At 40.9% G+C, this 72,089-nt stretch overlaps 1 protein-coding gene across 1 annotated transcript; it reads left to right on the plus strand.

Annotated features, from left to right (window-relative positions):
• Positions 1-16,262: 16,262 nt before the first annotated feature.
• LOC311042613 (E3 ubiquitin-protein ligase TRIM39-like) lies at positions 16,263-49,706 on the plus strand (the record flags this gene model as incomplete). Its single annotated transcript, XM_084053440.1, has 3 exons — positions 16,263-16,315; positions 48,551-49,108; positions 49,166-49,706. The coding sequence occupies 3 exons, from the start codon at positions 16,263-16,265 to the stop codon at positions 49,704-49,706; spliced, it is 1,152 nt and encodes a 383-aa protein (XP_083909566.1).
• Positions 49,707-72,089: the final 22,383 nt, after the last annotated feature.

Here is a 72,089-nt window from a genome sequence, read left to right on the forward strand (position 1 = left end):
TCCAGAAGATGTCCGCTGCAAACTTGCAGGGAAATCCATCTTCACCATTCTGGACGAGAAGGACGGATATTGGCAGGTGAAGCTGGATGGGCCATCATCAGTGCTGTGCACATTCAACACACCATGGGGCCGGTACCGCTTTAAGAGACTGCCGTTTGGCATTAAGTCAGCCAGCGAAGTGTTTCAGCAGAAGAACTGTGAGACCTTCGGCAACATTGAAGGTGTACATGTCATAGCAGATGACATGATAATCGCTGCATCATCGGACCAAGAGCATGCTGAAATCCTCCAGCAAGTCATGAAGAGGGCACAAGCTGCCAATGTCAAATTCAACAAGGACAAAATTCAATTCAAAGTCAACACAGTGAGATACATGGGCCACATCATCACACCAGAGGGCGTTAAACCAGATGACGCAAAGGTGACAGCCATCGCCAACATGCCGGCACCAGAAGATAAGAAAGGTGTACAGAGACTGTTAGGCATGACAAGATACTTGGCCCAATACATTCCAGGGGAAGCCACAATAACAGCCCCTCTGAGACAGCTTCTGAGAAAGGATGCAGCATGGCAGTGGGCCCATGAACATAATGCAGCACTGGAAAGCCTGAAGGTTGCTCTCGTTCGAGCCCCAAGTCTCAAGTTTTATGACCAGCACAAACCCTTGATAATCCAAGCAGATGCATCTAAAGATGGACTGGGAGCGTGTCTTCTACAGGAAAACTGCCCGCTGAGCTATGCCTCCCGAGCACTGTCAGACACAGAGAAAAACTATGCTCAAATAGAAAAGGAGCTGTTGGCGATTGTGTTTGCAGCCAAGCGGTTCCACCAATACATATATGGGAAGACAGTGAGTGTACAGTCAGATCACAAGCCTCTTGAAGTCATCTTTAAGAAACATCTGAGCAAGGCACCAGCTAGACTACAGCGGATGCTTCTCCAGTTGCAATGCTATGATCTCGAGATTGCATACACTCCAGGAAAAGACATGCATGTTGCCGACACACTCTCTCGTGCAGTGGTGAAAGGGAAAGTTGATGACCTCACTGAGAACCTGTTCGAGGAGAAAGTGGTGTACGCGATGGAGGCCACAGATGCGTTGAGTGAAAACATGCTCAAGCAGCTCCAGGAAGCAACTGCAGCAGACAAAGTGTTACAGGCAGTGATGCAAGCACACCAGAAGGGCTGGCCAGAGAGAAGACAACGCTGTGACAGCATATTACACCAATACTGGCCGATGCGTCACACAGTGAGCATCAGAGATGGTGTAGTAATGACGACAGACAAGATCATCATTCCTCAGAGCATGAGAGCAGTCATCATGGACAAATTACACCTTGCACACCAAGGTATCCAGCGAATGAAAGCCCATGCCAGGAAGGTCCTGTACTGGCCAGGAATGGCACAGGACATAGAGAAGAAGGTAGAAATGTGTGCCACATGTCAGCAAATGCAGCCACAAAACCAAAAAGAACCTCTCCAGTCACATGAGATACCAGAACTGCCATGGTTGAAACTGGGGACTGACATATTTGAGCTGCATGGACAACCCTATCTTGTGATTGTAGACTACCTGACTAAGTACCCAGAGGTGCTACACCTACCAGACAAGACTGCCCACTCAGTCATACAAAAGATGAAGTCAGTCTTCGCCAGACATGGGATCCCCAAAGAGTTGGTGAGTGATCATGTTCCTTTTGCAAGCTGTGAGATGCAGAAGTTTGCTGCGGAATGGGGCGTCAAGCTCACACACTCTAGCCCCGGATACCCACAGTCCAATGGACTTGCAGAGGTAATGGTCAAAATTGTGAAACGTGCGCTTAAGAAAGCAGCACAAACAGGGACTGACCCACATCTGGCTTTACTGTCATTGAGAAACACACCGGTGACAGGCCTAGATGTCTCCCCAGCACAGATGTTAATGGGACGTGTCCTGAGAAGCCCACTGCCGTGCACTAGTGCAGTGTTGCAACCATTCACCCCAAGAAACATCCACGACAGACTCCAACGCCTGCAGACACAACGGGAGCAGTACTACAATGTGGGAGCCAAACCACTACCTGAACTGACTCCTGGAACCACAGTACACATGAAGACAAGGCAAGGCTGGAAGCCTGCTGTCGTGTTGAGCAAGAGAGGAGAGCCACGCTCTTACAGTGTGGAATCACTGGCAGGCGTGATCTTCAGGAGGAACAGACGCCACCTGAGGACAATTCATCCTAGTCTGCTTGAGAGTGCTGATCCTGAGTCCATCGACCAGCCAGAGACCCTGCGGGACGAGCTACCTACTTCTGAGGCCCAGCAGAACCAGGCCTCCCAGTCCAGCTCGGGCGACTCCCCTACACACCGCACCAGATCTGGGAGAGCTGTCGTTCCACCTGTAAGGTACAGAGACTATGTCACGAGCCAACGCTGAAAGTTGAGCTCCACCGGTGGGCCATGTTCTGGAACCTCTGGCCCCACACGAACAATGACTTTTGCACACTGAGTGTTGTTTACTTTTATTATTGCCAAGTCCTATTTTGTTACCTATGTCTGCTAAGTTAAAAGCTACAAGGCAAAAAAAAAAAAAAAAAAAAAAGGAGGTGATATATCTGTGAAATTTGAATGCATGTTACACTGTTTTGTTTGTCAGCTATTGGGAAAGAGAGATTGAATTATTTTGCTAATTTTGTTCAGCATTTAAAAAGTTAATATTTTCCTTAAGAAAGGAGGATGTGATATATGGTACTCTGTGTTCGACTAGGAGTACTGCACTAACATGTTCTATGATCGACTGCTCATGTCTGTTCATTCATTCCCCTACGTTCTCAGTAAAACTGAAGCTGCTGCTACAAACCGCTCACATGTGTGTTGTCCAGTTACTATCTTATAGAACCCACTACAAACTATAACAATAGCCATTTTGGCCATTTGAAAATAGCAGATCGCCAAGTTCTATTTTCTTATGATATTCAGTCGACTAAAACTAGACAAAAACTAAAACATTTGATGCATGATGACTGCTGGCTATCACTGGTGGAAGAAGTAGCCTGTAGTCAGTGGTTCTCAAACCTTTGTGTGTCAAAGACCCCCACAATTTATATATAGCTATTTGGCCACAGACCCCCATAGAAGAAATAAATAAAAACTAGAAAATGTGCTCCTCGGAGCACAAGTCTCCACCAGCAAATATTGGAATTTATTCCAAGATTGGAACTTTGATGATAGGCGTTGCGCCTTTGCTTTTTCATCAGTTTGCAGACTATGATTAGCTTCTTCAGTTTGCATAATAAGAGTTAGTTGCACTGTGTCATCAACTGTGACTGGAAAGTACTGTTCTTGATTAATCCTGTCTAAGCTATTTGTATTACGTATTGTGATGACACCAGTGTGTCTACATAATATTGCTCCGCCATTTCTCAGCCATTTCGTGATCATTCCTGTCTTACCTCACTTTGAAAGAGACCAAGACTCTTTCAAAGTGACACATCTATTTATAGGCCGCTATACGTCATGCGTCTCACTAGCCAATCAGAGCACACTCTTTCAACGTATTGTCACGTGTCACGTGAGGCTTGACCAATGTTAGCTTGGCCGAGGGGGGGGGACGGAAAGTGAAAACATAGTCTCCTGGCGGAGACAATAATGTACAAGCTGCATGTACAATAAAAATCACACCCTGTGTGAAGAGAGTGGTGCCTTTGATGAGCCCCATATTGTCATCACCCGTGTTGTCATCAATGTTTGTTTATTGGACAGACATACATACATACGGACACACGGACAAAGTCACGTATAGGAGTGGTTGGCACCACTCAAAAATAATGTACAAGCTGCACGTACAAGCTTGTGACTCCCTGCAAGCTTTAGATCTGCTATTTTTGAATAGCCAACGTGCAAAGATGATTAAAATTATTGTGATGCTGTATAATAGGGACGTGCTGGGCCCCTAATTCAGACTGGAAAAAGGAGTTGGAGAGGCCCTCAAGGCACGCGGCCGAAGGCCCCGAATACTTGACAGTGATGTTAGGTCTCATGGTTTTTGTGGTATAAAGAGAGTCTAATGATGTTAAGACCAGTGATATTCAACTGGCGGCCCGCGGGCCAAATGCGCACCGTGGACGTTTTCTTGTGGCCCTGGAACATATTCCATATTCCCCAAAAAATGTAATAATCTTGGATGGTTGGTTGTACAGGATGACCATTTTGAATGTTTTTCATAACCGTTAACCAAAACTTGTTAATGGTTAATAATTAAGGGGCCATTGTGTGCTATAGTATGGCATGGTGTCCATTGTTATGTGCTATAGGTCCTATAGGACGATAATGGACGTATTATGTCCATTTTGGTGACATACTGCTTCATACTGCATTCATGCATTTTGATGTTTGAGAGGATAATATCTGTGCCAGACCTTTATACTGCACAGGCTTTGATTTTGGATTTGAGAAAACAGGAAGTAGGCATTTCAATTTAAAAAAGAACATGGGTTTCTTCATATAATTGGTTCTCGCTATGCTCATTATAAGATTGGACCATTAATACTATATATAATAATAATAATAATTATAATATATATATAATTGTTGTCTTTGTCTCAGCCAGGAGACTATGTTTTCGTTCTCGTCCTTCCGTGTGTCCACCAAGCTAACATTGGTCAAGCTTCACGTGACACGTGACAATATGTTGAAAGGGTGTGCTTTGATTGGCTAGCGAGACGCATGACGAAATAGAAACCAATAAATATGTCACTTCAAAAAATAATTTATATTTTTTGAAGTGAGGTAAGACAGGATTAATCAGGAACAGTACTGGCGGAGACCTGTGCTCCGAGGAGCACATTTTCTAGTTTTCTGTCTACTTTCGTCTTAGAAGGAGAGAGCTCTCATGTTGCGTTTCATCATGAACCATTAGTTGAGAGTCAGAGCGTCATGACATTCAGCTCGTGACACTGTTGGGTGATTGGAGTCCAACAATAGGTAGTTACAAATTGAGGGAGATGTCACGTAATGGACGAACTGCCCTCCAAACTCCAACGTTGTTTTTGTCAAGCTACCCTGCTACATGGTGGAAACAGTCTGAACTACTTGAAAGCTAGTTAATTCTGAAAGTGTCTAGCCACAAGCTACTGTACTTGGAAATGTGAGCTAGACACACTGATGTGTGAGATCATTCACCTGAAAGAATGGTACTGTAGCAGTCTCTTTATTGCTTTGACATTTTCAAAAAGTTAAAATCAGTAAATTATAAAGCGAGGAGAAAAACAAAAAACACATGTCTGTCTGTTTTGTTTCTTTGTACTATGAAAAACCTGATATGTGTACTTTTTCTTTAGATTATCACTTTTTCTTTTGATACTTAACTACATTTTAACACCAGATACTTTTCTTAAGTACATTCAGTGTGAGCTAATTTAATACTTTGACCGAAGTGATTTTCTTGGGGGTGAATTTAACTTTTACTAAAGAAAAATATATTTAAAGTAAGATGATCTATTCTCTTACTCAAGTATGGCTTTCAAGTAGGCCTACTTTATAAACCACAGTTTATTTATCTATGTATAACTTGCAAGGCAGAACTGGGCAGCAGCCATGGCGGCTGGACGGCTACCTCCAGGCGTCACTTTAGGGGGGAAGTACCTTTGCACCACAAAATATATAAAATAATAACACAATAAATGAACCGTTTAACCAGTGTTGATTTCGTCAACTAAAACTATGACGAAAAATGTTCGTCAACTACCTTTTTTCACTGACGTAAACTAAATAAAAACTAAGCTAAGGTGACTAAAATTAAAATATATAAATATACTAGACCATACCCGTGGGGGGATATGTGCGCCCACGCTTGTTTCACGCACATGATTTGGCAACCCGGGAGCCAGCGAACCCAAAAACGCTAATAAACAAATGACATTTGGGGAAAGCGAAAAACGGGCTTTGCTGTTCCGTGCACATGCTGATGGTCAATGTCTGTGTGCAAATGCAGAGCAATTGCTCCAGCCACTGAGGAGAACCGGGCAGAAGAGTTTTTGGGCAGCTCACCGCACGCACAGAGCGTTGTAGAATTATAGGAGGATAGGAGGATTGACAATTTCGTCAACAAATAAAAAATAGACTAAAATGTTAGTGAGGGACTAGTGGAGAAGAGATCCAGTAGAACTAAAAGACAAGTCATTTTATGTTTGGTTGCGCTCGGGTGTTGCGCTCTACAAGCTCACAACGCGTCGCAGCGAGACACGTTGTGAGCATGTTCTCCCCGTGTCCCCTAGGGTAGGTACCCTCACAAAAACATGTAGTCAAGCATGTGACCACATGTTTGACTACATGTTTTCTATACTGCCTCCCCCTGGCCAGTCGGGGCCTCTGATGGAGGAGAAGGGAACTGGTTGGAATAATGTGTTCCTTCCACGCGCTACGTCCAACCAGGGAAACTCCCCCCTGTCAGGTGCAAAGAAGTGGCTTGCTAGCTCTCATGCGTTGAAGGAGGCATGAGCTCGGCTCTAGGCTCTCCCTAGGCTGGCAGAGGGAGTGTAGCGCCCAGGATTACGTAGACAGTTGGCACTGGGTGAACAAATAGGGTTACAAAATTGTGGGATAAAACAATTATTTAATTATTACATCTTGTGTACAGGTACATAAGAGTAAAACTTATTTTGGATTGGCTTCCTTCAGACAATGCAGCAGCATAGGTAATAACAATAGAATAATGATATAACATGTAAAAAGATTTAAAGAAAGAGTGGGAAAAGAGCAAAAAGAGAATACAAAGAGCATCATCAAACCAAATACACATGTGCATAAAAATAAATAAAAAACTTGGTACAGTATGTTGTATACACCACCAGCATTTTTTCTTCAGTAGCTGCCACCTAACTTTGTGTAAACAACTTCACAGTATATTCTATATACAGCAGTATTTTGTACCAAAATGTGAACAACTTTTCACAAAATAAGAAGACAGTGCTGCATTGCAACAACACAAAGGTTTTGTTTTAGTAGCTCAGGAAACAAAGTCCAGGAATTCTAGCTTGATCTAACCAAGTGTTGCAGACAACCATGAAAAAATCACTACATAATAATCACATACATGCACAGTGCACATTTATAATACAGTATAATCAACAACAGTCCCATGAAAATATAAGCAGTGCAGACCACCGGTCATCACCAGCAAGTGAATGAGTGTATGACATCTAATAGGGCGACTTAAATCTCTTCCTCTGGTTGGCCAGACAACAGAAGTCTGACTTGAGCCTCCCAAGCCAATATTAAAGGGGCTACACCATGAATTTAAAAAATAATAATAAAATGTAATATCATATTGTTCATGTCCTTCAAACGTTTTTCAAAAGGTTTGAGCCTAAATCAAGCCTCAGATATACTCATTCCAACTAACTTCTCTCTGGCTTATAAAGCACTTTCACCTGCAATACCACATTGTCCTGTTTGGCACGGGGCGCTATTGAGCCAGTTTGTATGCATGCATGCATGCATTTTTTCTTTTTTTTTTTTTGGGTTGGAACTGAAAAACGGGAGGAATTGTTCCCTGAAAAATCAGTTTGGCCTGTTTTGAGACCAATTTACAGAAAACCCCAGATTTGCTGTGAAAGCCTAGTACTGGGGTATTTTTGAGGATAGAAGAGAGGTAGGGGAGACCAAAAACACACAAAAAAGAAGAAAAAGTTAAAATTCGAAACAACTACAACAAAGTCGCATGAAAACTACAAGTACAAGCAGCAAAATGTTGTTGGGACTCGTTTTGGAATATTGTGCTACATTCTAACACAATAATACACAATATATATACAATAATGATAAAATACTGGAGGTAATGGAAGAGTTAGGCATGGGTCTTGTCTTAGACAGTAGCTTATAATTTAGTAGCAGCTTAAACAATGTGCGTGTTATGTGCAGAATATACAGTCACTAATCAATCACAGCAGCGATCAATCAAATGCGCAAGAGGAGTCAAGCACATATGAATGGGTGAAGTATGAACATGATTAAATGCAAAAATGAGTCTGCATGCAATCAGATATCATCATCAATATGACATCATAGCACTGATGTCATAGACTGGATTCCTTATTTGGGTATTAAAGTGACAGGCAGACAGATACAGAAAACTCCATATATGGGCATAAAAAGGGACACAGAAAACATTTGAAAGCTCCATAAATGGGCATAAAAGTGACACAGACAGATACAGAAAATTACATATATGGCCATAAAAGGTACACAGAAAGCCATAGAAAGCTCCATAAATGGGCATAAAAGTGAAAGGCAGACAGATACAGAAACCTCCATATATGTGGACAATATTTTCCTCTGAGATAATAGTGGAGCAGAATTTTAAGATATCTAGAAATGGAAATACTCAAGTAAAGTAAAAGTGAATGTAATTAGTTACTTTCCACCTACTGGTTTTAATTGCACTGTTGCTGCATGCATGGCTAATCGCCTCGGGCCTGAGATACCAGGTACAATTATGCAGTTAACTCAGCATGGAGACAAACACGCTCTTATCCAGAGAACCAGTCTGTCAACAACAGGGTAAACACTAGAGTAATTAGAGTGCAAAAACAAGATTTATATTTGTTACATTTCAGGTACAATTGTATACACCTATAATAACACTCATACTGTAATATTTAAACACATATTTTTTATCAAGACTGCAAACACAATCATAACAAACCTTCCATGAAAATGGGGGGGAAAATAAACAATAAACAAGCTCTTGTTAATACTTGTCATTGGTAAGATATTTATAAAATCCCACAGACACACTTAACCCATTAAGATCTGGATTGCATCTGTGTCACTTTAGACTATTCAAAAATAGCAGATCTACAAGCTCATAGCGTGGCACCGAGTGCCGCGCTATGAGCTTGTAGATCTGCTATTTTTTAAAGAGGTGGTGACATGGTTTTGCACTTTTTCTGTTTTTCATGTGTCTATGAGCTTGATAGAACTTCATTAAGCCCCCTGGTTGTGTTTTTATGGTGTTTTATGTCTTCTCTGACTATTTTGAGTTTCTTCCTGGAGGCTGAAACCTTGAGGGTCAAACGTGCCAATAGAAAAACAGCGCTTTAGTGACATAGTAAAGATATACCCTCCCCCTCATTATCATAACACAACAAGTGAATCACTGAAAATCACGGCACCCCGTCTTTAAATATCTTGAACATTTATTATTATTATAATTTTTTTTTAAACTGTTAGGATTTAGAAGTTTTTTTAAAGAATCGACTCAGGTCTTAATGGGTAAAAGAACGACTTCACCGATTTTCAACCTATCTTCATATAATTGGTCCTCACTAATGCTCATGATAGAATGCTACCATTTTTGTCTGTGTCTCAGTGGAGGACCGTGGACAGTTCAGAAACCCGCTCACCAGTGACATCATCAATTGGGAATCCAAGCTAATAGAAACTGCAGGCTTTCTATATTCCTGGAAAGTTAGCGTGGTATAATGTTGTTTGAAAAGAAAATCTGCCTAACGATGATGTCACTGGTAGGCGGGTTTCTGAAGTGTCCACACAGGCCGAGCAGATTTTTGTTTTACCAAATTATCATAAACATTGGTGAGGAACAATTATATGAAGATACGTTGAAAATGGATGAAGTCGTCCTTCAACCACTTTCACTTAAAATGTAAAACAAAAATAGCAAAACTAGCTGATAAGCTCACAACAAGTTGTGATGCGAAACGTGTAGCTCGGCTACGGTGAAGTAGGGCATTCATTTACAGGGGAAAAAGTTAAGAAACCTCTTATCTCCATTATGCTGAAGTTTTGTGTTTTTTTGTAATTTAAAGCAGTGGTTCTCAAACTTTTTCATGTCAAGGACCCCCAAATTGACACTTATTAGCCCGCGGACCCCCATTTGAAAAGATATACCAGGGACCCCCATAAGAGAAGATTTTTTACGGCTTTAGCATTGATTCTCAACCATTTTAATTTCAAGGACCCCCAGTTTACATGCATTAGGCTATGGACCCCCATTCAATGGCATTTCCATCTCTGGGACCCCAATTTATATTGTAAAACCAATGTTAATTTAACTCTGAGAGTGTAAAAATGGAACCAAATGGACCCGTTAGGGTCCATTTGGTTCCATTTGTACACTCTCAGAGTTACAGACCCATAAGAGTCCATTTGGTTCCTGTCCATCATTTAGCTGGGGACCCCCATGGGGGGGGACCCCCATGATATAACATATAGAAAACGTAGCAGATCTACAAGCTCGAAACGTGGCGCAAAGCGGCACGTTTTGAGCTTGTAGATCTGCTACCTGACAGAGACGACAGAGATAGAGATACAAGGTTTATGCCTGACAGCGATGAAAAGAATTATGCAGACATAAATATACATGCGCAAATAGATACTTAACCCATTCCATCCGGGAACGCATCTCTGTCATTTTAGATTCATTTGGCTATTAAAAAAATTGCAGATCTACAAGCTCACCGAGTGCCGCACTATGAGCTTGCGGATCTGCAACATTTGTAACTCAAATCTTTGCTTCTGGGGGGTCCCTGGAACAAAACATTTTGAGATGGGGGTCCGCGGTCAAATACATAACCTAAAAATGATTTCAAAATCCTAACAGTATGTTGCTATATCAGTGGTGCTGGTGCTCCAACCTTTTCCATGTCAATGACCACCAAAATGATATACAGTATTTGGCCGAGGACCCCCATCTCAAAATATGTTGTTCCAGGGACCCCCCCAGAAGCACAGATCGGAGTTAAACATGTTCACTTTAAAACATATATATTCAAAGATTTGCATAGATTTTCCACGATTTTTCATAAAAATAGCCAAAGAAATGTTAAAATGACACAGATGCGTTCCCGGTCTTAATGGGTTAAACACATACTGCTCAGTATGCACATACATTATGTACATACTGTTTAGAAGTAGGACCCATGCAGCACCCAGCACCCTAAGCACCTCAAAGTGTTGCTATGATTAATGTAACCTACATACTTAGGCGTTTTTCTTTACTTTCTTACTGTTCTTACTGTGTCTTTGTTATTGTTGTCATTGGTGCTACAATGGGTCCATGCACCCAAACCCAAGAATCTTTTACATTGTGCATTATGAGCATGTTGTTGCTGTCGGCCATGCATTTCCTCGTAAAGGCCGTCACACACTCACTCCCAAAAATGGATAATGTGACTTATCGAGACAAAATGTGACCAAACGTCAAACATTTCACAGGAGCCCTTCCAGTCAAAGGAAGGGTACCCCTGGCCCCTTCCACACTTCCGCACGTCCACACTTCCACACTCCAGGAATGCGGTTTTTCAATTTATTTAGTTTTTTTACTTAAAAATGTTATCCCACGATTTTGTAACCCATTTTTTTCACCCAGTGCCAATTTTCTAAGTAATCCTGGGCGCTACTCTCCCTCTGCCAGCCTAGGGAGAGCCTAGAGCCGAGCTCATGCCTTCATTGCATGAGGAGCTAGCAAGCCGCTTCTTATCACCTGACAGGGAGGGAGTTTCCCCGGGAGGCATACGTTAATCCGACATTCCATTTCTCCGACTATGTGGCATCCGCGTGCGGTTAGGGTTAGGGTTCGGGTTTGGTATAGGGTTAGTATTGGAAACGTCGGAGGCATGCGCTGTCGGAGGAATGCGCTGTCGGACTAACGTATTGCACCCAGTTTCCCCGGTAGGACGTAGCACGTGGAAGGAACACGTTATTCCAACCATTTCCTTTCCCCTCCATCAGGCGCCCCGGCTGACCAGGGGGAGGCAGTATAGAGACCAGGATTACTGCATGTTTTTGTGAGGGTACCTACTCTAAGAGACACGGGGAGAACATAAATAAAACACACAGAGTAGGCCCTTTCGCCAACCCCACCTAGGGTATGGGCGCTGATGACGCGGAGGAGAGAACATGCCCCCCCCTCGCCCACAGCGTCCCCGGCGGGAATCGAACCCAGGACATTTTAGCTGTTTCATCTCTCTCTCAGCTAGGGGGTCCCTGCTTCATCTCTCTCTCAGCTAGGGGGTCCTTGGCCTGAAAACGTTGAAGACCCCTGCTTTAAATAGTACTATACGTGTCTCTGATGGCGTCATCCATCCGTCACGTAGCGGCTGGCGTCTTTGTGAAGCCGCTGTTTGTTGTGACAGCGTGGCTTCATCATTCATCACGTCTATCTACGTGTGTGGTGACATTTAGCAGACGCTTACACAGTCACTTCCACAGCTTAAGATCACAGTATAATGACATGAATGAACCCCAGGGCAGTGTGTCTACTCTGAGAGAGAGAGAGAGAGAGAGAGAGAGAGAGAGAGAGAGAGAGAGAGAGAGAGAGAGAGAGAGAGAGAGAGAGAGAGACAGAGAGAGAGAGTAGTGCCTGACTGGCACACACACAGAACAAAGCTGTTGTGTGTAATTTGCTTTCATTGCTGTCGAGCAGAAACCTCTTATCTCATTATTGTAATGTTTTAACCTTTTTGTTTGTAAATTAAGCCCTACATGATACATGATACTACAGCGTCACACAAAAGTATCCCTAATAGCAGATCTACGAGGTCGAAACGCGAAGCGACGCGTTTTCAGCGTGCAGATCTGCTATTTCTGAATAAAATTCCATTTAGTTTTAGTCATATTTTAGTCATCTGAGATGTTTTAGTTTTAGTCTAGTTTTAGTCGACTAAATATCATAAGATTATAGTCGACTAAATCTACAGTTGATTTAGTCGACTGAAATGTATTTTGGCGGTGCCTTGATGGCGTCGTAATGGCGTAAAGCTCACAACGAGTCACGCTGCGACGTGTTGTGAGCTTGTCGATCTACTATGTTCAGAGCGCAACACCCAAGCGCAACCAAACATAAAATTACTTGTCTTTTAGTTCTACTGGATCTCTTCTCCATTCGTCCCTCACTAACATTTTAGTCTAGTTTTTATTTATTGACAAAATTGTCAATATATATTTAGTCTTAGTTTTAGTCATCATAGCTTAGTTTTTATTTAGTTTTCGTCAGTGAAAAAAGGTAGTCGACGATCATTTTTCGTCATAGTTTTAGTCCATGAAATCAACACTGATTGCATTGTATGCATTAGTAGCACTTGACCTAGCCTTGACGACCTTGCAGGATTATGCAAAGGCTAAAATGTAACTTAGATAGCATGTTATGTAGACAGATGCCAGGTCATTGTTGGCTGATGATTTACGTATACTGTATTAGTTATTATTAGATTATTGGTTTACTTATGTATTACTGTATTATTAGATTACTATTTTTATGCATTTGATGTATTATGATGTATTATGATGTATTATCTTGTGTCCTTGCTTACTGTAAATCGCTCTGGATTAAGAGCGTCTGCTAAAAGAATGTGTAAACTGTAAACTGTGTGTATTTGGCGGTGTGACTCTGCTCCTGTGATATAGTCTGCACAAGCATGACACAGAATGTGAGATCACAAGCTCCCCGAAGCGGAGCCTAAATATAGTGTTTTAACATGAACATGACATTATTTGAACCCTTCACGGCGGCCATGTAGCTGAAGGGTTAGAGAGCCCCGTCTGGGAAAAGGCAAAGGTCTGCAGGTTCGATGCCAGCCCTCAGCAATGTGTCCGAGTCGTGTCAAACCGAGCGAGACACTTTAACCCCTTACTGGTCCCCGAGCGCTTCACACCGTCTGCTCACTGTGCTCCTAGGATGGGTAAAATGCAGAGGACCATGGGGTCGCCAGCAAACTGTGTTAATATAGCGTCACCATCATTTTAACCACTTTAACCATATTTTATACTTTGGCTATTAAGAAATAGCAGATATACAAGCACATAGCACGGCACGAAGCGACACTCTATGAGCTTGTAGATCTTGCAGATCTGTTATTTTTTTTAAATCTTGAAAATGTGTGAAACTCTTTGAATATATATATGTTACAGTCAGATTGAAAAACCAGCCAGATTGAAAAAGGTGCTCGTTTTCTTCGAGTTCACCTCCCGCGCTCCGCCGTGGCGCGGCATGGCCGCGCCACAAAATCCACCCAAAAAACGCGAAACTTTGAAAACACAAAATGTGTTTACATTTGACAGTTACAAATGTTTTTCACGATTTTTCAAAAATAGCAGATCTACAAGCTCATAGCGCGGCACTCGGTGCCGCGCTATGAGCTTGTATATCTGCTATTTTTGAATAGCCAAAGTGTAAAATAAGGGGTATAGTCCACCGAAAGTCCATCCCCCTCACCATTTTTAATTCAAATCTTTTGCTTTTGGAGGTCCCTGGCACATCATCTTTTTTTGAGATGGGGGTCCGCAGGGGGTCCTTGAGATGAAAACGTTTGAGATCCACTGAAGTAAATGCTACAACAAGAGGGGGCTATGGAGGCTAGCTGCAGTAGAGGTGTTGCTGAGCAATGCTGAGCATCATGTAACATGACAGGAAACAGTGTTCTGCTTAAAGGACGACTTCACCCACGTTCATCAACATTAGTGAGGACCAATTACAATATTGATGAATATAGGCTGACAATGGGTGAAGTCGTATTTCAACCCAGATTTTAACCCAAACTTTTTCATGTAAAGGACCCTCAAATTGCTATGTATTTGGACCCCCATCTTAAAATGTTTTGTGCCAGGGACCCTCAGAAGAGAAGATTTGTGTTTAAAAAATACTAAAAATCAAAAATAGCAGATCTACAAGCTCACAGCACGTCACTTTGTGCCGAGCTGCGAGCTTGTAGATCGGCTATTTTTGAGAACTACTGTTCTAAATGTATTCATAAATATAGTTAAAATCTAAAATGACACGGTTACTTTTGTTGTTTTAATGGGTTAAAGCTGTTCATTTTGTCAAGAAGAGTTCTTTGCAAATGCGTCTCTTCTCTACCTCCTGTGCTACTGCTCCTGCTGCTGCAGCAGGAGAACACAGTGCCTCTACTTCAACACTCTGAGCTTTTGATGGCTTTCACACGGAACAGTGTTGTCATGAATGTTGGCGTAAAAGCACACAATTACAGTGGCGTTCCTGGCCTTCAGGCACAATGACAAGAAGAACACATAGTCTGTGTGAAGAGGGTTTCACATGCTTCACACTGTGTCCTCATTCCTCACAGGAAGAAACCACTTACAGCAACTGCAGCACACACACATACATACCGCTCAACTTAACACATTCCTTGCCGGGTATTAATCAATGAATGCATCCGTCACTGCCAACGGTTTTACCTTATTTTGAGTCTTCTAAATGATCCACAGATTTTTGTTTTCAACCCGGATGTAAAGAAACAATGTCTCGGTGGAAAGACGAGTCTCTCTTCTTTCTACCGGAAACAAAAAAACGTTGCAATCGCGATCGTCCGTTCTGTAGTAATCGGCAGTTGAATACGGCTTGTTTTCACCAAAAATGCAATCTGGGAAAAGAAATCTGAGATAAATGTATCCTACTATCCTACTATCCTACTATAATTCTAGTAAGGGTCTGTCTGTAGTGGTGAGTGTAGTGGTGAGTGAAGCTACCCGGTTCTCCTCAGTGGCTGGAGCAATTGCTCTGATTTTGCACACAGCCATTGACCATTACCATCTGAACTTAACTGTGAAGCCCGTTTTTCAATTTCATCAAATCTCAGCTTCTTATTAGCGTTTATGTGTCAAACAATGGTGGACTCTTGATCAAACTGCGCATGCGTCGTGTCGCGCCTGTATGTGTCTCTACAGCGACTTTTTACCCCCGGTCTCAGTAGCGGGGGGCGGGGCGGGTGCGGGGAGAGACAGACGAGTTGAGTGAAACGAGTTGGGGAAGCACACTGCTCACGCGACAGGACATGCAATAACCCCACGATTGCAACTACTTTCGCCTGCACACTTCACCGGGTATGGTCTAGTTTTTATAAATCTGATAACATTGTAGCAGACGCGGTAAAAATGCTTTGGAATGTAGTTTAGTAGTACAAATCTAAATCTAAAAAGTAAATAGTGACTAAAGTTTTCAAATAATTATAGTTCAACATTTGCCATGTAGTGGAGTAGAAGTAAAAGTATTGAAAATTGGAAATACCAATTATTTGTTTACCAACATTGAGACTGGACGCACAGGTGATTGTTTCATGCAATCAGTTCCCAACATATTGTTTCAGGGTTTCGCTGGTTTCAGTTCATTCAACCTCCTCTTGTGTGTAGGCTAGTGAGGCGCGTCCTAGCGAGACATGACAGAATGGGTTTTATTTGGTGCCGGCCTGCGCACGCATACTGGTTCTTATCAGTGTGACGTCGTCTGTTCTATACAAACACAATTGACCATGTTCGTGGAAGGGAAGCTGGACAGGGAGGGTGATCTTTTGTTGCTGTATACGTAAGGTTTATATTTTAGTCACAACTTTGAAAACAGCGTCAAGGCCAGAACATATTCAAGTTTGAATAGTTTGACAATGCCTCACCTATCAAATCAAATCAAAAAATATTTATATAGTATATTTAACATGACCAGGTCAACCAAAGTGCTGTACAGGTAAAAAACTAAAGAAACTAAAAGCAAACAATGCAATACAAACAGACAATAGCATACAATGAAATAAGCACACACAAAACAAACACTAGCACCAGTCAGGGAAAGACAGGACTACTTCAGCTATCACTGAAGGCCAGGGAGAAGGAATTAGTCTTTAGTAAGGATTTAAAAATATCTAATGACTGGGCAGCTTTGATGCGTGTGGGCAAATGATTCCGGAGCCCATGGGGACAGCCACCACAAAGGCCCGGTCACCCCTGTTTGTTTGTTTTTTCGTGGGTGCTGACGGCACCTCCAGAAGCAGCTGATCGGCCGACCTCAAGGTTCTGGGTGCCAACCCATTTCGAAATGTATAAACAAACATTAAAATCTTAAAATCAATCGGGAAGCGGACGGGGAGCCAATGGAGCAATCGAGGCCAAGCTCACCAACAGGGACTTCATTTGAGATGGACGGTACAGTCAGTGAGTGGTTTCAGAGAGTTTATAGAAAGAAGAAAATGTATTGAATACAATGAAAAATACATAAAACCTACTCCAGTACTAACTCAAGTGAAAAATCTGCAACTTTCACTTATAGTAGAGTAGATATAGTATAGTAGAGTAATCTGTGTCACCTTAGATTTCTTTGGCTATCAAAAAATAATATTTTTGAAAAAAAGTTATGAAAAATAATAATATTATTTTTCACAACTTTTTTTACATACCTTTACACATATACGAGACATATTATGTGCAAATCTTTTAATATATATGCATTTTTAACTCAAATCTTTGGTTCTGGGAGTCCCTGGAACAAAATATTTTCAGATGGGGGTCAGCGGGCAAATACATATAATTTTGGGGGTCCTTGACATGAAAAGGTTTGAGAAACACTGATATATAGCAACATCAACGTTTTTTCAACAAAAAAAAACTGTTAGGATTTAGAAGACATTTGTAGAATCCCCCAAAAGCAAAGATTTGAGTTAAAAATGTTCGCTTTAAAAAAACAACGATACAAATAGCAGATCTACAAGCTCATAGCGCGGCACTCGGTGCCGCGCTATGAGCTTGTCGATCTGCTATTTTTGAATAGCCAAAGAAATCTAAAAATGACATGAGATGCGTTCCCGGTCTAAATAGGTTGATGGGGTTGTGTACTTTGTCCACACCGCTGCCGGCAGTGCAATCATCCTTTGTCCTGCACCTGTCAGTGCCTTACTGTATACTGTCACATTTCAGTGACAATGTCTGGGTCACCAACAGCCTTGAAATTCTATACAACACCACAATACACATACCATGCAACTGTATGAAATAATGGAAGGCTTTCAAAACGCGCGCGCGCACACACACACACACACACACACACACACACACACACACACACACACACACACACACACACACACACACACACACACACACACACACACACACACACACACACACACACACACACACACACACACAAAAGGAAATGTACTGCATTCACAAGGACACAAATATTACGGTGCAGCAAAGGTTACATCCACAAAGTCGAGGCATATGTCCTCATGATCAGGGCCGCTTCTCCCTACACGCACACTACGCAGGTTGCATGGGGCCCCGCCTACCCGCCGATCAAAGGAGCCCCCTCTCCGCCCCCTCCCTTCAGCAGAAAATAACGTGCATTACTGCGTTCACATCAGCGCAGGCTGTGCAGTGCTGCTTGTCACCCTAAAACCGAAATAAAGTAACAGAAAAAGTAACTTTATCCGCGGGAAACCCGAAAAAAAAATGCGCGCGCGCACGGGGTACACATGCCATGTGTCCCGTATCATGCGTAGAGCCCCTGTGGAGTCTAAAGCGGCACTGCTCATGATACAACAAGCATGTCATGTCACCCAGCCCACCATGGGCACCAGCAGCAGTGTCTCCTCCGCATGGCGGCTGACAATCATAGCAGAGACAGCAGTCACAGCACACACACTCTGCCAGCCCTCCGGCCTCGTTTCCGGGGCATCCCAAGTTGTCGAAACCCGCTCTAACAACCAAGTACCTATACGGGCAGCATGTCCCAGAATAGACCACCAGAGGAAACAAAGTTCCCAGTCCACTCCCGCACCACCATGGTGTCAAAGCACTCTCCGTAGCGTAGCTGCTCCCATGGGCCTGAAAGTCTGTTCACGCACCCCATTCGGACGCTATCAATGCATTGAATGGGACATTATCCCGTTTTATCAGACCATTGAATGGGTGAAGAAGCCAACATACTGACCTACCCACGATTCATCATTCATTGGGTGTTATCCAGTGGTGGAAAAAGTACTCAAATGATTTACTTAAGTAAAAGTACCAATACTTTAATATAAAAAATACTCTGTTACAAGTAAAAGTCCAGAATTCAAAAATTACTTCAGTAAAAGTACAACAGTATTGGCATCATAATGTACTTAAAGTACTGTTACGACCCGGCCTAGGGGAGCCTATGTTCGCAACACATAATGGACTCCCTCCTTCCCAGTCTCCAAAACACAACCAGTCAACAAAAGTTTAAATGTCCAAAGGACAGTGATTTATTAAATGACGATTAAAACATGGGTAAATTACCTCAGGGTGGGCCCTTGTACATCAAATCAAACTCAAAACAAAAGCCTATGCTTACCTGTACCAAACAGAAATACATAGATCTTACCTAACTTCACACATAAACATAAACAAAAGAAAGGCCACCCACCCCTACAATACCTAAAAGCTGTGAACTAACCCATGTTAAAACTAGCAACTCTAAAACACTAACAGAGCTAAAATCACTATCACACACAAATGACTGGTGTGGTTGAAGGCTGGTGAAAAAGAAGACACCTGAGTGACTGGGGACAGCCATGGTCTGATAAATCGCGGGTAGGTTAGTATGTCGTCTACTTTGCCCATTTAATGGTCTGGTACAACGTGATCATCTTCCATTCAATGCATTGATAGCATTCGAAGCCAGTGGTTCACCCATTGTTGTTCCTCAGCTAGCGGACACACCGCTAGAAGGCCACCGGGTCTTTATCCATCGTTGGGTGGTAGTTAGTTACACCGCCTCTCTTCCCGGTATAGCTGCTCACGGGAAGGGCCGCCAGGCAGTGTGGGCTGTCAGTATACTCCATCGGTGAGCAGGGGCTTCTTGTATGCAAGCTTGTGATCGTGATGAAGCCCACAGTCCCCAGAAGTTGCGAATGCATCTTACTGTAAATGTGCACCTATTAACGGGGGTAGTTACAACGGGGCAGTTTAACGTCATACCCAGGACACACACACACACACACACACACACACACACACACACACACACACACACACACACACACACACACACACACACACACACACACACACACACACACACACACACACACACACACACACAGAGGAGATAGAAGATGGAGGGCCCAAGGCCCACACTATTTTACACAATTTGTCGTCACTATAAGTTAAGGGGTCCTTCGCCTGAAAAACGTTGAAGACCCCTACCATATATCATGGATGATGATACAGACCGGGGGTTTTCAACTATTGCATGTGGTCCCTGACCAATGCATTCGGAAATGTGGGAAATTGAAGATGTCGTGTCCTTTTATCTTATTTTGTAGAAATGTACCGGCCACAACTGTGTCTGGGTGATATGAGGACAGTGGAATTAAAGACATGATCATTATCGTTATCTGTGGTCATTTGTGGAGGCTTATGCGCTTCCATTCCAAAAGCACTTCAAGCCGAACTCCTACAGAAGAGGCTCATTAAGATTCAAACACTCTGTGGAGAGACTCATGTATGAATCATAGTCCTTTTAATTTGAAGTTCTGGATGAGCAGGGAGGCACGATTTCCACAGATTAAAGTCAAGGCAATTAAGTGTTTTTTTTTTACCATTTTGCAACTGTCTCTGTCAAGGGATGCGGGATCGAGAATCGTTTCTATCACGGAATTGATTCTGAAAGTGATTGAGAATCGGAAAATCAATAAGGTTTTGCCTAATCGGTTTTCTTGTTTATAGCGGTACGTGATGTGACGTCATGTCCCGAGAGACGAGAGACAGTCATGTCATTGACATCAAATCACTGGCAGAAACATTATGTCGTACTATAAAGCTTTTGACTTTTGTTGAATTAGGCTATACTTGCCCTCTACGGGTGAAAACAAGGAACATGAATTGAATGGCTTGCGTGCACATACTGTATTACTTCAATGCTGCTGGAAATGAAAGTGTTAAGAGTCACAAGTGTGCCAGATTAGCCCAACAACTACCAATAATAGAAACAACGCTCGATAAGGAATCGGATCAATAAGCAAGATTGATAAGGGAATGGGGGATTCCATCAAAATGAACGATCCCCTTCCCCACCTCAGTCCCTGTCCACCACTAATACAAAGCCAAGAATAGACCGACTCTTCACCAGAATGTTTGCCTATCACGGCATGCCCAGAATAGGGACGACAGGGTCCACGTTCTTAACCCTCCTGTGTACGCGTAAATATACCGCATCCTCCCCACCGAGCAAAGCAAAGACAAAAAAGAATAGCATTCTGGATCGCAATATCAGGGTCAGGCCGCGGCGGAGACTCTCTCTCTCTCTGGTGGGACTGTAATTTGCTGGTTCTCTTTTGTCTGCTCACGGTCCCCACAGTCTCTCCTCAGTCGCCTTCACTTTGCTCCTGGCCCAAAAATAATTCTTTCATGACTTGTTCACCTTCATGTGCAAATCCCACTTTGATGCACATAATAAGGCTTGCTCCGCTTTCCTCTTTCCTTTCCTCCTCTCCTCCTCTCTTGTCTAATGAATGTATGCGTGTTCATTTACGCTCAGGGATGCTGCCAGTGCCAAACACTCTGGCTCTCGCGCCGCCAAGTGTATCAACCTTGGGAGGAAAAAAAGAAGGCTGGCAAACGGCACCCCTGACAAGCTCCATTTAACCCATTAAGACCTGAGGCTGCGTCTAAAAAATATTCTAAATCCTGACAATTTTTCGGAAAAAAATATAAAAAATAGATTTTCACGATTTTTCAAAAATAGCAGATCTACAAGCTCATAACGCGGCACTCGGTGCCGCGCTATGAGCTTGTAGATCTTCTATTTTTGAATAGCCAAAGAAATCTTAAAATGACACAGATGCGTCCCCGGTCTTAATGGGTTAACCCATAAAGACCGGGAAAGCATATCTTGTCATTTTAGATTTTAACCACTTTAACCATTAACTTTTACATTACTTTATTTTTCAAAAATAGCAGACATACAAGCTCATAGCGTGGCACTCGGGTACCGCGCTATGAGCTTGCAGTACTGCTATTTTTTGAAGAAATCATGAAAATGTGTGCAAATCTTTGAATATATATTTTTTAACTCGATAACAGAACAGTTTTAACTCAAATCTTTGCTTCTGGGGATTCTACAAATGTCTTCTAAATCCTAACAGTTTTTTGAAAAAAACGTATGTTGCTATAATCAGTGGTTCTCAAACCTTTTCATGTCAAGGACCCCCAAAATGATATGTATCCGGCCGTGGACCCCCCATCTCAAAATATGTTGTTCCAGGGACCCCCCAGAAGCAAAGATTTGAGTTAAAACATTTCCCTTTAAAAATAAATATATATATTCAAAGATTTTCACTATTTTTTGAAAATAGCAGATCTACGAGCTCATAGCGCGGCACTCGGTGCCGCGCTATGAGCTTGTATATCTGCTATTTTTGAATAGCCAAAGTACATTTTCCCGTTTCCCTGTCTTAATGGGTTAAGCAAGGCTGGGCCTAAATATAGATGATATGCGTTGCTCTTCACCTATATACGTGTATATCAGGTCCTGTCCACAAGTTGGGAACGGCAAAACCAACTTGTTGTGAAAAGCAAAACCAGAGCAGGTTTTGTATGTTCTGCGCCAAGATAATACATTAGAGCAGGGGTTGTCAAACATGTTTGTCTCAGGGCACACCCCTGTAAAAAAATACATTATTTTACAGCACGTCATACGTCATATTACGGTAAGTAAATATGTCAATATTTCCTCCTAAAATAGAGCATGTGACGAGCAAACTTGAGAGAATATCTGTTTCCATTATGACAGATTGAAAATAACTTTGTACTTGACGTTTAACCACTTGAACCCCAGTATCCATATTCTGGGGGGGAACATTTGCCAAAAAATAGCCGATCTACAAGCTCACAACGTGTCACAATGCGACACGTTGTGAGCTTGTAGATCCGCTATTTTGGGGCGAAGATATTTGATGTAGATTGAAAAAGAAATCACCAAGTACAGTGCAATTAATAAGTATGGAGTGTCTAAGTGGTTAAAATGAAGTGATATTGATAAATTCCAAATATCATCAAAGTATCCTGCGGCACCCCATCTGACAATATTTTGTCCACATACGCGATTTGTGTCGTTAAAATGTTTGAAAAATATTCAAACATTTGCTAAATTCTTTGAAAAATAGCTGATCTTTAAGTTCACCGTTGTGAGCTTGTAGATCTATTTGAAATAGCCAATTTATAGGGTTAAAGTGGTTAAACAGATTTTGATGCTATATTAATTCCCTTTGATGGGGACCCCCTGGAACCCCCTCAAGGACCCCTGGGGGTCCCCAGATCCAACTATGAGAACCACTGATATACTTGACTTCACCACACTTGCCAAGTGACATCTTTTACTCTAAAGATGTACTGGACTGAGCATGCTAAATTACTTATTTTCCTTCTGTTTTACCTGTTTTTGACAGTTTTCTGCCCACTTTTGAGATCAAAGCAACTTTCTTCTTCCTATTGGATTGGATTAGGCTGTTCATATTATATTAGCCCATTAATACCTGGAGCATCTGTGTCATTTTTAGATTTGAGCTCAAAAGCGTCATTTTACACTTTGGCTATTCAAAAATAGCAGATCTATCATAGCGTGGCACCGAGTGCCGCGCTATGAGCTGCTTGTAGATCTGCTTGTAGATCTGCTATTTTTGAGAAATCGTAAATATGTGTGCAAATCTTTGAATATATTTTTTTTCAAACGAACATTTGTAACTCAAATCTTTTCTTCTGGTGGGTCCCTGGAACAACATGTTTTGAGATGGGGGTCCTTGGCCAAATACATATACATTTTGGGGTCCTTGACATTAAAAGGTTTGAGAACCACTGACATAGTAACATACGTTTTTTTTTTTAAAAACAGTTTTTAGACATTTTGTAGAATCGGCCTCAGGTCTTCATGGGTTAGAATCAACTCCAGTTTTAATTTTGTGATCTATTTTCCTCAACTAGAACGGGGCTGTCCAAAGTTTTTTTTTTCTTTTTCTAAAGGCGGCCATAATTGAAAATATGAAAATACCTTTGGGCCGACCGCATCTCCTGTCCTACTTCTCATCCTTTGGACCCTATAACAAAGTCACACAAAACATTGTATTTATTTAACTACAGTGCAATATCAGTATAGTCTTTTGTTGGCAATGTTCTGTAGCCAAATGTAAGTCACTCATCTGTGCTATGGGGAAAAAGAAACGCTTGCACTGCATTGCTATTATATTTATGGTCCAATAAATTGTCTTTTGTTCAAATGGCAGTGTAGCCAAATGTACCCAGGTGTGAAAAGTTCTCTACAAAAATAAGTAAGTATGTAAGTAAGTAAGTAAGTAAATAAGTAGCTAAGTGTGGTGGAAAAAGTACTCAAATGTAAAAAAAAAAAAAAAACTAGAAAAAGTGCTCCTCGGAGCACAACTCTCCGCCAGAAGACTTGTGTTGGTTCGAAGGTCGCGAAGGTCGCTATCCCTCTTGTATATGTAAGTGTCCTATCCATCCTGTCTGGGTAAGTGTCCTCTTCCGTTCATTCTGTGTAAGTGTCCTATCCCTCCTGTCCTATCCGTCCTGTCTATGTAAGTGTCATATCCCTCCTGTCTATATAAGTGTCCTATCTGTCCTATCTGTCCAATAAGACAGATAGGAACAATTGGACCGCGACTACTTGACTACTTCCGGTTCGAAGGTCTGGGAGTGAGCTAGTGGCCGGATTTTCGGTATTGGAATCTGGCTTATCACAGTGACACATGTATTTATAGGTCGCTATCCCTCTTGTATATGTAAGTGTCCTATCCAACCTGTCTGGGTAAGTGTCCTCTTCCGTTCATTCTGTGTAAGTGTCCTATCCCTCCTGTCCTATCCGTCCTGTCTATGTAAGTGTCATATCCCTCCTGTCTATATAAGTGTCCTATCTGTCCTATCTGTCCAATAAGACAGATAGGAACAATTGGACCGCGACTACTTGACTACTTCCGGTTCGAAGGTCTGGGAGTGAGCTAGTGGCCGGATTTTCGGTATTGGAATCTGGCTTATCACAGTGACACATGTATTTATAGGTCGCTATCCCTCTTGTATATGTAAGTGTCCTATCCAACCTGTCTGGGTAAGTGTCCTCTTCCGTTCTGTCTGTGTGAGTGTCCTATCCCTCCTGTCTATATAAATGTCCTATCTGTCCTATCTGCCAATTATGTATCAGCCATGCAGCCATTTCATGGTTCCCGTCTTACCTCACTCTGACAGTGCCGGAGACACTGTCAGAGTGATGCCATGTATATATAGGCCCGGTGGCGTCACTAGCCAATCAGATCACAGTATTTCACGTGTCACGTGAGGCTTGACCAATCGGTGTGTCATGTTTAGAAAGTGAAAACGCAGTGATAACAATACTCTCCTGGCGGAGAGTAAAAAAAGTACTCATTATGCAGAATGTCCCATTTTATGTTTTCAAATGTATAAAAATCTTTTGAAAATAGCCGATCTACAAGCTCACAATGCGTCGCGATGCGACGCATTGTGAGCTTGTAGATCGGCTATTTTCAAATTGTCGAAATGTATGTAGGGCTGAAGTGGTTATTGTATGTTTTTTAATAATAATCAAAATCTACAAAGTAACTAAAGTTTTCAAATAATTGTAGTGGAGTAAAAGTACAATATTTGCCTCTGAGATGTAGTGGAGTAGAAGTAAAATGACTGAGTATTGGAAATACTCCAGTGAAGTAAAAGTTCCTCAAAAGTGTACTTAAGTACAGTACTTGAGTAAATGTACTTAGTTACTTTACACCACTGGTAAGTAAGTACGTAAGTAAGTACATAAGTAAGTGCGTAAGTAAGTAAGCAAGCAAGCAAGCAAGCAAACAATAGCCTTTCTTTCACTTGAGACTGAGACAACACACGAAACAAGCATTTAGGAGTCCTTACACATTCTACTGAGAAACATTCTGCCCAGGTTCATTTAAAAAAACACTCAGACACTAACACAGTGTATGAATTTCACATGACTGTACCGGCGGGCCATAAATAAAACATTTTAGGAAGGCCATATTTCTGGGAGGCCATATTAAAATCTGCTCATGTCTTGTCCCAGACAGGTATAAATGTTGGATTATCCGTCTCATACAAATCTACAAAGACACTAAGATATTGTGAAACATATTATCTAAAAGTAGGACCCAAGTGCAGGAGAGAGATGGAGGCTGAAGTGAACGGTTCAAAGTATTTATTAACTAAAGACTGGAAAACAAACAAGGAACTCAACTCAAGATCTAACTACACGCAACACGGGAAACAATGAACTAGCAAGGACAAGCTGCAAACACAGGGCTTAAATAGACAGGGAAATAATAAGACACAGGTGAACTCAACAGACAATCAACACTGGGATAGGCTGAGGGACTAAGAGGACACAGGAGGAGAACATGACTAATCAACAGGGAGGTGAGACAAGACAGGTAACAGTAACTAGACACACACAACAGGAAACAATACTACAAAATAAGGTACAGAACATCCGCAGGGCAACAACAACAACAGAGTAACAGAATTAACAAGAATACATACAGAACAGAACAAAGGCCTAAAAAGTCCAAGACCTTATAAGGGCAGGATGGTCTAAATAATAAAGTCAGAGTGCGCGGCCCGAGGAGCGGACCGTGACAGGCCTACAGAACAGGCCTAAAGTGTCCACGACCATATAAGGGCAATGGCGGTCTAAATAATAACATCAAAGTCCACGGCCCGAGGAGCGGACCGTGACACACCCTTCTCCATATAATGCTAACTAATACTGTTGTTGGGAGTGAATGTCCTGGAATTGATTTGGTCTCAGACAACAATCAGCAATGGCTCTACAACATCATTTGAATCAATCCATGTTAAAGTTTATTCAAGGTTCAAAGAACCAATAATGCACATCCTCTGTTTTTTTGGTGCAGAGCCAAGCTGCAAAAACAGAATGATGTAAAGCAAGAGGGGGGCTCAAACTTTTAACCCATTAAGACCGGGAACGCATCTGTGTGTCATTTTTTTTAGATTTCTTTGGCTATTTTTGAAAAATCGTGAAAATGTGTGCAAATCTTTGAATATATATATATATGGTTAGAGTGAACATTTTTTAACTCAAATCTTTGCTTCTGAATCCTAAATTTTTTTTTTTCTTTTAAACTTATGTCGCTATAATATCAGTGGTTCTCAATGATATGATATGTATTTGTCCACGAACCCCCTCCATCTCAAAATATGTTGTTCCAGGGACCCCCAGGAGCAAATATTTGAGTTGAAAATGTATATATAGATTCAAAGATTTGCACACATGTTCACGTTTTTTTTTCTCTCAAAAATACCAGATCTACCGAGTGCCGCGCTACAAGCTTGTAGATCTGCTATTTTTGAATAGCCAAAGAAATCTAAAATGACACAGATGCGTTCCCGGTCTTAAAGGGTTAAATGTGCACATTTCTATTCACAGCAGCGAGCAGTAGGACTTGGTGCTGCTCGCTGCTGTGAATAAAAATGTGAGCATTTAGAAGTGAGTTGCTCGAGGCCCCCCTCTTGCTTTACAAAGTTGATTCAAGGGCCATTGTTAATTTAATACCTTGTGATTTTTAGTTACCAGAGGTTTGGGCCGTAGCCCTATGGGGCCCCACACGGCCCTATGCGGCCCTACATATAGGGCCTCACACCTATGTCGCACTGCCGATCCGACCAATATGTCTGTCTGTGTCATGGTGTTGGGGGCTTTGTCAGTGTACCCGTTGTACCTGTCTGTCTGTGTCCCTTTTATGCCCATATATAGATAGCTGATGTCATCAGTATACGGCCATATATGGGCCATTGTGGGCCAACAACGGGCCATAGCTCCAAAATGGCTGCTTTTACTAAGTACACAATGATTGGAATCAAAATGTACTTAAAGTACCAAAAGTAAAAGTACTACAATTTTTGAAAATAGCAGATCTACAAGCTCGCAATGCGACGTGTTGTGAGCTTGTAGATCTGCTATTTTCAAATAGCCTATGTGGCTAAAGTGGTTAATGTAGGTTTCATAATATCATAATTTATATCTGAAAAGTAACTAGTAACTAAAGTTTTCAAATAATTGTAGTGGAGTAAAAGTACAATATTTGCCTCTGAGATGTAGCGGAGTAGAAGTAAAAGTATTGGAAATTGGAAATACTCAAGTAAAGTACAAATACCTCAAGATTGTACTGAAGTACAGTACCTAAGTAGATTAGCTACTGTCCATCACTGCAAGAAAGGAACGGCTTTGGACGTACAAGGTTTCCACCCAACAGCAACGATATTATGCATTATTCCACGGACACCCCCTCCATTTGATACAGTTTTTTTTACATAAGTGTGAAATATGTGAAACCGCTTTCATCTTCACACACACTGGGGAGACATTTGGTTGCATTTTCCGGAATCAGCGTTTTTTTTTAATGTATTTATGCTTTGATGTAAGATGAATTTTAATTTCCTAGAGATCTAAACATCTAAATATAATCATTGGGCTGTTTGTTGTGGAAGAACTGACACATGCATGATGTAGAAGATGCTGTAAAATGAAAGCCCTCCACATAATCTGCACACTCCAATAATCATAGCGTACATACAGCGATAACCCATTAAGACCTGCAACGCATCTGTGTCACTTTACATTTCTTTGGCTATTTTTGAAAAATCTTAAAAATATATTTTTCAGATTTCTTTCAAAAAACATTTTTAAAGGAGGAGTTCACCCAAAAAATGACTTATTTTCTATCAATTACACACCCCATGAAGCCTTGATTTCATGGATTTATTTTTGTTTTTGTGGCATTCCTAAGACAATAATTTGATGACCGTGTGCATTTCAGGTAGGAGACACAAATAATCTACTTTGTGTCTCCTACCGGATACATTAGCCGGTAGGAGACGGGAATCAAATTATTAGCTTAGTAATGCGACAAAAACAGAAAAGAATCCTTGGATTCAAGGCTTCATAGGGTGTGCAATTGATAGAAAATAAGTATTTTTTTGTGTGAACTCCTCCTTTAAGAATCGCCTCAGGTCTTAATGGGATAACCACTGTACTTCAATAATGCACTGACTGTGCGCTTTTCATTCCATGATTACTCCGTTCTTTGGCCGTTTGAGCATAATTTGTCGATATCTGGTGGAAACGTTATACTGAATGTACAAAACTTTTCATCAAATAAACTGTGTTCCGATGGATCCAATGTAGTTATTATTTTAGTCACAAAGCTATTGTTAATACTTTTAATTGGTTACTATCACGGGGCAGCCCGTGCCCTATACATAGACCCACTAAGTGGGAAGGGACAGTTTGTAGCATGATGTGATTTTTACATATTCATTCAAATTTAGACATAACACGGACTTCAGGGGTTCAAACTGTATGTTTATTTAACTGTTCATTAGAACTGATATGAAATGTTTGTTTGTCACCTGGTCTTTCCTCTGCAGTACTGGCACACCCTCTGAATCTGACTTAGACTGCCGAAACAGAGCAGGGTTAGTCCATTTGGTTTAAGAAGGGGTGGAACGTGCCAAGTACTGTAGAGGAGGAGGGGTGTTTGACAATGTTAATGAGCAAAGTATTTCTATGTCTTTTTGAAGTAAATGCAAACCCAAAATGGTGTTTAGTTTAAGGTACAACATCTATTTAGGTGGTAGGTTATGTATTCATCAGATAGTTGTAAGCTTGTAGATAAGCTAATTTTGAGGTTAATTCGAGGTTCAAGGTTCAAGGTCTTTATTAATGTCCCAAAGGGGCAATTAGGTTTACAGCAAAGAGGTGGTGGTTTAAAACATACAGACAGTACAGGACAACAACAGACGTGAAATACTGTAGCATAAACAGAGACCTGGGCGCGTTTAGTGCAAGTATAGACAATCCATAGACAAAATAAAAAAATAAAAAATAAAGGCTACATCCAGAAAGCGCTTCGATATAAAGTGCTGGCATAAAGTGCTTGTTCGTGCACCATTGTCATACAAATAAAAGCTACATCCAGAAAAGTGCTATGATATAAAGTGCTGGCATAAAGTGCTTGTTCGTACACCATCATCATCCTCATCAGCATCAACATATCATTATTGGATATGTTGAAACACAATTGTTTCTGTGCTTGTGGTAGGATCCACTCCCTATTTAAGGGAGGCTGCAAGTGACAGTCAGGTAGTTGAACTTGGCAAGCAAAGCGTTAACAGCCGTGAGACAGAGCTGCCAGGGCCCTTAGTTAAGGATATAGCCTTGTTGTGCACTCACTGTAGGGTTTGTTGTCTTTAGTTGTGCTTTAAGTAATTTTATAATTTGTGTAAGTCTAATTTTTCCACGTCTTATTTATTTTTCACTGTCTACCTGCTGCATATTGGACTGTTTTCAGGAGGTGTGAGAGAAATAAAACTCAACGATCTGCAAATTCTGAACTTGTTCATTTTTGGAGCCTTGGCCGCTTGGTCAACCTTTACGGTTACATTTCGCTTAAAGCGGCACTATGTAACTTTTATTATGAATACAATGAAATGTTGTCCAACCTGTATGGTAGAGTATGTTAATAATCCTTGCTCTTCTATTCAAGTTCCCCACCTATGTTCAATGCACTTATTGTAAGTCGCTTTGGATAAAAGCATCTGCTAAATGACTGTAATGTATTGAGACATTTAGATCAGTGGTTCTCAAAGTAGGGTCCGGGGACCCCCAGGGCTCCTTGAGGGAGTTCCAGGGGGTCCCCAGCTAAATTATAGTAGTTCCTGTAGTTAGGAACCAAATGGACCCTTATGGGTCTGTAACTCAGAGAGTGTACAAATGGAACCAAATGGACCCTTATGGGTCTGTAACTCAGAGAGTGTACAAATGGAACCAAATGGACCCTTATGGGTCTGTAACTCAGAGAGTGTACAAATGGAACCAAATGGACCCTTACGGGTCCATTTGGTTCCATTTGTACACTTGTTAAATTAACATTGATTTTACAATATAAATTGGGGTCCCAGAATACCATTAAATGGGGGTCCGTAGCCTAATGCATGTCAAACTGGGGGTCCTTGCATTAAAATGGTTGAGAATCACTGCTAGAGCCGTAAAAATCCTCTCTTATGGGGGGTCCCTGGCATATCTTTTCAAATGGGGGTCCGTGGGCTAATAAGTGTCAATTCGGGGGTCCTTGACATGAAAAGGTTTGAGAACCACTGAATTAGATCGTGTCAAAGGTCATCTCTGATCTCTCACTATAGACACAGGATCTGACAAACATTTTGACCTGATGGTCAAGATTCAATTCATCCCCTGAGCAAGCAGGCAGCCTCTTTTAGCTTAAAGGAGAATTCCAGTCATTTTAGATGTTTGTTTGATGTGTCGCTAATCACTCACCAACATACAAAAGGGCCGTTGAAATTTGCCCTCGTTGTTGCCAGATTCTGTGAGAGAAACAAGCAACCAGCTCCATATCGTTCTGCATGAACGGCAGCTCATAAGGTACATTTAGTGCATGTTTGAGTGTCAGTACACTGCATAATGAGGATTAGTGGAAAAAAAAACGAACTTTGGAGGTGCTAAAATAGGCGATTTTCATTTATACACATTACTCCATTATGCCAGGGGAAGGGGTCTCCACAATGGACAATAGGGGCTTCTCTGGAAAAATTCAACGGCCCTTTGTATGTTGGTGAGTGATTAGCGACACATCAAAGCAAACATCTAAAATGACTGGAATTCTCCTTTAATTGTAAGAAGAAAAAAAAAATCAGCACTTGCGCTGAAAACCGGGTTCAAATCCGGGGTAGAAGAGGAAAGTTACGTAGTGCTGCTTTAAGTACAGCACCACGAGTAAACCTAGGTTCTCCTCCAGTAAAAGACAGTCACAGTTACACATGTGGTTAAGCTGGAGGATAGCCTCGGTACACAGCTTTTTATTACAATGTTTTTTTCGGTTTGAAAGATATCTGGAGGCGGACGATGTAAATTATGTAATCATATAATCTAAACCACAGTGCCAGGGGATTAACTCCACCACTAAACATATCTGTGGGCAGTGATGGAAACCAGTGGTGTAAAGTAACTAAGTACATGTACTCAAATACTGTACTTAAGTAAAATGTTTAGGTATTCTTTACTTTACTGGAGTATATCCAATTTTCTGCACTTTCAGTACTTCTACTCCACTACATCTCAGAGACAAATATTGTACTTTTACTCCACCACAATGATATGAAAGCTTTAGTTACAAGTTACTTTGCAGATATACATAATTATATTATAATACGTTAACCACTTTAGCCCTATACATAGGCTTTTTGAAAATAGCAGATCTACAAGCTCACAACGCGTCGCATCGCGACGCGTTGTGAGCTTGTAGATGGGCTATTTTCAAACATTTTAGTACTTTTACTTTTGGTACTTTAATTACATTTTGACGCCAATACTTTTGTAGTTTAGTAACATTTTGAACAACGGCCTTTACTTGTAAGAGAGTATTTTTGTATTGTGGTATTGCTACTTTTACTTGAAATATGTGAGGACTTCTTCCACCACTGATGGAAACTAAGTCAATACATTTACTCAAGTACTGTATATGGGAAACGGCCGCTGTACTGTGATGTATACTTTTACTTAAAGTAAGTTATCTGAGTACATGTTGTACAGCTGGTGGTTTAGCTGGAGGTAGAATGGTGGTAAACATGTCATCTAAACCGCAGTGCTATGGAGATTAACTTCATTACAGTACTACTAATACGCTCTACAGAAATGAGTCCAGATGAAAGAGAATCTTCAGTCAATTACTGCAATGTAATCTAATAGCATATGAATACAGTCAATGTGGTCTGAGGAGTATGATTGCAATCATAGTATAGATAGATAGATAGATAGATAGCACCAGTTTCAGAGAGTCCTGAAGTTTGTTCCATTTGTGTGGAGCATAATATATGAAAGCAGTCTTTCCTTGTTCACTGCTCTTACATGGACTGGTATATCTAATGTGTGTTTGTGAACGTGTTGAATGTCCTGTAGCCTTTGGTTTCAAAAGCGAGTATAGGTACAAAGGAAGTTTACCACGTACACAAGGCCTTATAAACAAATAAAATACAATGTCGCTCTCTACGCACTGCGAGATGGCCAACCCACTTTATCATATACAATACAGTGATGGGTGTGATAATCATCACCAGTAATACATGGTACTGCACTGTGGTAGACTGCTTCAAGAGGCTTCAGTGTGGAGAGTGAAGCATGCATGTACAGCACATCACCATAGTCTAAAACAGACATTATTACAGATTGAATAATAGTCTTTCTACTGGCAAGAGAAAAAACAAGACCTGTTTCTCTAGAGGAAACCAATCTGTCCTCCTCATTGTTTGGTTAGGTTCTCCACATGAACCTTAAATGAGAGCTTGGCATCTAGCCAAATGCCCAGGTATAACTGAAGGTGCACCTGATTCTGATGCTTTCAATACATTGAATGGGACATTATCACGTTTTATCAGACCATTGAAGGGGGGAAGTAGGCGACATACTGACCTACCCGCGATTTATCAGACCATTCATTGGGTGTTATCAGCACACACTGACCTACCGACGGAGATGACTTATATAAAGTTTCGTTTTGTTTTTTTGGTGTCAGAGGCGTGCCGTCGCAAGTGAACTGGAGCCACATGAGGGACCACCGAGCGAGCTAAAGCGAGCGAGTTGCCGTGCCGAACGTGGCGGCGTTCGCTTGAGCCTACTCAGCGCTGTCCGAGTTATGTACCGATCGGCACAGAATGGTAAATCGTGTTGTGGCGATTGCTCTGCCTCCGGGTAGGTCCGTACCTCCTGATTACGCCCAATGAATGGTCTGATAAAACGTGATCATGTCCCATTCAGTGCATTGATAGCATTCGAAGCCGGTCGAAAAGGTACAGGAGTGAGTGACCTTTTTTTTTCACATGGGCCTCAATGTTCTTATTTCTTTTCTATGGTCTATGGTCACATACAGTAGTACTGTACGTATGAATGAGCTTTATTTCATGTGAAAACCAGGACATACTGTACACCAGTCTGTTTGTGCCTCAGGCCTGAGGTTCCGATTCTGCAAAATGTCTTCTAACGGTTTTCTGAAAAACGTATGTTTCTATATCAGTGATGCTCAAACTTTTTCATGTCAAGCGCCCCCAAAATGATATTTATTTGGCCGCGGACCCCCATCTCAAAATATGTTGTTCCAGGGACCCCCCAGAAGCTAAGATTTTGAGTTAAAAATGTTCGCTTGAAAAGAATATAAATATATTGATTTGCACACATTTTCTGGATTTTTCAAAAATAGCAGATCTACAAGCTCATATGAGCTATGAGCTTGTATATCTGCTATTTTTGAATAGCCAAAGTGTACAATAAGGCTTTTTTAGCTCAAATCTAAAAATGACACAGCTGCGTCCCAGGTCTTAATGAGTTAACTTCAGTGGCTCATATCAACTTCCAGCAAACAAAATGATGAAAAAGCCAGACTCTCCACGTGGGCAGAGATATCGTCTTTGGCTGGTGGAAACCTCACATGTCCAAAAACTGTTTCTTTTCATGATTCAAATCCCAAAAGCATCAAAAGCAGCAGTTCTGCAAGCTCGAAACGCGTCGCGCGGATTTGCAGCTTTTGATGTCTTCGTGTCACGCTGTAGTGTGATCAAGTAGGGCGTTGATTTACGAAAAAACAGAACAAGTTGGAACATGGAGATAAGAGTTTTCTGCCCGACGACAGCAGAGAGCTATCTATATTGGTCATGGTCCACTGCCACGTTGCTTACTCTCTGTGGAAACATCTCCTCTCTCTTCTCTTCCTCTTTTATCTTCTCCCATCGGCCAGCTGGGATGTGTGTGTGTGTGTGTGTGTGTGTGCATGCACTGCTGCGGTCGCACACTTATAACACACTGCTTTCTGGGACACACTGCGTGGCAGCCTGCATGGGAAGACATGGGGACAGACAGACAGACAGACAGACAGACAGACAGACAGACAGACAGACAGTGGTGGAATGAGTAAAGTCCAGAAATAAAAGTGTAGTCGAGTAAAAGTACAAAAGTATTGGTATCAAAATGTATTTAAAGCATCAAAAGTAAAAGTACTCATTATGCAGAATGTAACCTTTCACATTTGCGACGCATTGTGAGCTTGCAGATCGTATACTCAAGTAAAGTACAAATACCTAAAAATTGTACTTAAGTACAGTATTTGATTATATATAGTTACCTTACACCACTGGAAGTAACAGACAGACAGAAACATTCCATTCCATTCCATCCAACGAGTCCATTTGGTTCCATGCGTATACTCTCAGAGTTAGAGACCTGTAAGGGTCCATTTAGACTCTCAGAGCTACTCATCATCGCAGACTGTTTTCTGGGACAAACGTCAAGATGCCACACTGAGAAGAGATTGAAGGGATAGAGAGCGAGAGAGAGACAGCCAGAGATACTGAGAGAGAGAGAGAGAGAGAGAGAGAGAGAGAGAGAGAGAGAGAGAGAGAGAGAGAGAGAGAGAGAGAGATTTTACATTATGATTGTTCTGTTACATCTACATTTGCTTTGGCAAATGTGAACATGTTTTCTCATGCCAATAAAGCCCTTTGTATTGAATTGAGAGAGAGAGAGAGAGAGAGAGAGAGAGAGAGAGAGAGAGTGCAGGAGATGAAGGATTCTATGGCACTACCAGGGAAGTTCTTCAATTATTCAAATGGCCGCTGTCCCTCTGCACTTGTTCTGTTCTGCCTGATTTGAATATTACCCCCCCCCCCCCACACACACACACACACACACACACACACACACACACACACACACACACACACACACACACACACACACACACACACACACACACGCACACATCCCATCCCATCCAGTGTAGCTCTGCCATGAGCCCACGCAGAGAGCAAAGCCTTTGACTCGTTGCTCCGCGGCCGATTAGCATGAGTCAATCCCCCTATGTGACTGACTGACTGACTGACTGACTGACTGGTGACTTTGAAGAGAGGGCAGCATTCCTGTCACGTTTGGCCTAAATTCCATTATAGGCACAGAGAGAGGGACTGCAGTAGCGTTCGGAAGGTTTATAGGCTAGTGTATAGCTTCCTCCGGTCTACTGTATCTCTCTAGGAACTATCTATCTGTTGAATGTAGGCTCTGTGTGAGTCTCTTGTTGATGTCGTAGCCGGGGGGTCTGATGTCAGAATAGCTTGTTTTGCTTTCTTTTTGCTTGTGTGTACAGTACCTGTGATTATTCGCATATTTGCCCCAGCATAGGTGTACGCGTTTGTGTAACGGAGGTTCTCCTTAAGCTATTTGTTTTGTGTCACTTTACTGACAGAGTCGGTGAAGTGTAATAGGTAATGATAATGGTAACCTGAGTTCTAAGAATAATACATGTCATTGCTATTGTTTTTTTCAGAACTTACCTGTCATTTCCTGTCTCTATACTCCCAGGGTGCAGGTCTTAAAGAGTCCCCGGGGAAACAACAGCTGCTTTTATGGTTCCGGTTCCATCAGATATAGGATTGTGCAGGGGGTGGGGACAATGTCGTAGAATTATGTTTGTTGGTTACTGTGGGGTTTGGGCATAGGCCTTTTTCATGTCAAGGACCCCCAAAATTATATGTATTTGGCCGCCGACCCCCATCTCAAAATATTTAGTTACAGGGACCCCCAGAAAAAGAATGTTTGCTTTAAACGATATATATTCAAGGATTTGCACATATTTTCAAAAAAAAATAAAAATAGCAGATCTACAAGCTCATAGCGCGGCACTCGGTGCCGCGCTATGAGCTTGTAGATCTGCTATTTTTGAAGAGCCAAGGTGTAAAATAATGCTTTTTAGCTTAAATCAAAAAGTGACACAGATGCGTTCCAGGTCTCAATGGGTTAAGTGATGTATTGGGGGTTTTGATAGTAGGTATATTGTTTGGTTTTGTATGGGGGGGGGGGGGGTTATGGTAAATGATCATGATAGAGAAGAGCACCCCTGTGGTTGGTAGCACCTGAGGGTGGGGAGTATAAAAGGCCGCTCTCTGTGCCAGTGTGTGTATGTAGGGCTGGTCAGAGTAACATGTGCCCAGAGGACATGATTTCATTGTTATGATGTATATTATGGACAGTGGACACTGTCATTTTTTTTGGGAATAAAGGCCCACCAGTGGGATTTAATACATGTCCTGCCTCTGCCTCTGCCTGCTCACTTCTGGTCGCGACCGCTCGGTCAATCCAACAATTTGTATAGATCTATCCATCCATCCATCCATCCATCCATCCACTGAAACCATTGGGGGTTTGAGTAGAATGTTTGGCGAAAATACAGCCGATCTATAAGCTCGTAGATTGGTTATATTCAGCGAGGACTGACTTAGAGTAGAGGAAAAACAAGACCAGGAGACCTGGTTCTGCCAGACCCAGACTTCACATGACGTCCATGTATGGACGAAAGGGGGGACAGACTTTTATGGCTGGGGCCTAAGGACAAAGTGACCATGCCCATATATGGAGAAAACAGGTACAAAGCCTCATGTAAGCCAGACCCCCTGGGTCCGGCAACAAAAAGGAGAGGACCAAGTATAGACCCCTGGGGGACCCCGGTCAATGAAGAATAAATAGGGCTTTCCTTCTGCCGCCCCCACATGTAAGATGGTCTCTGACAGGGACGTACATCTCTTGTGACATGACCATATACCAGGCTAGTTTACAACATGTTACTGTTGAGAGTATAGAGGCTCCTGTTCTCCAGCATGGGTGGTAAGTAACCAGCTGTCTAACGTGTTCTTTATATGATATATGTAGCATCCTTCTACAGCAGAACACATAGACAGAACACAACAAGAACAGTTCAGCCTTTTTTCAGCCTGTTTCACATGCATGCAGAGCTCTGCAGTTATATTTACAGTCCACATGTGTCTGCTTCAAATGACAGCGTAGCCAAATGTAACCAGGTGGGAAATGGTCTCTGCAGAAAAGCAAAGCAAAGCAAAGCAAAGCAAAGCAAAGCAAAGCAAAGACCAAAACAAGGCCCCTCACAACCAACTTCTGCACGTGCCCTAGGCTACCAAAGACAAAACAACAAAAGTTTACATCTGTAGCCCAGCTGAGAGTTGGTCTGCTCTGATGATATTTTAGCACTTTGGTTAGGAAGGCTTCCTCTAAGCTGTAATAAAAAATACAGCCGACCTCGAGAACGAACACCTCCCTATGGTTTTCATTAACAACAATGACATCAGGGGTGTTAGCTGAAATGTTTTTAGACATTGATTTATGTCCACACAAAGGACAGCATTATACAAGGACACAGATATTATAGGTGCAGTAAGATTACATTCACACAATCATGCCATATGTCTTCAGGATACAATAAGCATGTCACTCAGTACTCTATGGGTATAAGTAACAGCGTCTCCGCCATATATGGCGCCTGTCAATTATAACAGGGACGGCAGACAACACACACACACACGTGCACGCGCACGCACACGCAGAGAGAGAGAGAGAGAGAGAGAGAGAGAGAGAGAGAGAGAGAGAGAGAGAGAGAGAGAGAGAGAGAGAGAGAGAGAGAGAGGAGAGAGAGAGAGAGAGAGCACCTATATATCTACACTGATGGATGGATGGACGGATGGATATGGACAGGTGGACGGACGGACAGACAGACGTATGGTTGGATGGATGGAGAGGAGGTCAGTGACCTCAAGGTCCCCAGTGTGCACATCTCAGAGGTGATACATACATGATGATAAGGCATGTATTTGTACAGCGCTTTAGCTGCTTTACAGAACAATGTTTAATGAAAAAACAAACAGCAAATTAAAATACATATTAAAAGATCTCACCCTGTGTGAAGTGAGTGGTGCCTTTGATGAGCCCCGTATTGACCCCCGTATTGATGTTGTCATCAATGTTTGTGGACAGACATACATACGGACACACGGACAAAGCCAGATATAGGAGTGGTTTCCTTCAGCACCACTCAAAAATCACACCCAGTGTGAAGAGAGTGGTACCTTCGAAAGTGTAACTGGTTGCATCCTTGTGTTGCAATCAGCAACAATATGTTGTCACGTGACACGTGACAACATATTGTCACGTGTCACGTGAAGCTTGACCAATCAGCCGTGCTCAAACATACGGACGGACATACGGACGGACGGACATACGGACGGACGAACATACGGACACACGGACAAAGTCAAATGTAGGAGGGGTTGGCACCACTCAAAAATCACACCCAGTGTGAAGTGGGCGGTGTGGTCACAGTGCACAGTGGTCATCACAGTGATGGAAGTGATTCACTTAAAGTGCATAGTCCTATTTATAGGGCTATGCACATGTGTCATGTGTTTCTAGCCAATCACAGTCCTGAATAGAGTCATGGTGGCCAATCACGGTGCAGGGTTAGGGGGGTGCAAGTCCAAACCTCACATACTGTATAGGGGCGGTTGCACCACCCAAAAATCACACCCAGTGTGACGTGAGTGGTGCCTTCGATGAGTTCATTTCATTAATTAAGCTATTATTAGCCTAATAAGACTGCTTTAAAAGTTCTTAAAGTACTTTTACTCAAATTGTAGATGAGTAATCTTAGTGTGTGTGTGTGTGTGTGTGTGTGTGTGTGTGTGTGTGTGTGTGTGTGTGTGTGTGTGTGTGTGTGTGTGTGTGTGTGTGTGTGTGTGCGCGCGCACACGCACATGAAGCCAGCCTGTGTGTGTGCATGTCTTTCAGTGGCGCATGTTGCACTCCTGTTTGTGTTTAATTAGTGTAACTGGTTGCATCTTTGTGTTGCAATCAGCTGCAGCTGTTGAGGCTGTGCTCAAACGGACGGATGGATGGACGGACGGACGGACAGACCCACACACACGGTCAAGTGTAGGAGCGGTTGGCACCACTAAAAATATATATATATGTATATAAATTAGAGCTGTAATGTGCAAATACATTAAGACAAACACTTGACATCAAGGTATGTTTCAAGAAGTGATTTAAAAGAAGGCACTGATTTCTCTGGTCTTAAATCCTCAGGTAAGACCTGGGCTACAAAAGCCTGATGGTCCCGGGTTTAGAAGCAACCAGCAGAGCCGAGCCGTAGAATAGGCTCTATTCACAGCAGCCATATTATGAAGACATTCACAGGTGTTACCAATGATACTAATGTTCCATTCTGGTCAGGGTGCTGATATTGTGCATGTTGGCTGACTGGAAACACTCACAAATGGTACATGTACATGTACATGTACTTAGTTACTTTACACCACAACAGAGCCCTATACAGAGGGATGGTGCATCAGGGCATGGTCTGCGATGGGCACCGTACGTACGCCCTCTTCCATGGACATGCATACTGTACAACACCAAGCCATGCGTAGCCGAGGCTAAGTGGATTACTGAAGACACTGACCACACCAGCCCCAATCTGCTCACGCTGCTGACCATCAGGCAGGGCCATACCTCAGGATCACATGCCAAACAGACAGGCCTGTGTAGGGACACTGTCACCGCCAGGCCACCATCATCAGGCCACTGAACCCGGTGCTTAAAATAGCTGAACTCACAACGGCACGTGTCATCAACACCTGGATAACATTGTATTCCTTCTTTGTTATTATAAAACACGTATAAATTCAATAGTGAAAATAGCCGATCTACAAGCTCTGTTAATTCGCACAGTTCATTTATGAAAGCGAGACATTCGCGCGCACGAAAGTGTACGCAGTGGTGGAAAAAAAGTACTCAAATGTTTTACTTACAGTAAGTAGAAGTATCGATACTGCAATGTAGACGTACTCAAGTAAAAGTAAAAGTCCGGAATTCAACATTTACTTGAGTAAAAGTGCAAAAGTATTGGTATCAAAATGTACTTAAAGTACCAAAAGTAAAAGTACTAAAATGTTTGAAAATAGCAGATCTACAAGCTCACAACGCGTCGCATCGCTATTTTCTGCTATAGATCTGCTATTTTCAAATAGCCTATGTATAAATGAGGCTAAAGTGCTTCATGTATGTTTTATAATATAATAATTTATATCTGCAAAGTAACTAGTAACTAAAGTTTTCAAATAATTGTAGTCGAGTAAAAGTAGCCTACAATATTGTTCTACAGAAATTGCGACGTGTGCAATGGCCTTATTATTTAGTTCTATATTTAAAATGAGTGGGCGGATGGTAAACGTACATTTCACCCACTCTTTTACACAGGAGATGTGACATGGAAAAGTGAAGTTGGAGTTGACATTATCCTTATATGTCCTCATAATATGACATATAAGGATAATTATGTTCAGTGGTGGGAAAAGTACTCAAATATTTTACTTAAAGGGATATATGATTTTTTTTTTCGGAAAAAATGATAAAAAGTAAATACAATAAAAAAGGTTTAATAAAATAAATGAAAAAAGTAATCGAAAAAACACGGCCCTCTCACGTATTAGGAGGGCAGGGTGAGTCACCAGAACCAAGGACGGGTGTTTCTGATGAATCTAACATGGTTAAAATGGAGTTTGAAGTTACAATGGGTTTGTATAGGAAGGGGGCGTGTCTGATAAAATGAATATCAAATATCTAAATACTGAATGAAGCAACTTAAAAACTGATTGTGGGGCTCACAAAAGCCTGAGTAGACGATAAAACGACCCAAAGTATTTTTGAAAGTGAAATATCCCTTTAAGTAAAAGTACCAGTACTGAAATACTCTGTAAACGCTTGGAATTCAAAATTAACTTGAGTAAAAGAACAAAAGTATTGGTATCAAAATGTACTTAATGTATCAAAAGTAAAAGTACTCGTGATTGAATACTTTATTTAGAAAAGACAAGGAAACAGTACATGGAAGTACAATTCACAATACAAGGTCCTCTAAACTGGATCGCTCATAAAAGCACAATGGATGGCTCATTTAACATATCCCCACCGCCGAATGTCCCGTTTCACAATTTTTCAAATGCATACAATTCATAAAAATCCTTTGAAAATAGCAGATCTGCAAGCTTGTGAGCTTGTAGATCGGCTATTTTCAAATGGCCGAAATGGATATAGGGCTGAAGTGGTTAATGTATGTTTTGTAATAATGAATAAAAAATCTACATATCTACAGTAACTAAAGTTTTCACATAATTGTTGTGGAGTAAAAGTACAATATTTGCCTCGGAAATGTAGTGGAGTAGAAGTGAAAGTATTGAAAATTGGAAATACCCTAATACTATAAGTAAAGTTACTTTAGTTACTTTACCTTAGTTACTTTACACCACTGCATAGTCTCATACCAATGCAGCATAGTCCTACTTTGTTTTTTTGTCTTACAAACTTCTGCAGCATATAATCCCCTCTTAATAAAGCTCTTTTAAATATTGTAATTAGTCCCAAGCTTTGCGTGCTCTACTGTGGAATGAGTATAGAACCAAGGACGGGTGCAGACTTATTTAAAGAGCAATCCTTCATCACAAAATAAGTTTTCAGCTTTCTTTTTTTAATTTACCACTGCAGCAGTATTGCTGCTACAGTAAAACATAATAAAAGAGCTGGAAACACATTGTGAGGGCGCATTGTTCCTGAAATAAGTCATTTTTTAAAATACTTTAACAACTGTAACATTATCACCTGCAGAGATCATATCTAGCTCTTCGACTATAAATACACAGCTGGGTGTGTGGTACTGTAGGTTCATTTGATTTGCGGTACGCCCAACAAAACTGATTCCAGTCAGATAACATGCCATTTACTTGAGTAAAAGTACAACAGTATTGGTATCAAAATGTACTTAAAGTACCAAAAGTAAAAGCACTAAAATGTTTGAAATTAGCAGATCTACAAGCTCAGGTGTTTTTCTTTTAACACCGATAAACGTTAGCCTATGTATAAAATAGGCCTAAAGTGGTTAATGTACGTTTTATAATGTAATAATTTATATCTGCAAAATAACTAGTAACTAAAGTTTTCAAATAATTGTAGAGGAGTAAAAGTACAAGATTTGCCTGAGAGATGAGATGTAGTGGAGTAGAAGTAAAAGTATAGGCAATTGGAAATACTCCAGTAAAGTAAAAGTACCTAAGAATTGTACTTAAGTACAGTACTTGAGTACTTAGTTACTTTACACCACGGCCGCAGAGAAATATAAAATAAAATAAAATGGGAAAAGGGATAAAGCCAAAGCAATACGTTGATCAGTGCCAACAAGACCAGACCACCCTCCCCAAAATAACACATTACAGCCCCTTCTTTCTTGCAGTCTCAGATATAAATGCTCATTGTGCCTACTAAAGTAGGGTAAAGCCACAAGGCATACTATTCTACACATTGTGTCATCACTCACAAAGCTAATTTCTACTTGTATGGGCTCTGAGAATAATGTAAACAAAGCACGGCAAGGTCATTCCTAAGAAAGAGCAGCTGTGTGTGGGTTATTGATTACCCTGTGGAAAGTGGGTGAGGTAGAGCTACACCTGAGTTCACATTCACCGACACATCACCAAGGACACGCTGTTCACCGTTCAAACTTAACCCATTAAGACCTGAGGATTCGGCCTAATAATAGTCGCTTCTTTTGGGCTTGTTTTCATAGACCTGGTTGCTTATTTCTCCCGCAAAATCTGGCAATACAGGTTATGGCTGGCTTACAACAGAAAGCCAACGAGAAGGATAGGCTTACATAATTGTTGGATTTAGCACAGTTGCCATACTTGAACTTGCATTCTTGTTGGAATTGACGGCATTCTCTTTTAGTAGGCAACGGTCTATTCAATGTTCAATTCAATTCAAGAGCAGTGCTGTCCAGCGTCCTCTTTGATGTGACGGGATCTGTTGTACGATCTCTCTCACCTGCGGCAACAGAACACGATCAAGTCCAGTTTGGGGTGTGCTCACGTTAACAGTTTCAGCTGGTAACCGGAATGCTCGCCCCAAAATACACTCGCCCCCCTTTGACTGACGTTACGGAATACCTGGTTGCGACCGTTCCGAGGTCGCCGTATTTGCCCCGGGTGAGCGTATCTTGGGGCGAGCGTTCTTGTATTCCTTCGGCACACCTCACAACACTGCTCATTGATTTATGACACGGATGTCGCTGTATTTATCTCTTTAAAGAGGGTAATTAGAGCGACCCATTGAATAAAAACTTGTATTTAATCAATGATCACTTACGGGACATTGTTCTGTTCATGCGGGACGCGGGACAAACGTCCAATTTTCGGGACTGTCCCGTGAGATGCGGGACGGGTGGTCACCCTACAATTGTGGCACAAGCTAATATTGTTTCAAAAAGCTTAAAAAATAGCAAGCATTCCTGATCTACAAGGTCACGCGTAGTGAGCTTGTAGATCGGCTATTCTTGTTTTTTTCCCGCAGAGTTGTGTTTGGTGCTATAGGCTAATGTTGCATCGTGATTTTTAGTTTGTTTCATGCTAAGCTAATGGAAGCTTCCAATTATCTATGTGCATTGACATGTGAATTGCCTTGACTATTATTGGTTAAGACCAGCTTTAGGCATAAGCTCTAGAAGAGCATTCTGGCATTGTGTGATGCCAGAATGCTCATAATTCAAGTACAGCAATTCATTATTGTAATTCATGGTTCAATTCATATTGCAGTAATGTGCAGTGTTGTGTATAAATGGGACAAAGGCTATTGCATTCTACATGTATAAACAGTACAGTCATTTCATGTTGTTTAAAAAAGTGATATATCCTGTAGTACCATACATATTGCTCGTAGCTTTATACAGTATGTTTCATGTTGTTATTTTTATTGAATATATGTCTTATACAGTGAGCATTATGTAATTAGTGTTACCTTTATTATATCTTTTCAGTTTTACAAACTGGTTTGGATCTTGGTTTGTTTGGACAAAAAGTAAAAGCCTTCAAACTTGACTCTGCCTCTGACTGTCTCTGCAAGCCTATACTGTCAGCTGTCTGCAGTGGTGTAAAGTAACTAAGTACATTTACTTAAGTACTGTAAGCACAATTCCGAAGTACTTTTACTTTACTGGAGTATTTCCAATTTTCAGTACTTTCATTTCTACTCCACAAGATCTCAGAGGTAAATGTTGTACTTTTACTCCACTACAATTATTTGAAAACTTTAGTTACAAGTTACTTTGATGGTTTTAGTTACTTTGTAGGTTTTGATCATTATTACAAAACATACATTAACCAGTTCAGCCCTATGCACATTTAGGCTATTTGAAAATAGCCGATCTACAAGCTCACAACGCGTCGCATTGTAGATCTGCTATTTTCATAGCATTGTTATGTGGAAATTTGTGAAAGGGGACATCCTGCAAAATGAGTACTTTCACTTTCAGCACGTAAGTATATTTCAATACGAATACTTTTGCACTTTTACTCAAGTACATTTTGAAAACCAAACTTTTACTCGCAACAGAGTATTCTACATTGCAGTATTGATACTTTTACTAAAGTAAAACATGTGAGTACTATTTACACCACTGGCTGTCTGTGTCTATGCGTTCCCCCTCCACACACACACACACACACACACACTGAGGGACAGAACAGCAACCGCGCAACAAAAACAACAACACAAACAAACTAAATAATACAGTTTACATTCATGCTTACATATGCATACGTTAGGGGACACGTCACATGGGACCATGTCACTCAGAAGCAGTGAGCCGTTAATAACCCTGGGGAAAGGCCAGCTGGGGAACAAACTCAGCTATAAGTCCAATTTGAATTAGCATAATACGTGACATAATTGTATAAGACATTAGCATAATTACAGATGGTGCATGGGGCAATGTTTTCAAATGTTTACATACTGTACCTCTATTAAATGTGTACTAAATAATGTTTAAATAATATCGAATACAACCATAACATGTACCCAAAAAAAAAAGTATTTTTATTATGACATTTTGAACTGATAGGTGGTGTGGAGAAAAAAGTTTGACAAGAATAATGACTTTTAAGGGCTTGATATACTTTCCGAAAATAGCCGATCATGTTTTAAATCCGTAATATTAACTTGATACTGCTGCACTTTATGTTCTATATCTGTAATGTTGATACTGCTGCACTTCATGTTCTATATCTGTAATGTTGAGGTACAGGTACATACATACCTGTTACTTAAAGGACGACTTCACCCATTTTCAACCTATCTTCATATAATAGGTCCTCTAGTCTCCTCACTAATGCTCATGATAATATGGCACCATTTTTGCCTGTGTACTTAGTCTCTCTCTCTCTCTCTCTCTCTCTCTCTCTCTCTCTCTCTCTCTCTCTCTCTCTCTCGCTGCGAGGCGTTGTGAGCTTGTAGATCTGCTATTTTTGGCAAAGAGGCATAGATGTAGAGGGAAAAAAGAGCAGACCACGTTGAAAAAAAATGTTGAATCTGAAACACAATTTTATACGATATAGAGGGGGGTCCCTGCTTCATCTCTCTCTCGGCTAGGGGGTCCTTGGCCTGAAAACATTGAAGACCCCTGATATAGTGTATATTTGCCTCTTTATAATGCCTCTTAGTCTGGGATATGTGCCTGCATGTCTATATACATAATATGTAAGTATGTTCTCCTCTTGATTATCTGACATGTTTCTATCCTTGTTTTCCTCAACTTGTCTTTCTATCTCCATTACTCTCCCCTTTCCTGAAAACTACAAATGATGCTGCTTGTCCGGAAACAATAATTCCACGTGCTGCATGTTTACCCTTGTAAACCTGTGATGTGACAATAAGCAGTGGTGGAAAAATTACTCAAATGTTTTGCTTAAATACAAGTATCAATACTGCAATGTAGAAATACTCTGTTACAAGTAAAAGTCTGGAATTCTAAATTTAGAATTCTAAAAGTACGAAAGTATTGGCATCGAAATGTACTTAAAGTACCAAAACAACAGCTCACAACACGTCGCATCGCAACGCGTTGTGAGCTTGTAGATATGCTATTTTCAAATAGCCAAAATATGTATAGAGCTTAAGTGGTTAATGTATGTTTAGTAATAAAAATATGAATCTAAAAAGTAAAAGTACAATATTTCCCTCTGAGATGTAGTGGAGTAGAAGTAAAAGTATTGAAAATTGGAAATTCTCCACTAAAGTAAAAAATACCTCAACATTGTACTTAAGTACAGTACTTAAGTAAATGTACTTAGTTACTTTACACCACTGACAATAAGGCTGATTCTTATTCCACACAGAGAGCCACCACGCCTGAGACAGGCAACAGATGGCCAGCTTTATAGGAAGAGGTCTACAGTAGGTCACTGAGTAATCAGCACTGTGTGTGTGTAATCAGTTGCCAATTAATAAGCCTAATTAATAGTAGGCTACCTGCTACCTCACCTAGTTTCATCCCAGTGAGGAGAGAGCGCTGTCCGACGTGCTGAAATCCATCCACAGGAGGTTGGCTGTCTGTGGTGCTGAGCTTCTGTTGTGTCTGCAATGCATGTGGAGGGTCCGGACAATAACGTCACACCAACACTGCATCTTCTGTCTACAGCATGGGTCCTCAAGTTTTTTTAAAAAAAAGCTGAGAGAGAGATGAAAGCAGGACCCCCCCCTATGTATTGTGTAAAATTGTGTTGCAGATTCAACATTTTCATAGATAGCTTCATATTTGTTTGACGGCGCTGTCATCAGTGCTGTGTAAAGTCATGTTCTTTTTTAACACATAAGCTAATATGTTGGATTCATGTTGTTAAATGTGTATTTTCAGATATTTAACAACTTAAACTGTCAATACTTAGTCAACTTGACCTTTGGCTCTGTACTGTCTCTCTCTCTCACACACGCTTGCTCGCTCGCTCAATCGCACGCACCCACGCACGCACGCACGCACGCACGCACGCACGCACGCACGCACGCACGCACGCACACACACACACACACACACACACACACAGAGACAGACAGACAGACAGACAGACAGACAGACAGACAGACAGACAGACAGACAGACAGACAGACAGACAGACAGACAGACAGACAGACAGACAGACAGACAGACAGACAGACAGACACACACACACACACACACACACACACACACACACACACACACACACACACACACACACACACTATTATCTACATTAAATTAATCCTTGTGTGTATGTTTGTCCTTCAGTCTGACCCAAATACTGATGTTGTCATATGACGATTATGACATCATCAATATTTCATCTATAACATAATTATATGGAATGCCAAATATGGCATTCCACGTGGCTTCAGACAGGGCTGCCATAGAAGGTCATCTGCAGTGACATCATCGTGACATCCACTCTAAACTGCTCTATTTGTAGACAAAACAAGAAGAGAACCCGCTGTCTTAGCAATACTGTCTTAGAGTAATCCCCATCCATTGAAGAACCATGATCTACTGAAGAACTGAGATTCACTGAAGAACCGGGATTCACTGTCCTAAAAGAAGAACCAAGGTTCACTAGAAGAACCGAGATTCACTGGAGGACCGAGATCACTGGAGGATCGAGATCACTGAAGGATCGAGACCACTGAAGGACTGGGGGTCACTGAAGAACCAGGATTCACTAGAAGAACCAGGATTCACTAGAAGAACCAGGATTCACTAGAAGAACCAGGATTCACCAGAAGAACTGAGATTTACTGACTTAGAATTACCGGTATTCAAAGTGACTGTCAACTTTTAGGAACATTCTAGAGGAGGCAGTGTTAACACGACTTGACTTGAGCTGATCTGTTTGTAGCTTCACTCAGAGTCTAAATGGCTTCCCTTTCATCTTTTTCTGAAGAGGATTTTTGCTGCACCGTGTGTCATGACATATTTAAACATCCGATTGTCCTGCCATGTAGCCACAGCTTCTGCAGAGCCTGTGTGCAGGAATGGTGGACACATAAAAAAAGAAAGGAATGTCCAGTTTGTAAGAAGATATCGTCAGTGAGTGATCCACCTTTCAACCGGGCTCTGAAAAACCTGTGTGGGACCTTCATACAGGAGAAACGTCAGAAAGTGAATCACAAGGATGAGGTCCAGGTATCACTGAAGCTCTTACAGGAGAAACTGAAGATCTGTAATGAAGTTAAAACAAATTGTGACCAAGCAGCAGAACACATTAAGGTCCAGAGCCGCAACACAGAGATGCAGATTAAGGAACAGTTTAAGACGCTTCATCGGTTTCTGCAAGAGGAAGAGGAGGCCAGGATCACTGCACTGAGGGAGGAAGAGGAGCAGAAGAGTCAGATGATGAAGGAGAAGATTGACGCTCTGAACGGGGAGATATCAGCCCTTTCACACACAATCAGAGCCATAGACGAGGATCTGAAAGCAGAACACATCTCATTCCTGCACAACTACAAGACTACCATGGAAACTGGAGTTTCTGGAGTTCAGCTCACACTGCAGGACCCACAGCTGGTCTCAGGAGCACTGATAGACGTGGCCAAACACCTGGACAACCTGACCTTCAGAGTCTGGGACAAGATGAAGAACGTCGTCTCCAACACGCCTGTCATTCCGGACCCCTACACTGCCCATCCAGATCTCATCCTGTCTGATGATCTGACCAGTGGGAGACTCGGAGAGAGACAGCAGCTTCCTGGCGACCCGGAGAGGTTTGACTACTTCTCCTTTGACATGGGCTCTGAGGGCTTTAACCACGGGACTCACAGCTGGGATGTTGAGGTCGGAGACAACACATGGTGGAGTGTAGGCGTGGCAGCAGAGTGTTTGCAGCGGGATGGACGGGGTCGGTCCTGGAGGCTATGTTTATATCACGGCGCGTACAGAGCACAGTCCTTACCGGGGTCATTCACTGTTCTCTCTGTGAAGCAGAAACCCCGGAGGATCAGAGTCCAGCTGGACTGGGACAGAGGGAGGCTGTCCTTCTCTGATCCTGATACTAACACACACCTACACACCTTCACACACACTTTCACTGACACACTCTTTCCATTTATTTATAATTGTGATGAAACTGTCCCTCTAACGATGTTATCAAATCAGTATTAAGTGAAGAAGTTACTGGCTACACATGTGGTTCTGAAAGGGGAATACCACTACATTCTAGAACGCATATTGATGTTTCAGTCGAGGGGAGTAAACATGAAACTAGAAGTTTATGTCTTGCTTATTCATGAAACTCTGTGTTCAAACTAACACATTAGAAAGTAACTCGTTACTGTAACGCAACTACTTTTTGTGGTAACTAGTACCGTTACCAGTTACTTTTTCCAGTTCGATAACGCCGTTACATGGTTACTGATATATGAATAGTGCCTTACTCATTGCTTTACATGGAAAATAGCCGACAACTTCAGAGGATTAAAGGTTTAATATGATCTGACTTCTACTCTCACACTTGACCATCTGCTCGCTGCAGCGGAGCAGCGGGGCTGCTCGCTCGGTGTTGTGGTTAAGAGGGGACGATTGGCTCAATTCAAATCCTTTTCTGTACTGTATCAAAAAAAGGAAAGGTGGTCGAATGAATCGATGGGTTGAAGCAACCTTTTAAATCAGGCCTACATGCGACTCTTAGTTGAATATGGACACTCTTTCATGATGTGGAACGCACATGCACGTTCAACATGGAGTTCAAGATTATGTTGAGCTGTCTGCTCTAGTCTAAAGCCAGGCAGATCTAAAAAGACTGGTTTCAATGTTGTTGTACTTTAAATATCCCACAATTCAAAAAAATACAAAAACTAATACAAACTGAACCTAGAACCTAAAAGTAACGCTTTAGAATAATGCAAACTAAACTAAACTAAACTAAACTAAACTAAACTAAACTAATGAAGGTCAATATAGGTCCTTCCGACGTTGGAACAATTGTCCGTTTCGGACAGGCTTTCCTGTTCAGACAGTCCAGTTGCTCCAGAGCAGGAGCGTCCGGAAGTATCAGAAGTCCTGAATTACGTCAACATCTAATTATCTCACCTCCCTATCCGGTAAAAAAAAAAGGTACGGACGTTGGAAGGAGCATGCATTGTGCTTAAACCAGAAAACACACAATTGGAATACATGGAGTAAAAGAAAAAAAACTATCATAACCTTTGTCAGTTCAGCTTTTCGCTGTTATCAAACTATTGTAGGTGTAATACACAGATGACATGCATTGTCTCCCATATAATGACAGTAAACAGTAAGATATGGGGAGCAAAATGATGTTAGGAGCAGACAAACCATGTATTCTTATCACTACAATTATTTGAAAACATTAGTTACTAGTAACCTAAAAGTTATTATTATTGTCTCCGCCAGGAGAGTTTGTTTTCACTTTCCGTCAGCCAAGCAAACATTGCTCGAGCCTCACGTGACACTTGACAATACGGTGAAATAGTGTGATCTGATTGGCTAGTGACATATAACGGGCTAATACATGTGTCACTTTGAAAGAGTCTTTGCCTCTTTCAAAGTGAGGTAAGACAGGAATAATCACGAAATGGCTGAGAAATGGCGGATACTGTAACAATTGGATAGGACACTTACACAGACAGGACAGATAGGACACTTACACAGACAGGACGGATAGGACACTTACATAGACAGGACGGATAGGACACTTATACAGACAGGACGGATAGGACACTTATACAGACAGGACGGATAGGACACTTATACAGACAGGACGGATAGGACAGTTATACAGTAACTCCAGGTGGGGATACCAGTTTTATCCAACTAAGGTTTGGATAAAACAGACGGATAGGACACGGATAGGACACTTGTGTCATGTTACTATGACACAGTAACATGTTCTAATTAGAACATAAGAATTAGAACAGAATTAGAAGAGACTTGTGCTCCGAGGAGCACTTTTTCTAGTTATTATTATTATTATTATTATTATTATTACCCTTATTACACAACATACATTTAGCATAACATTAACCTATTGTATACTTATACTATATATAATTGTAAACAAATACCCAATCTACTAGCTCACAACATGTCACATTGCAACATGTTGTGAGCTTGACGTCGGCTATTTTCGAAAGATGTTTGACACATTTTGAGAATGTTTAAAAAGTAAAAACTGCAATGGGCCACTCTGCATAACAAGTACTTCAACTTTTAGTACTTTATGTATATTTTGATCTTTTACTTAAGTAAACATTCTGAGTACTTCTCCAAACCACTGCAAACAGTGGAGAATCACTGTGAGCTGGCAGCATGTCTGTGCCAGCATGAAGACCTTGGCACACAGTCAAACAAACTCCTACCTCAACCCACTGTCCGACAGCCTCGTGTTTTTATTTTTGGTCCAGAATACATTATTTTGATTAATTACACTCGGCCTGCATTGAATTTGAATGACCTCCAAAAGCCTGTATATGTACAGACTGCTGGGTCACGTGTTCTTCCCATATAGAGACCTAGATTTCTAACAAAGCATGATAATGAGTGGTATTAGCATAAACATGAATCTGCTGTGGCGTTCTTCTGTAAAAAGCACATTCTGCCTGGCACCTTTTGTCCACAGTTTCACCGCCTCACATGAACTTATTGATCGAATCCCCTTGGACAAGCACTTTAGACCTGGCGTTCCCTATTTGTTTGGAGCATGCCGTTACAGGCGGAGATCTTCAATCATTGTTCAAGAATTGTGGAGAAAGAAAGGAAGAAAACAAGAGCTCCACAAGCTATATTTCCCAAGCTTGTGAGCTGGAGGAAAGGGCTATTTTCACCACGAGACACCATCGTACGAAGAAGTATATATTACGGCGTAACTGGTTAATTTGTCATGAATTCCTGCAAGTTATAATGAGCCAAATATATATCATAACCACGGGTCTGGCTGTTTGTTCTGCTACAGATTTCAGAAACATGACAATCGCTCAACAGCGTTTAAGTGCTGGATGATGGCACTAAATAATGAAACATATTTCATAATGTTATTGAACACCTGATAGCCAAGTGGTTTGGTGCGTGTACGGTACCATGAAGTGTTGATTTTGACAGCAATTTTTTTTTAAATAAAATTCCATTTAGTTTTTGCCATATTTTAGTCATCTGAAATGTTTTAGTTTTTGTCTAGTTTTAGCCGACTAAATCTACAGTTGATTTAGTCGACTAAAATGTATTTTGGCGGTGCCTTGATGCCGTCGTAATGGCTGATTTTACACTTTACACTGCATGCTGAAAATAGCCGATCTACAAGCTCACAACGCGTCGCAGCGCGACGCGTTGTGAGCTTGTAGATCTGCTGTTTTCAGAGCGCAACACCCGAGCGCAACCAAACATAAAATGACTTGTCTTTTAGTTCTACTGGATCTCTTCTCCACTAGTCCCTCACTAACATTTTAGTCGTTTTTATTTGTTGACGAAATTGTCAATATATTTAGTCTTAGTCTTAGTCATCGTAGCTTAGCTTTTATTTAGTTTTCGTCAGTGAAAAAAAGGTAGTCAACGAAGATTTTTCGTCATAGTTTTAGTCGAAATAATCAAGACCGGTACCACGTGGGTCTATTACGTGCCCTGATCAGTCAGCCCCTGGTTCGATTCCCAGCCGGGGTCCTGTACTCTCTCTCTCTCCACATTTCCTGGCGGTCACTATCATAAAAAAAGGACTTGAAAATGTCTATACTGTGCACAGGAACCCTCCACTGTCTTCTAACGTTACACGGAGTGACTGGGCAATTGTGTGTAAACACTGCGCTACGGCACTCGTTTTATCAATGTTAAAACACTCAATTATTTACCGATACTTGATTCCTTTTAAATCAGCTCTTTTTTCCCCCTTTCTGTCAGTGTGAAAAGGTGGAGTTTGTGGAATGACTAAAGATCACCTGGAGGCCTTTCCAACAAATCAATACCGTCAGGCAAGAGAACCTTGTATCTCCAGATTTAAAGTTCTTGTGTTGTTTTTTTTCGTAAATATTTTGTGCCCTACTTCGTCGTCGGTGGTGGAAGAAGTACTCAGATATTTTACTCGAGTAAAAGTAGCAATACCACAATAGAAAAATACTCTGTTGCAAGCAAAAGGCCGTTGTTCAAAATGTTACTTGAGTGAAAGTACAAAAGTATTGGCATCCAAATAATTCAAGTACCAAAATTAAAAGTACTAAAATGTTTGAAAATAGCAGATCGACAAGCTCACAGCGCATCGCATCGAGCTTGTAGATCGGCTATTTTCAAATAGCCAATGTATACAATAGGGCTAAAGTGGTTAATGTATTTATAATATCCTTATTTATATTTGCAAAGTAACTAAAGCTTTCAAATAATTGTAGTGGAGTAAAAGTACACTATTTGCCTCTGAGATGTAGTGGAGTAGAAGTAAAAGTATTGGAAATTGGAAATACTCCGGTACAGTAAAGAATACCTCAAAATTGGACATAAGTACAGTACTTGAGTACATGTACGTAGTTACTTTACACCACTGTTCATCATACAACAGCATCGCTGCAAAAGTAGATCTACAAGCTCACATTGGCACACATTATGAGCTTGTGGATCTGCTATTTCTGAAACATTTTGAAAGCTATGACGTTGAACTAATGTAATGTATCGACAAGAAGAGCTTGTGACTAAACAGTACGTTTATTATAATCAGATCCATCAGGAACACATGGTTCTATTTTGGTTCTTCAACCCTGTTTTCTCCCCAATTTAGTCGTTATGCCAAAAGCCTCTATGCAGAGCAGCCATATTTGAAAGACATTTGGTCTCTTCTTACTTCTTTCACAGGTGTTACCAATCATCACCTTCTTAAACTAATGGCCTAAGTCATTTTTTGAGGAAAATTATATTTTTGCCTAAGTCTGCTCCTCATGACACTGGCCACCTCTGGTAAATCGCCCATCTCCTAATTGAAAAGGATCATGCTGTTCACTCCCCTTTTAGTATAATGGCCTAACTCCCTAGTGTGACTTAGGACAGAATAGGCCTTCTTTTTTGGCCTAATTAAGTCACATGGTTTTGTGACTTAAGCCAAATTATTTACTGATTTAGGCCATTTAAAAGAAATGTTTTGGCCTAAGTCAAATTGAATCATATTTAAACCTGTTTAAATCTCTTATGTGACATAACTGACTGACAGACAGTGTTATTTTTATTTAAATAGTCATAATTTGTTATAAACATTTTGGGTGAAATGATTAATAAATATCATATAGTTTTGTTTGGGATGAGTTTTTTATTTTTCCTGAAAAACTTAAAAAAAAATGAATGGCCATTAGTTTAGCAAGGCGACGCAATGATACTAATGAAGGCTCTGTTCCATTCTGGTCAAACAGAGTCAGGGTGCTCATATTGTTTATGTTGACTCACTGGAAACACTCTGTTACACCAAAGGGTCTCAAAGTGTGGTCCAGGGACCCTCATGGTTCCTTGAGGGGGTTCCAAATGGCCCCTTACGGGTGTGTAACTCTGAGAGTGTACAAATGGAACCAAATGGACCCTAACGGGTGTGTAACTCTGAGAGTGTACAAATGGACCCGTAAGGGTCCATTTGGTTCCATTTGTACACTCTAAATACCTCTCAAAATTAGTGCAGTAGGCCTATGTATGAAAAGTACAGCACTTGAGTAAATGTACTTTAGTTACTTTACACCACTGACAGTTATCGGCCTCCCTCCCCCGAACATGGGCCAATTTGTGTTTGTATAGACACTCCACAAAGCCGGAGTGGTTCTTTATATATTATTTTCTCCATTTTCCTTGAAAAGTAACATACGTGGTTTCTGCCCTGACAGAGACACAATCGATACGTGTGCCCTCGTGGCCCGACGTTATCTTCCCGAGGAGGAGGAGGAGGAGGAGGAGGAGGAGGGAGACGAGATTGATTGTCGTTAAGCACTTTACAGGAAGGAGAGAGGATGAGGACACATCATAAAACGCCCACACACACACCCAACCACACACACACACACACACACACACACAAACCTCCCCTGACTGCTACACACACGCACACACACACACACACACACGCGCGCACATGCACACGCACACGCACGCACACACCTCCCCTGGCTGCTACACACAGCAGCCAATCAATAGCAGCTAGCGCTGGGTGGACAGTAACAAAGTACATTTACTTGAGTGTTGTCGTACTTTAAAACCCATTCAATCCGGGAACGCATTCCGTGTGTGTCGTTTTTTGATCTCTTTGGCTATTCAAAAATAGCAGATCTACGAGCTCATAGCACGGCACCGAGTGCCGCGCTATGAGATCTATGTAGATCTGCTATTTTTGAAAAATCGTGAAAATGTGTGCACATTTTTTTTTTTACTCCAATCTTTGCTTCTGGGGGATTCTACAATTGTCTTCTGAATCCTAACAGTTTTTTGAAAACACTTATGCTGCCATAATATCATTGGTACTCATAGTTATTTGGCAGCCAAAATATTTTGTTCCAGGGGCCCACCCAGAAGCTAATATTGGAGTTAAAAATGTTCACTTAAAAACATATATATTCAAAGATTTGCACACATTTTCACTCGGTGCCGCGCTATGAGCTTGTATATCTGCTAATTTTTAATAGCCAAATAAATTACACAGATGCGGTCTTAATGGGTTAAGTAAAGGAAAAAAAAAGAATAATAAAAAAAAATGCTGTACTTTATTGGAGTATTAACGTCGCTGTTGGGCAGAAACCTCTTATTTTTCATAAGTTAACGCCCAACTTGATCATACTACAGCGTCACAAAACATCAAAAATAGCAGATCCACAAGCTTGAAACACGGCACAAAGCAAAGTTTTTTGAGCTTGTAGATCTGATCATTTTGAATTTGAATCCTGGAAAATAACAGTTTTGGACTCTGTCGGGTGGAAACCTCATAAGTCCAAAATGTTGTATTTTTGGATACTTTCAGTCCGACTACATTTCAAAGATGAAGATTGTGCTTTTGACCACATTTCTAGGAAAGGGATTAAAAGTACTTCATGAATGAACCACTTAAAGGATGCCCCATTTTCAAACTATATCTTTCTATGATAAAATGGTAAAACTAAATTCTACCCCGTCTGTGTCTCATAGGAGGGCTGTGGACAGTTCTGAAACCCGCCTACCAGCGTTTATTTTTGCTACTTTTGTTTTGTGTGACACTATATTATGACAAAGTACATCATTAAATCACACAAAAAAAAACTCACATAACAAGTTGAAATAATGCTGGAGATACAAGGTTTCTCAAAGGATGGATGTGAGTTATGTCAGAAACAATGTAGCACACAGATATCATTTTTCACACCTTCTCCGTAGCGTCGGAAGTGAAGAGACACTTTGATTTGTTATTGTGATACATGCCGTCCGCTTCAATTAAACTACATTCATTTTGGATGGATTTCTTCTGAAGGTTTTCACACATTCAGGGAAAAATAAACATTTCTCACCTGTTTTATTTATTTATTATTGCATCGTAATATTCCTCACTGTCAAATCTAATCTGACTTTATCTTACGTGGCTGAAAACCTTCACAGCAGGATATTATGTTCTCTAGTCATATAAATAACACTTTTCATCCGACTACTCAAGATTTATACTTCAGCGCATGATGGTGTTGCATGGCGAAAATAGCCGATCTACAAGCTCAAGTCCTTGACATGAAAAAGTTTGAGCACCACTGATATAGAAACATACGTTTTTCATAAAACTGTTGGGATTTAGAAGACATTTGTAGAATCGGCTTCAGGTCTTAATGGGTTCAACTATAGCGACTCATGGAAGCATATAGTATTTATGTCAATGTTTATTAACTCATTCACTGCCAAGAACAACTTCTGACGAGACGTCGTCCAAACGCCCACACTGCCAAGGTCGCGCTGTGAATGATCCAAGCACCACCGAAGAAGAATACACACAGAAATCACAACAACAAAAAGCTATAGGCAGTAGGCACCTTTCATGTTAAAGGATTCCTAAGAAGTATTTTTTTTTCTCGTATTTCTGTTGTTTTCTAAGTGTTTTTAAAAAAACAAGCCACATTCAAACAGCCATATACAGTAGCTCTGGAATGGAAGATTGCGGGCCGGACAACTTTTTTTTTTAACACTAAAACCAAGAAACAACTAAACTAAAAGTAAGCCTTTTCACAAAATAGTAACTAAACCAATGCAGCCAAAACCACTTGAAAACAAAACTGAAATTTAAAACAAAAAGTTAAAAATAAATTAAAAAAATATAAGTAACTTAATTGGTTAGGCATAGTTCTTTGCAGTGTTGATTTTGACAGCAAATTTTGATGTAGTTTTAGTCATAGTCTTTTGAACACTAAAACCAAGAAACAACTAAACTAAATAAAAGTAAGCCTTTTCACAAAATAGTAACTAAACTAATGCACCCAAAACCACTTTGAAAAATAAACTGAAATTTAAAACAAAAAGTTAAAAATAAATTAAAAAAAAGGAAAACTAGTGAAACATTCAAACTATAATAACCTTGGTTAACATGGCACAGAGCCTTCTTCCTGCATAACGCTGTGAGCCCAAACACGTTGCTCTGTTTTACCATCCATGCCAATTATATAAAAGTAAACTGAAGGACGTTTCCGTGACTGTGGAATAACTCTTCTAGACCGTGCACCCAAAGAGAAATAACTAACTAGACGAGACTCGCACACAGCGCCGGCATCCTCTGAACTTATACATGTAAATAGAGAAATGTAATTGCATTCATTTCACACACACACACACACACACACACACACACACACACACACACACACACACACACACACACACACACACACACACACACAGATTCTCTGAAGGCATGGTGGAGTCTACAACATGACGTTCTGTCATTCTGGAAGCTTGAAACATCTACATTTATAGTGGGAAGAACACTGGCTGTGAAATATACATGAGCAGAGAGGGAGACGGACTCCCCTGGCAGATGGCTGGAGAGATTTGTAGTTTTTTTGTTCCTGTCTGTAGACGTAATGTGATGTGAAATCTGAGAAAAGGCACTTCTAGGTAGCTATACGCCTTAATGCATACGCCGTCGCAGGATGGCGTCGCTCGCCGACAACGACAGATCTTCAATCTAACAACGCTGTTAACACATCGGGTGCCAAACACGGTCTGAACCGTGTGTTTACATAGTGGCGGTTCCGAAGCTTTGGTGCCGAACACGGTCTGAACCGTGATTTTAGTCTTTTTGTTTTTTTCGTTTTTTCGGCTAGAGCAGCTCTGGGAGCACCCATTGTAATCCTGCGAAGGAAGTGCCAGATCGCTCACCGGAAACACTTTTTTTCCCCCATCCGCTTCCTGTCTATTTCCTACTTTGAAACGCCTATATCTCCGAATCTGTTTCCTGTGGGGAAAAACGGTCATGCGCGATGCGCGACCCCCTCCCCGTTGTAACCCGCGAGGGGAATGTTATGGTTCCAGGCAGTAGCCAGGCTCATGGCAGAACATGAATCGATGCTTTTTTTTGCGTGGATTTGCTTGTAACGCACGCGGAAACGTTAAACAGCAAAGCGCAGTCAATGGGGAGAATGCTGGCACCCACGGTAAGTTGTTATGAAAAAATGCTGGCACCCGATGTGTTAACACATTGCCTCCAAAGGGCGTATATTTACGTCCTTTAAAAAAAAACGTGTTTTCGGTGATTACACCAGAGGGAGCTGCTCCGCAGCCTGTGAATGATCCAAGCACCACCGAAGAAGAGTACACCCTGAAATCACATGATCGGAAACAAACAAAAAGCTAGGTTCCATTCATTCTTTTCTGTTGTTTTTGGTCAAAACAAGCCACATTGAACTGGCCATGGATCGCGACCGGCCTTTTTTTTCTACCGGATCCCCGTGCGTGTCATGAGGCAATCTCCGTGGTGGGGGCGGTGGCGGAGAATATTCCATGATTTTTCAAAGTAACAGTTAAATCGCTCGTCTTGCTGGCAAGGGGACGATAAAACGATGTTTTAGCTGAAGGCAGTCAATGTGTTAAAGGAGGAGTTCACCCAAAAAATTACTTATTTTCTATCAATTGCACAACCTATGAAGCCTTGAATCCAGGGATTCTTTTTTGTTTTTGTGGCATTCCTAAGCTAATAATGTGATTCCCGTCTCCTACCGGCTAATGTAGCCGGTAGGAGACACAAAGTAGATTATTTCTACCGGAAATACACACGGTCATCAAATTATTGTCTTAGGAATGCCACAAAAACAAAAATAAATCCATGAAATCAAGGCTTCATGGGGTGTGTATTGATAGAAAATAAGTCATTTTTTGGGTGAACTCTGCCTTTAAGCTTGAAGATCTGCCGACGGAGTCTAGATTGAGCTTTAGTCACCCACTCTATAGCTATTAGACGCTTTCAGAGGTATCATCATGGTACTATGCTGCACCCATCCCTAAACTTTTAGGTTTGGGGATGCAAAAGTAAATCCAAAAGTCGTTAATCAGTTTCAGCTTCACCCAGCTGATGGCCCGCTCAGATGGTCATGATCAGTGGTGGACAGTAACTAAAGCACATTTAAGGTCAGGGTCTGTTTACTATCCACGCCAATTCAATACAACAAGTAACTTAATTGGTTAGGCATAGTTCTTTGCAGTGTTGATTTTGACAGCAAATTTTGATGTAGTTTTAGTCATAGTCTTTTGAATAATATGCCGTTTAGTTTTAGTCGTATTCTAGCCATCTGAAATGTTTTAGTTTTTGTCTAGTTTTGGTCGACTAAATATCATAAGATTAGAGTCGACTAAATCTACAGTTGATTTAGTCGACTAAAATGTATATCGGCGGTGCCTTGATGGCATCGTAATGGCTGATTTTACACTTGGTTGCGTTCTGAAAATAGCCGATCTACAAGCTCACAACGCATCGCAGCGCGATGCGTTGCAAGCTTGTAGATCGGCTATTTTCAGAGCCCAAACAAACATAAAACTATTTGTCTTAGTTATACTGGATCTCTTCTCTACAAGTAACATTTTAGTCTAGTTTTTATTTGTTGATGAAATTGTCAACATATTTAGTCTTAGTCTTAGTCATCATAGCTTCGTCAGTGAAAAAAGGTAGTCGACGAACATTTTTTTGTCATTATTTTAGTTGACAAAATCAACACTGATTCGTGAAGGTGAGGGTTAAAGGAGACATCCGGACATTTTAAGTGTTATCTTTGAAGTGTCGCTAATCACTCACCAACATTGAAAGGGTCGTTGTGTTATTCCCAGAGAGTCCCCTTCGTCCCGTCTAACGACCCCCTCCGTTGGCATAATGGGAGCCCGTGGAAAGCAGAAATGTGCCTATTTTAACAAATGCAAAGTCTGTTTTTTTTCTCCTAGTACTCATTGTGGTGTCTCATGATACCCTAACAGGCACTGAAAGTCACCGACGAGCTAACGCTAATGCAGAACGAGCTAACGCTGGTTGCTTGTTTCTCTCCCTGGCAACACCGAGTTGCTAGGTTCTGGGAGTTCTGCATTAGCGTTAGCTCATCGGTGACTTTCAGTGCCTGTTAGGGTATCATGAGACTCCACAATGAGTACTAGGGAAAAAAAACAGACTTTGCATTTGTTAAAATAGGCGAATTTCTGCTTTCCACAGGCTTCCATTATGCCAACGGAGGGGGTCGTTAGACGGGACGAAGGGGACTCTATGGGAATAACTCAACGACCCTTTCAATGTTGGTGAGTGATTAGCGACACATCAAAGATAACACTTAAAATGTCCGGATGTCTCCTTTAAGGTGAGGCCTAGTTATAATGCATGCCGTCAGAACAACGGTACTTTGGAACAACGGATCGTTGGACTAACGATCTAAAACAATTGATTATGGACATAGCAAAAAAGGAAAACGATCAATTTAATTAAAAACTTGTGAGCCCCAAAAAGTACATTGTAGTTTAGGCTTGGCTGCCTTAGCGTGAGCTAACGGAGAACTACACGGCCGAAGGCAACAAGCCGCGGCAAAGCCGAGGTAATAATTTAGACACGCTGGCGGCGGACAGCTCTTACTGAGCTCTTAGGAAACCATGACGGATCCTCATCCATCATCTGTCATCCTCTACTCATCCCTGAGCCTGGGCTGGAGAGCACCTCCGCTTATCCTCGCACACCAACACACACGCACACACGCGCACACGCACACACACGCACACACACACACACACACACACACACACACACACACACACACACACACACACACACACACACACACACACACACTTCCCTATGATGGATGAGGCCGATACTCACTCACACTGGTGGACTGGACTAGACAGTAACAAAGTATCTACTTGAGTACTGTGTTACTAAGTTACATTTTCTTACGAGTATCTGTACTTTAGGCCTACTTGAGTGTGTGTTTGTGTTTTCTGATGCTTTATGAGCTTCACTCTCCACTACATGTCAAAGACTAAAGTTGTGCTTTTGACGTGGCTATCTTTTCTAAGGAGGGAAACAGTACATTTATGAATTAACCACCAAGCCCTATTTCAGGTATAGTGAAAATAGCAGATCTACAAGCTGAGCTTGTAGATCTGCTATTTTCAATAGTATTGATATTGTTTGGGAAATGTCTGGAACATATCTAAATGTCTCTTCAATACAGCATTGCATTGATATTAAAACAATAAAATGTACTTTATAATGACTACTTTAGAATGTTATTTTTTTTAAAGCATGTACTCTTGAATACTTTTCTTCTTTAACCCATTAAAGGAGAGTTTTGAATCGACCCTTTTAACTCCGATCTGTGCTTCTGGGGGTCCCTGGAACAACAACAATATATATTCAAAGATGTGCACACATTTTCAAGATTTTTCAAAAAATAGCCAAAGAAATCTAAAAATGACAGAGACGCGTTCCCGGATTGAACGGGTTAAAGGGCAAGTACTCCAGTACTTTAACTTGAGTACGAATGTGACAGACATCCACCCGCCCTCCACTATGATGGATGAATGATGTGAATAGTCTTTGAACAGAGCCAGACTCCATTCACTCAGCTAACAGTGAAGGCTCATTACGGAGCGAGCAGCGCCTTGACCTGCCTTGCTTTTCAACTCAAGTGTGATGGACAGGACTGAGAAGATAGAAAGGCTATTAGGTCCGTTTCAGTGTTGATTCTGACAGCACATTTTGATTTAGTTTTAATAGTCTTTTGAATAAAATTCCATTTAGTTTTAGCCATATTTTAGTCATCTGAAATGTTTTAGTTTTTGTCTAGTTTTAGTCGACTAAAATGTATTTTGCCGGTGCCTTGATGGCGTCGCAATGGCTGATTTTACACTTGGTTGCATGCTGAAAGTAGCCGATCTACATTAAGCTCGCTGCGGCGCGCTGTGAGCTTGCAGATCTGCTATTTTCAGAGTGCAACACCTGAGCGCAACCGAGCATAAAATGACTTGTCTTTTAGTTCTACTGGATCTCTTCTCCACTAGTTCCCTCACTAACACTTTAGTCTAGTTTTTATTTGTTCACGCAATTGTCAATACAGTATATTTAGTCTTAGTTTTAGTCATCGTAGCTTAGTTTTTATATAGTTTTTATTTATTTTTCGTCAGGGAAAAAAGGTAGTCGACCAACATTTTTCATTATAGTTTTAGTCGACAAAATCAACAATGGTCCGTTTTCATAATCATTGCATGCATCACGGCACTTACAAAACTATATAATTTCTTATTTCCAAGACATTCGGCTAAAAATGGATAATCTACAAACTCACAAATCCGCTAGAAGTTTTGCTAACTCCACTCATGTAGAATACAGATTACGATGCAAATGTGGTTGTTTTCACATCGGACACACTAAGCACAGACTTAGAGAGACAGATTTGTTGAGCACAAATTTGCTGCACAGGATTGGGAATCCCAATAGCCTACCATGGCAGAACACGACAAGATAACTGGACACACAAATCCAAATCATTTAAAATTCATGGTTATTGAGGTCATTCCCAGGTCTGTAAGAGGTGGTGATAGACTCAAACAGCTACTCCAAAGACACACCGTTTGGATAAGCACGCTTAAAGTAACAACATTCCCTGTGGTCTTAATTATGACATTGACTTCTCCATCATTTCTATAATAACAGGCTACTCAGCAGTATGTTGTCTTTGTTAAATGTAATATTGATGCTATTTGGATCCTATATGTAGGCCTAACTGTGGTTCTTATTTTCCCATTTTGGCTCTGTGTTCCAACCTGATGTATTTTATTCATGTTTTATTGTGCAGTTTTCTATTTGTTATGTAATTCATTCACGCATTAAGGTGCATTCTGTTCTGATAAGTGGTGATGTCATGGGAAGATGATTGGGGGAACTATTTAACCCTCTAAGACCCAGAGATGCTTCAGAGCAACAATTATATTTTATAAAGAAAGGAGTTTAAATAATTTGTTTTTCTGTTATTTTTTCACCTCTAAATCCTCATTGGGTCCTATTGTTTAGTCTTACAATGCCATTGGCCAGGATATTTGCATATAAATACCCCCCACAGAGGCAGGAATCATCACAACTTGAAAAATCTCTGCTGGAACAGATCTCTTTTTTCTCTGGAAGATATTCCTCACAAAAACGTAAGTAATATGCCTGTAATAATTTTTTGGGTGAACATTACAATGTCTAGAACATGTATATATGTTATTATTGTGAAATATATGTCCCAAATTGAAATTAGAGCATGATTCATACTTGTTGCTTTTGGTCAACGTTGGGCCCTTGGGGTTGCAAAAAATACAAGGGTTCACTCGCTACTGTTCAGCCTTATATATAGTTTTCACAATAGATTTAAACAGTTATATGTGTATTTACATTACTATATAATATATATATATATATATATATATATATATATATATATATATATATATATATATATATATATATATATATATATATATATATATATATATATATACATATGATAATTGAGCTGTAAGCCTCAGAAAATGTCCACCCAAAGTTTCTCTTTCCCCCTAAACAATACATATTCAACCAATATTATTCCCTTGTTAATTCTCAGTAAGTTTAATTTTCTTTCAATACTACAAGGACAGTGGGACCAATGTGGTAATTCTTGGGGTGTTGTGGGGGTTGTTCATTATTCATTCGAGGGGTGGTGGGTACTTAGGGGCTTGTAATGATGATGACCACTTAGTGGCAATCAACATCAAACAATAGGTTGCCAGACAGTATTGTATGCCTTGTGAAATGTTGTCCTGCAGTGAGCAGTGATGTGTAAGAACTTAGCATTACTAATGTACTAATGGTATGTCTTTATTTCATTTCAGAATGCCACAAAGACGGAAAGAGCCTCGCTTCTTAGCAAGGGATGTTCTGGATGCCGTGTTCAACAGAGAGAGTGATGTTGACATAGACATCAATGAGACTGATGAAGAGTCAGATGAAGAGGACTGTGGCTTGGGGTCCAAAGAAAACGAACCATCCGAACCACCCAGTGAACCCACTGACCGCCCAGCAGACATTCAGCTGCCCCAACTGACCAAACCCACTCATCGCCGTGATTCAAGATATCAGTGGCTGATGAAGGACTTCATCAGCCCTAATACAGACTTTTCTGGCCCACCTCTGACCTCTGAAGATGTGAGTTCTATCCAAACACCACTGCAGTACTTCCGCCAGTTTGTGTCCAAAGACATGATTGACTCTCTCACAACGAACACAAACATTTACAGCCTTCAAACAAAAGGAACATCAGTCAACACAAGTCCAAAAGAAATTGAGCAAATGTTTGGGATGTATTTGAGAATGGGCCTTTCTCAAATGAATGGATGCCGGATGTACTGGGAAGCAGACACACGAAACGCGTCTGTAGCTGATGTGATGCCACGCAACCGATTTCAGTCTTTGTTGACCTCGTTACATCTGGTTGACAACTTGACCGTGCCAGAGAAGGACATATATTGTACTGATTTTCATTTTGTTCTTTTAATAAAATTGATTTAAGAATATGGCTTATTGGTGTTATTATTCATAATGTATACTGTTCTGAGGCCAAATATTATTCATAATTGATCTGAGGCCAAATAATAAACCATATAAATGAATCATTAAGTTGTTTTAGTGAAGTAATTACACATTTGCCATGTTATCCATAAAAATGGCCTATAGGAAATTTTGCTACCTGATGAACCCAACGTTGCTAAATGTCAACATTTGCATAAAAGCTTACCAAAACATTTTTTTTTAAAAAACATTATATTTTCCTCTTCAAAATACTCCTACAAGACCATCTGAAAGGTTTAAATTTTTTTTTTGCAAGTACAAATATATCCGGGTCTTAGAGGGTTAACGGCCCTCAGTTGTGGAGCTCTCTTGCATCACTTCAGTCATCACAATCCTTGACAATATTTAAGAAACATCTAAAACAATATCTCATTTCTTCCTCCATATGATTTAGTTCTTTATTGCACTGCTGCTCCCCTTGTAAACTTGTTATTATTATTTTGTATTTTTAATCTATGTTATTTAATGACCTCTTCCATTAAGGAAAGGATTCCAAATAAGCCCATGCCGGCTTTTCCTTCTTGTTTTCTTTGATATGTATCGTTTCAATTTTTTTAATAACTATGTGCTAAATAAACTAAACTAAACAAAACACAAGACACCAGATATAGGATAAACAAGTGAAATTGGAAGTGATGAAACAAAACAACAAAAACAAATGAGCAGACACCAACTGGAATTGTAACTCTAAATAAAACTGAAGCTGACAAATGGATTCTCTTATCCTGATTGGATAAAATCGGCGACCCAGACAAAACTGTATATCGTCTCTGTCGGGTGGAAACCTCATATGTCCAAAACTGTTACTTTTCAGGATTCAAATTCAAAAGCATCAAAAGTAGCAGATCTACAAGCTCAAAACGTGGCGCGAAGCGAAGCGTTTTGAGCTTGTAGATCTGCTACTTTTGATAGTTTTGTGTGACGCTGTAGTAGTATGATCAAGTAGGGCGTTAATTTACAACAAAAAAAAGTTGGCGACAATTGGCTGTTTACTGAGGACCTGGAGGGACAGGAGAGACCCAAGTAAGTGTTAAAGCATCTTTAATTTGATCCAGTAATAGTCCTGCTTTGCATTAACCCATTCAACCCCGGGAACGCATCTGTGTCATTTTTAGATGTCTTTGGCTATTCAAAAATAGCAGATCTACAAGCTCGGTAGATCTGCTATTTTTGAAAAATCGTGAAACATGTGTGCAAATCTTTGAATATATATATTTTTTTATTATATATATTATATATATTATTTTTATATTTTTGGGGACTTTTTCTGCCTTTATTTGATAGGAAAGTAGACTGACAGGAAACTGGGAGAGAGATGTGGGGGGTTGACGGAATCGGGAGTTGAACATTCTGTCGGGCCTGCCTATAGCTGCCCAGACGGTTACGCCAACCGTCCGGGCCGAATATATATATTTTTTAAAGCCAACATTTCTTAAAACGTTTTGTTCCAGGGACCCCCCCAGAAGCAAAGATTTGAGTTAGAAATGTTCGCTTTAGAATGTATATATTCAAATATTTGTAAAAAAAAAATAACTATAAAAGAAAATAGCAGATCTACAAGCTCATAGCGTGGCACTCGGTGCCACACTATGAGCTTGTAGATCTGCTTTATTTTACTTTTTTATCCCTCGATTTTGTAAACTTTTTTCATCCGGTGCCAATTATCTAAGTGATCCTGGGCGCTACACTCCCCCCGCCAGCCTAGGGAGCCCAGAGATCTGCTATTTTTTAATAGCCAAAGTATAGAATAATGGTTATACAGATGTGCCACTTCAAAACTTCACATGTCCTGCCATCGCCAAGACAGTAAATTGTCAGGGGATTCCCAGGGCAATAAGAGGGACAAAGAAGGGCATTTAAAATGCTGAATTATTTTGATGATCACTGCTTTTATGATGATAATTAATTTGAGCAACTGGTCAAATCACCTTTCGCCTCATAATGAGTCTGACACCTTATTCAACACACATTCTTTTGTTCTCATGTATATGGATGTCTGTTGAAGGGAAAAACGGGGGGGTGTAGTGACAACTTCTTTTCAGGGGCAAAACAGTGCATTTTAAGGGCAGAAAAGGGAGGGAAAAAATGCATTTTCAGGCCACTTTCAGGGAAAGAACAGTAACGTGTGAAGTTTTGAAGTGGCACATCTGTAGCTCAAATCTAGATGTGTTCCCGGATTGAAAGGGTTAACAAGACCCGGTCTACCTGTGCTTTTACTATGCAGTGCGTCTGGTATTAAACAGAGGTTAAAAATAGAAGTTGCTCTCGTAGCGAGTGCAGTGCATGGCGCAGCAAAAACTTGTCTTTTTAACCGATTCAAACCGGGAACGCATCTGTGTGTCATTTTTAGATTTATTTGGGCTATTCAAAAATGTCTTCTAAACAGTTTTTTGAAGAAAAAAACGTATGTTGCTATAATATCAGTGGTTCTCAAAAAATATATGTATTTGGCCGTGGACCCCCATCTCAAAATATTTTGTTCCAGGGACCCCCCAGAAGTTGTAACAGAGTTAAAAATGTTTGCTTTAAAAATATATATAGTCTAAGATTTTGCACACATTTTCACGATTTAAAAAAAAATAGCAGATCTACAAGCTATGAACTTTTAGATCTGCTAATTTTTTAATAACCAAATAAATCTTAAAATGACGCAAAGAGGCACTGCCGGTCTTAAAGGGTTAAGTTGCTGTGAAAATTAGGTCACGGTCGACTGACTACAATCCATTTTCAAATCAGTTTAGGGAGGAGGGTGCAGCACCAAGCCAGGCCCAGTCCATTTATCTTGGTTGCTGAAGTCTTTGGTTCGCAGGGTTTTGCACTTGGCACCGCTTGGCCTCACGTCAACACTTTCACAATGAGCTTCAAACACAGGGCCTGTCCTAGATCCTGAAAGAATATTTAAACCCTGCTTTTATTGTCTTCAACAGGGGGGTCCGGGGACCCCTTGGGAGGTCCCTCAGAGTTATACTACAGAGGGGTCGCCGAATCTTTGTGTGATAAGATTTTTTAAACATTTTTTTTAGATGAACCACTTGAACCCTAGCATACCTATTCTGAGGGGAACATTAGCCGAAAATACCAGATCTACAAGCTTGAAGATCGGCTGTTTTTGGCAAAGTGGTTTGGCTTAGAGGGAAAAAAGAGCAGACCATGTACAGAGCCAAAGGTCAGTTTACCAAGTACTGAGGGTTTAAGTGGTTAAATGTCTGAATTTGCACAACACTAATAGTTAGTAATTAATAGTTAATGAAGCTATCTATGAAAAAGCTCTACATCAGGTAGTGGGGGTCCCTGCTTCATCTGTCTCTCAGCTAAGGGGTCCTTGGCGTGAAAAACATTGAAGGCCCCTACCATAGGCTAAAAAAGGAATTACTCGTTTACATTGCATTATTCAATCTGTTTATATACAGTCAACATACTGTGTTGAATGCTTTTTAATTCACATACTTCTGTAAACGCCCCATCAGTGCTGTCTTGTCTTAAAGCAGCACTGTGTAACTTTAACTTTCTACCTCAGATTTGAACCCGGGTGTCCAAGAGATGATTTTTTTTTTTTTAACATAGAGCCTGCCTGCTTGCTCTGAGAAGAAATTGAGTTTTGACCTGCAGGTCAAAATTAATGTCAAACCAGAAATTGTGTCAAAGGTCATGTCAAACCTATAGACAAAGGATCTAAACGTCTCAATAGAAGAGCAGATAGACCAGTCAAACATTTTGACTAAATACAACAGCTATCGGGTTGTTGCATCACCCTGAAGGGCTTTAATTTTCAATAATGACCAGCTACCCGTATATTATCCCGCTTATTACACGGCTACTTAATAAATACATTAATAAATTGACCAGTAACAACAAAATTAAGTATTTCCTTGCTTACGGCAATGAAAATATTCCATAAGTGTTGGGCTGGGCGGACACAGTCGCCTGGAAAACAAATGCAAGTATTCCACAAGGTAACCGGAAGACTCGCCCCAAAACACGCTCGCCCCCATTCTCTATACCACCGGATTTGCCTATAATAGCCCCGGAATTCCCCCGGGGCGACTGTGTTTTGGGGCGAGCTTTTTGGTATTCTTGCCGTTGTTGTGCCACGGTTGCCTGGTTAAACATAGGAAGTGTAGTGGATCAAATAGAATCACTTTTCGGTCATTGCATCGTCTATTTCTCACTTCAAATGTTTTCAAAAACCTTCTCGAGAGCAACGTTTATCTGTAAATGACATGGTGTGTTTGTTTACATGGCTGTCATGTTGGATACGGCATAAAATCAAGCAGCGCAGCAGGTGCTCTGAGTCCTTGATTAGACAGAGGTCTGTTATTGAGCTCAGCTGTGATTATCCAGAAATAACACACGGCTGAATTCAGCGATTGACCAATCAGAATCAAGCATTCAACCAAGCCGTGTGATACATTGTATTAACGTACTCTACCATACAGGTATGGTAAATTACATTTTAACATTTCATTCACAGTGAGTTTGTAGCTCTGCAATTTTCACTGAACGTTGGCCTAACATGGCCAGAATAGGGACGCTAAGGTTCACGTCGTTAATGTGATGAGCTCAGTCAGCACTGTCCGTGACAGTTCTGTGACACTTGCATTAGCTTGCATTGATTGGTCAGCTTTCAGCTACCATATTATCCCAAGGGAAGACACGATAAATGACCAATCACACACAGACACACACACACACACACACACACGCGCACGCACACGCGCGCACACACACACACACACACACACACACACACACACACACACACACACACGCACACACGCACACACGCACACACGCACGCACACACACACACACACGCACGCACGCACGCACGCAGGCACGCGCACACATGCACACATGTGCACACACGCACACACGTGCACACACGCACACAGTTAATTAAAGCTGATAAGTCTGATAATCAGTGAGACTGCTGAGTATATGTTTTTTCATGCATAGCTTGCATAGTCACTTGATTATGAGTTAAAGTAAATGGCAGCGGTCCACATTTTACATTCTTGGCATGTTTCCATGGACTAAGATGATGACGGCTCAGTGAAACGTTAAGTCAAGTATGAGGATCCTCTGTCCACATATAAGAGACAGACAACACCAGTGTTTTTTGATTTTTTTTAAGTAAAAGTATCAATCCTGCAATGTAGAAATACTCTGTTACAAGTAAAAGTCAGAATTTACTTGAGTAAAAGTACCGAAGTATTGTTATCAAAATGTACTTAAAGTAGCAAAAGTAGAAAGTGCTAATTAGAAGGTCCCATTTCACAAGGTTTTCAAAAGTACAAATGTATACAAATCTTTTGAAAATAGCCAATCTACAAGCTCACAATGCGTCGCATCGCGACGCATTGTGAATGGCCGAAATGTATATAGGGCTGAAGTGGGTGATCATGTGATCATGTATCTTTTGTAATCAAAATCAAAATCTACAAAGTAACTAGTAACTAAAGTTTTCATATAATTGTAGTGGAGTAAAAGTACAATATTTGCCTCAGAGATGTAGTGGCGTAGAAGTAAAAGTACTTAAGTACAGTACTTGAGTAAATGTACTCAGTTACTTTACAACACACTGTACTTAAACACACCAAGGACAACCAAAGACCCAAACTCCACTCTCTTCAGGACTAAGGATTATGGATTTATTCGTACAGCACTTTTCCAAACAGGGTCACAGAGTGCTTTAACAAGGTTAAAGAACACACTAAAAAACTATAATAGTTCAGAATGATAAATTAGAGCTGTAACAAGGAAAATACATGAACACATTGACTGCCAAAGACATAATATTACGTCATCATGGTGTTTACAGTGATTACATTAGAGCAAGGGGTCTTTAACAGGGGGTCCGGGACCCCTAGGGGGTCCTCAGAGCTACTATAGGCGGTCCGCCAATTCTTTGTGTGATATGATTTATTTTTTATACATTAACCACTTGAACCCTAGCATCCCTTTTCTGAGGAGAACTTTAGCCAAAAACAGCAGATCTGCAAGCTCACAACGCCTCGTGCTGCGAGGCGTTGTGAGCTTGTAGATCGGCTATTTTTGGCAAAGAGGTATAGGTGTAGAGGGGAAAAAAAGCAAACCAAGTAAACAAAACTAAAATCTAATCTGAAACACACTTTTATACAATATAGAGGGGGTTCCCTGTTTCATCTCTCTCTCAGCTAGGGGGTCCTTGGCCTAAAAACTTTGAAGACCCCTGTTCTAGGGTGCTAATAAAAGCCCTGGAAGCTTACCTATACTTTATCAGCAATTTGAACATTAATGGGACCATCATTTACCAAAACGCAAATCATGGTAATTGAAAGAAGACTTTAAACTAGCGACTGGAAGCATAAAATATTTATGACAATGATTACCAAGGTGATAAAAAATAAAGTTGGGCACTTCCTTCTTGTCTTGAGAATAAGGAATGAAAATAAAGATAATCCGCCCGCACACTGCCAACCTGCAGA

Source organism: Gymnoscopelus microlampas (assembly GCF_963454915.1).
Source record: "Gymnoscopelus microlampas genome assembly, chromosome: 1".
NCBI classification, from domain to species: domain Eukaryota; kingdom Metazoa; phylum Chordata; class Actinopteri; order Myctophiformes; family Myctophidae; genus Gymnoscopelus; species Gymnoscopelus microlampas.